The sequence below is a fragment of the Zingiber officinale genome, chromosome 9A (assembly GCF_018446385.1).
Source record: "Zingiber officinale cultivar Zhangliang chromosome 9A, Zo_v1.1, whole genome shotgun sequence".
Lineage (NCBI taxonomy): Eukaryota > Viridiplantae > Streptophyta > Magnoliopsida > Zingiberales > Zingiberaceae > Zingiber > Zingiber officinale.
The window spans coordinates 12,252,500-12,313,816 of NC_056002.1; the positions used below are offsets into that span (position 1 = coordinate 12,252,500).

Sequence of the window (61,317 nt, forward strand, 5' to 3'; positions counted from 1 at the left end):
CAACGACCTCCCAGTCGGTGTTCTAGACTCTTGCCCAAATGCGAGTTATAAGCGAGCATGACTCTCGCAACCAACGACCTCCTGGTCGGTATTCCAGACTCTCACCCTAAACACGAGTTATAATCAAGCATGACTCTCACGACCAACGACCTTCCAGTCAGCATTCCAAACTCTCACCCTGTTGCGAGTTATAAGCGAGCATGGCTCTCGCGATGAACGACCTCCAAGTCGGCATTCCAGACTCTCGCCCCGGTACAAGTTATAAGCGAGCATGACTCTCACAGCCAACAACCTCCTGGTAGGCGTTCTAGACTCTTGGACCAAGCGCGAGTTATAAGCAAGCATGACTCTCGTGGCCAACGACCTCTCAGTCGGCATTCTAGACTCTCACCCCAAGCGCGAGTTATAAGCAAGCATGGCTCTCGCAGCCAACGACCTCCTGGTCGGCATTCCAGACTCTCGCCCCAATGTGAGTTAAAAGCGAACATAACTCTCACGACCAACAACCTCTTGGTCGACATTCCAGACTCTTGCCCCAAGCGCGAGTTATAAGCGAGCATGACTCTCGCGACCAATGATCTCTCGGTCGACTTTCCAGACTCTCGCCCCAAGCGTAAGTTATAAGTGAGCATGACTCTCACGACCAATGACCTCTCAGTCGGCTTTCCAAACTCTCGCCCCAGTGCGAGTTATAAGCGAGCATGGTTTTCGCTTCCAACGACCTCCCGGTCGACTTTCCAGACTCTCGTCCCAGTGCGAGTTATAAGTAGCATGGCTAATGTGACCAACGACCTTCTGGTCGGCGTTCCAGACTCTCATCCCAAGCGCGAGTTATAAGCGAGCATGACTCTCGCGACCAACGACTTATTGGTCGGTGTTCCAGAGTCTCGCCCCAAGTGCAAGTCATAAGCGAGCATGGCTCTCGCGACCAATGACCTCCTGCTCGGCGTTCCAGATTCTTTCCCCAAGCGTGAGCTATAAGTGAGCATAGCTCTCATGGCCAAAGACCTCCGGTCAATGTTCTAGATTCTCGCCCCAAGCGTGAGTTATAAGTGAGTATGTCTCTCGATCACGACCAATGACCTCCCGGTCGGCATTCAAGACTCTTGTCGTAATGCGAGTTATTTGTGAGCATGACTCTCGTGACCAACTGTTGGTGCAATTGACCTCTAGGATTTTGATGTTTGACAATGCACCCAAGTTTGGTTAGTTTGACAATGTACCCAAGTCTCGGTCGGCTTTCCATACTCTCGCCCTAGTGTGAGTTATAAGCGAGCATAGTTTTCGCGTCCAACGACCTCCCGGTCGGCTTTTTAGACTCTCGTCCCAGTGCAAATTATAAGTAGCATGGCTCTTGTGACTAACAACCTTCTAGTAAGCGTTCCAGACTCTCATCCCAAGTGTGAGTTATAAGTGAGCATGACTCTCATGACCAACGACTTGTTGGTCGGCATTCCAAACTCTCGCCCTAAGTGCGATTCATAAGCGAGCATGACTCTCGCGACCAACGACCTCCTACTCAACGTTCCGGACTCTTGCCCCAAGCGTGAGTTATAAGTGAGCATAGCTCTCACGGCCAAAGACCTCTGGTCAACGTTCCAGACTCTCGCCCTAAGCGTGAGTTATAAGCAAGTATGACTCTTGCGACCAATGACCTCCCGGACGACATTCAAGACTCTTGCCGTAATGCGAGTTATAAGTGAGCATGACTCTCATGACCAACTGTTGGTGCAATTGACCTCTAGGATTTTGATGTTTGACAATGCACCCAAGTCTAGTCAGTTTGACCAAGAGTTAATCCAAATAGGACTTGATATTTAGAAGAGAGTAGTCTAGTTAGGACTAGATGACTAGCAAGGAGAAGTCCTAACTGGATGTTAGGCAAAGTGGAAGTCCTGGTGAGTGAAGTCAGGCCTTAGTGAGTGAAACTAGGTAGTGGAAGTCCTGGTGAGTGAAGTCAGACCCTAGTGAGTGAAGTTAGGTATTGGAAGTCCTAGTGAGTGAAGCTAGGTGGTGGAAGTCCTGGTGAGTGAAGCCGGACCCTAGTGAGTGAAGCTAGGTGGCGGAAGTCCTGGTGAGTGAAGTCGGGCCCTAGCGAGTGAAGCTAAGTGGAGGAAGTCCTGGTGAGTGAAGCAGAGCCCTAGCGAGTGAAGCTAGGTGGAGGAAGTCCTGGTGAGTGAAGCCAGGCAATGGAAGTCCTAGTGAGTGAAGCTAGGCAACCCTAAGGAGAGATAACCCTAGGTTATACTTGAATTCTGTTAACACTGTTTTACCTTACCATTTTATCTATTGTGCCAACTCAATGTTGCATGGAGGTTCAGCTAGGTCGACGGGCTGACTGGATAGCTGGCATGAAGTCCAGACTGGTAAATGGACTGACCGGATGTCTTGTAAAAGGTAAGTCACTAGAGGAAAGTGACTGTGAGGATACGTTCCAGTTGAGGGACAGTAGGCGTCGGTCCAGTTTAGGTCCATTTGGGATCCCTAAATTGAGACCTTGACTAGTTCCTGGTTCTGGGAAGACAAGAACTAATTACTCTATTTTTTATATTGTGCTAACACTTGTCTTGCAGGGTATTTTGGACTAACACATTTGTTGCAGGGCAAGAAAGCAAGTAAAGAAGCAAAGCTGTCTTTGGGTGAATAGTACCCGAAGCCACCTTCCATGGCTATGGAAGACGCCTCGGTACTGTTCATAGAAGGCGCCTTCCATGATTATGGAAGGCGCCTTCCACTAGATGAAATTTAGATGAAGTCTTGGATAAACACCGATCACTTCAGGATTGATTTTGCCTCATTGGAGGCGCCTTCCATGCTTATGGAAGGCGCCTTCCAAGCCTTATATAAGGCAGTTTCGAGGAAGCATTAATACAACAACCACATATAACTACTACGCGCACATTTGAGCCTCTGACTGCTCCCGGTTCCTGCTGTGACTCTACTACGAAGCTGCTGAGCCCGACGACTACTCTGAGGAGCTTCGATCGTGCCCAGCAAACAAACATCAACATGAATTGCCTCATTTTGATACTGAAATAGTGTTGGTAACATTTGTTTTCTGTACTTAATTTCTATAAAAGGGCAAGTGTAGTTTGTTGTACTTGACTTAATTCTTTTGTACTCGATTCTCTCTTCTGAGGGTACCGGAAGAGGTTTTTAGTGAATTTCCCATCGATAGGTCCGTGGGACCTGGGCCTTGGAGTAGGAGTCGTCGAAGGCTCCGAACCAAGTAAAAATCGCCGTGTCTTCTTGTGTCTTGGTTCTTGCTTTCTTATTTTCATTTTCCGCTGCATACTCGAGTTTTTAAAATCAAAAAAGAAGTGTTTTGAGAACCACGTGATTCACCCCCCCCTTCTCACGTGCGTCACAATCCAACAAGTGGTATCAGAGTAGGTACTGCTCTGAATTGGTGCAACTATCAATTAGGCAAAGGGGGTCCTTTTTAAAAGAAAAATTATATATCAAAGCACCGTCTTTTGTTTTTTTCCCTTTAAATTTTTTTGAAAAATTCACTTCAATTTTTTTACTACGTGTTAGAATTGACAAAATAACCTTTTTGGTAAAATTTGTCACGATATTTTTTTATTATTTTATCATTATTTTATTTTTTTTGAAATTGGTAAGACACCCTTATTTTATTTCTCCTCTCACATTACTTATCCCAAGACAAAAAAAAAGTCTTGGAAATTGCTTCTTGCCTATATCTGTCTTGCAAGATCTTCTCACATCGATGGCTCAAGGTGAAGGACAAAGCGTTCACGAACCATCTCCATATGAGATATACATAAGACACGAATTCAATCTATCGAGGATTCAGATGGAAAGTTTCATATTTATGAACGACTTTGATGGCGACATGGCACTGAGATGATCAACCCAGAACTCGAAAGCAAATCAAAAGGTAATAAAGTTAGTTTCAGATTTATTACCTAACAAAGTTACATGCATGATAGGAAAGGTCAAGGATGCTCATGAGCTTTGGACCCAGTTGATCAAGCTTCACGAGGAGCTCATAGAGCTAGAGGATCAAATCGAACTAGAGCTTGAATCTGAGTCCAAATCCCTAGAGTCATCCTTAGAATCAGATCAAACCATCTTTATGGCTTTAATGGCAGGAGGTAGAAGGATCTGAATCAGAGTTAGAACAAAAGTCAGAATTCGAATATGAGATGACGATGGAAAAGGAGGAAAATCCTAACAAGGATTTCAAAGGTAATTTGTAAATTTAAAATTCAAATATCATTTAATATGTTTTAAATGCAGTGGAAGAGGGCATTACAAAAACAACTGCCCCACCTATAAGACTTGAACCATGCAACCGGAGGTAAAGAAGAAGTCGACACCTAAAGTTCAAAAAGGGAAGGATTATATCCAATGCTTCAATTGCAAAAAGATGGGTCACTACAAACCTCAATGTCCAGAAAGAAGACCCAAGGATCCAGGGAGAGCAAATGTTAGTAAGTTTACAATACATGACAATCCAATTTTTTCTATACATGTTAGTAAATTAGATAATCATCATTGCTCTAGTTTGGATTTACCTCAATAATTAGATATGCATGTTCAACCAAATAAATTAACTAATAAAAACCTAAACAATAATTTATAAAATAATTCTTTAATCTGTAAAATTTCATATTCAAGGTTTAGGAAATTAGAAAAACAAATCAATCTTTTAAAAAATAAAATTCATAAACAAGAAAAGATAATTAAATCATTAAATCTAGACTTGAATTACAAGTCTAAACCAAATCTAAATAATAAAAAAAACTAAGATATAATAAGTATCTTTTGATTATGAAATTAATCAACAAATGTAATAACAAACCGAATCTAAATCAGAAATACAATTTAACTCAGTTAAAATATTTAACCTAAATATTTTAAAGAAAATTTTAAAAGAAAAATCAATAATTCAGGGGGAGACTCCAAATTAGTTGGAACCTCCAAAAGTAGCATACCCGGAAGGGTAATTAGGATTAGAGTAAAAAGGGACAAAGTTTAACTTAACCTATGGTACTGGTGAAGTTTTGGATGATAGTAGGTTAGGGAAGCTCAGTCTACGCATGTCTAGGAAGATATGGTTTCTGCCTGGTGCATTTGGTTGAGTGGAACTAACTGAAACTACTCCTTACGAATTATGACAAGTTAGACCAAAGTTTTGTACTAAGTTCAGTGGATGAGACTATTTGGAAAACCTCAAATGCATGATTACTCTAATGATGTCCAGGTTACTCATCATAGCTCAGAAGTTTATTCAAAGAATGTCTGTTTGTTGAGCCCAAAACCAAACCTGAATTTAACAAAAAGTTAAACTAAACCCTGAAATTGAACCTAACTCATCTCATAAAAATTATAGGATTTCCTAATTGAAAACATAGATCGGGGGAGAAGACTAAAAAATTAAAACTAAATTAAAATTAAAATAAAATTATTAAATTAAGATTAAATTATTAAAATTTTAAATTAAGATTAAATTAAATTAAAATTAAACTAAATTAAAATTTAAATTAAGATTAAGTAAAATTAAAATTAAAATTAAAATTAAATTAAAATTAAAATTAAATTAAGATTAAATCAAAATTAAAATTAAATCAAAATCAAAATTAAATTAAATTAATTAAATTAATTAAATTAAAATTAAATTCTATTATATTAAAATTAAACTATTTTAAATATTATTTTAAATATTATTTTAAAAACTAATTTATATATTATTTTTAAAAAACTATTTTAAAAAATTACCTTTAAAAACTATATTTAAAATTATTTTAAAGATTATTTTAAAAGCCATTTTTAATATATATATATATATATACACGATTTTGTTAAAATGCGGACTTCTGCATGCGGACTCATCCGCGACCTACAGATTTTGCATTTTTTTATATATATTTTTGATTTTTTTTTTACCTTCCTCGTTCTCCTCTCTCTCGTCGTCGTGCGCATGTGCCAGCCTCGCCGGCCTCCTTGCCGCTGGCTGGCCGGGCACCACCCACCGGTCACCCCGCCTCCTCGCCTCCGGCCGCCTACCACCCGCTGACCACCTACCGGCAGCCAGAATCCCAGACGAAATCCGGCCGCGATTGCGGTCGCTAGCATGGTGGCCAGATCGCGGCCGGATTTCTGCCAGATTCCGCTTGAAATCCGGCCGGGAATCGGATGGAGTCTGGCAGCGACCGGATTCTGGCCGTGATGGCGCCGGATTCCGGCCGCGATGGCGCCATCGTCATCGCGACCGCACCTCCTCCGTCGTGATCGCGTCCGGACGCGCCCGCGTCAGGATTCCGACGAAGGCACGTCCGGATTTCGGCGCGATCACGGTCGGAATCCGGATGCGACCGCGCCAGAATCCAGTCGCCTGCCCAACACTGTCGGAATCGCCTATATCGCGGCTGGAATAGAGATGTGGTCGGAATCCATGTCGCGATCCCCGACGGGTTCACCCCATGGGCTATAGTGTGGGTGGGTCCAAGCGGCCGGAGGCCGCCGGCGGTGGGCAGATGGCCGACGGCAGGGCGGGTGGCGGGCGCGCGACGTGAGCTGCTTCTCGGCGAAACACGCCGAGAACGAACGAAGCAGGAGAAAAAAAATAAAGAAGAAAGAGAAAACTTTTTATAAAAAATTAATAAAAAAAATGACATGCCATTAAGTCCGTAGCAATCCATAAATAATAGTCCGTAGCATATCATTTCTATATGTATATATAGATATATAGATATATAGATTTGTTATCCTGCGCGACGCTACAGTGCGCGACTGTGCGCGCCGCGCAAGATAACAACTGTTTTTAATTTTTTTTAATTTTTTTTTAAATTTATGAATTAAAAAATAATTGAAAAAAAAATAAAAAATAAAATATTTTTTTTAAGAGTTTATTTTTAGGGTTCAGGCTTTGGTTATAGTGTTAAAGTTATTTTTTTTTTTAGATTTTACCTCTGGGGTTTAGGCTTCCCAATTAAGTTATAGTGTTTGGTTTTAAAAAAAAATTAAAATAAAATTAATTTAAGTATTTATTGAGTATTGTAATATATTAAGGGGATATATTAAGGTATTAAAAATTTATATAAGAAAATGTTAACTTTTTTAATTGATTTTTTAAATTTAAAATATTAAAAAAATCAAAAAAATAAAAACCGAGCGTTCTCCTGCGCGCACACACAGTCGCGTACAGTACGAGCGCGCAGGAGATCACTCCTCTATATATACATATATATATATATATATATATATATATAACTTTAAATTAAATACTTAAAATTTAAATCAAACTAAAAATTAAAAATTAAAAATTAAAATTAACTTAACTAGAAATTAAATTAAATTAAAATTAAAACTTACTTAACTAAAAATTAAATTAAATTAACTAAAATTAACTTGAAATTCAACTTAAATTAAATCCAACTTTAAAATTAAAGTAAAATAAAACTTTAAAGTTAAATTAAAATTAGAATTAAATTAAGCTAAACTTAAGTTAAACCGAAACTTAAAATTAAAATTAAAATTAAAATTAATTCTAATCTACGTTACTTAACTTAAATTTCAACTTAATTTAGCAACTTGAAATTAACAACTTATTTAGTTTAAAACTACTTAATTCTTAACCTTAATTAAAAAAATTTAACCTAACCTACTTATCTCCTAACTTATTTAACAGATTAATAAATCTATTAATACTCTTGATCAAAATCCTTTTAAAATTTTTTTAAAAAATCTTATAAAATTTTTTTTTAAAATAATTTAAAAAATTATTTTAAAATCCTTTTAAATATTTTAAATCTTTAAAAAATATTTTTAAAATCCTTTTAAATTGTCTAGAAAATATTTTAAAATCATTTTAAAAATCATTATTATTTAAAATTATTTTTTAAAAAATATTTAAAATTCCTTTTAAAAAAAATCTATTTAAAATCCTTTGAAAAATCTTGTCACTTAACATAAAACTTGAAACTTATTTTTATATTTAAAAATAAAAAAATAAATTCAAACATAAATTGCATTTGAAATTCAATAATTATTCATCTTAGTTAATTCAAAATCTATTAACGTATCTAAATTAAGTTAACTAGTTTTAATTAGTTAGCCCTAATTTAATAATTCATTCAATAATATAAACTTTAATCATTCTAATCAATTAATAAAACTTAATTAATATTATAAATTATTCAACTTAATTACTTTCTATAATTAATTCAATATTTACTATTAATCCAAAAATAATTATAACTTATTTATTGATTAAATTATATTAACTTATAGTTAATCTTAATTAATTGGAAATTCAGCTATTAACTCCATCTTAGCATAATAACTAATCAATTAATTTGCTCTAAAGATAATTTAACTAAATCATTTTAAAAAAAAAACTATCGTAAATTTAACTTAAATGTAACACAAGATTAATCTGATATTCTATTTCAACATTCAAACACTTAAATAATTTTGAAAATACGTGTTAAAGCATCTCTCTAAACACTTAAGATTACCATGTTTAAAAATCTAAAATGATTGAGATGCTAGGAAAAGAAAATTAAGTCAACTACTATTTGTTATATAGTTCTCAAAGGTATGCAGTTAGTGTCTAAATCCTTCAAAGTCAATCATAAACTTATAGACCCCTAGACACCTAGGTAGAATTTCTTATGGTCAACAAGGATAACCAGGGTATGTCAGATTAAGGGAAGGTGTTTTGAGAAATATGTTTGCAAAATCTTTTGAAAAATTACTTTTGTAAAAATATTTGAAAAAATCTATAAATACACTTGGAAATGTTTTGAAAAACTTTCTAAAAATATTCTTAAAATATTTCCAAAGCTTTTTTTAATCATTTTGAAAAATATTTTACAAATTACTTTCCAAACTTATTTTATACAAAAAAAAAAAAAGCTCTCTATGCTTTTCAAAAATTATTTTGAATTGTGATTTTTTTTTTCCTAACATATTTTGAAAAATTATTGTCTTACTTAGTGAATATTTTAAAACTTAAGTTGACAAGCTCTTCTCAAAAGGTTGTTTCACAATCACTTTCAAATTTATTTTTTTGGTGTATTGGAAAATATTTTGAAAACTCACCTTCAAACTTTGTGTTCTTTTAATTTGGATCAACGATCAACCCCCTAGACATTTAGGAAGTTTTACTTGTGATTAACAAGAACTCCTAAGAATGTGTTAAGTTATAGGGGAGCCTTGATTGAAAGATAAAGTAATTTTTTAAAATTTCATTTAAAATTAGTTTTGTAAATCTTTAAAACTGAGTTTGAAAAAATATTAATTTTCTTAATCTTTTACGAAATACTCTTTGCTTTACAAATTTTTGTGAAAACACCTTAAAAAATATTTTAAAAATTCACTATCAAAAAATTACTTAAACATTCAAAAGTTACCTTGACAACCAACTTTTCAAAATCAGTCTGCAACACCACTTTATATATATATATATATATACTTTCAAATATTATTGTTGGTGCAAAACCTAATCAAGAGTGATCTTAAGCTCATATCTTTTTGATGTGTGCCAACGGGGGAGAGTAATCTTAAGTTAGAAGGGGGAAAGTGACTAATCTCTTTAATTTTGAGAATTAACTCTTTAAGATCCAAGTCTAACTTAAAAAAATTGTCAAATATCAAAAAGGGGGAGATTGTTGGTGTAATTAATCTCTAGGGTTTCAATGTTTGATAATTCACCCAAGTCTAGTCAGTTTGACCAAGGGTTAATCCAAACAGGACTTGATGTTTGGAAGAGAGTAGTCTAGTCAAGACTAGATGACTAGCAAGGAGAAGTTCTAACTGGAGGTTAGGCAAAGTGGAAATCCTGGTGAGTGAAGCAAACCCTAGTGAGTGAACCTAGGTGGTGGAAGTCTTGGTGAGTGAAGCCGGGCCCTAGTGAGTGAAGCTAGGTGGTGGAATTCCTGGTGAGTAAAGCATTGATGGCTTTCATCATAATGTCCCGGTTGGAGAGTTTCTCACCTACACTTGTTAGTCCACTTAAAATTTCTTTAATTTTAGCATGAAGTGAAGATACCTTTTCTCCATTTTCAAGTATAATGTTGTTGAGTTGAGTTCGGAGAAGGTCTCTTCTTGCTAACTTTGCCTCCGATGTGCCTTCATGAAGCTCTATGAGCACTACAACAAAAACTGCAAACGACAACGGATATTATCCGTTGTCGTAGGGTAAAAAAACCGTTGTAACTGAGGGTGTTGTAGAATGTATTGCCCTACGACAACGGTTTTGAATCTGTTGTCTTTGTAGACATTTGACAACGGTTTTTATCCATTGTTGTTTATATGCCCAAAATTTGGCTACGAAGGATATGACAACATTTTAAAACCGTTGTGGTAGATAATTTCAACAACAGAAATAAACCGTTGTGGTAGATATGTTTTACAACAGATATAAACTGTTGTGGTAGATAATATTTACTCGTTTTGCTTTTTTTAATATAAGCAAACCACCAATACAAAACTAAATATTTACTACATTAAATCCAAAATAAACATCCATATATAATTCATCTTGTAGCCACACATATACAAAAATCTACAAAAATGAGTTGTTACTCATCAAAATACACATGTTTTCCATTACTGTTCTCCATATACATTAAATCACATGTTTTCCATTTGCTGTTCTCCATATGGCTTTTAATTTACAAATTAGCAAGGCAAGCTACATCCTAACAAAGCTCACTTCTTGCATAAAAAAAAACTCAAGCCTCACGAATTGCCTGACCTGCAAGAGAAAAATTTAACAAAACTTATCAAATTTTAGAATTCCGTATTATAGTCTACATGACAACACGAATTTTTGGAAAACAAGCAATACAAGATAGAACAGATATTAGGTGTTGTTTCATGCTACACAAGTCAAACAAAACGATACAAATCAGTGTGTATCAAGAAACAATCGACAACATCCATTCACGCGGGACAAAATTCCATTATACTCAACACAATAGAAGGAATGATCTTTTCTTCCTTGAGAATTATACCTCCTTGTCACTCGTTTGACGAAACTAACATGCAGTATATAGAGCGAACTATTAAGAAATCAAACTGCAGTATATAGATGTTTTCTATATCAATATACTATGGATCATACACGAAATGCCTTTACAAGTTCTTCATTTCATTCTCAAGCAATCACTAACGTGCATAGGGCAAGCTCATAGGGTAAATCAAGGTTTCACATCTTCCTCAGAACATGCTTGTTTAGTGAAAGGTAGTTCATTTGGTAAAACATGCTTGCTATAAATCTCTATGAACAATAATATTTTAATATTATCATACAGAACACTGTGAAATGCAGATCTCAGTATTAGTGGAGAGAGAAAAATGGCAATCCAAGTCATATTCATGCCACATGAACAAAATGACATTTAGTATTATAACACTATGATTCTCTATATAAGTTCCATCGGATTTGAAATTCTTTGTTCAAATCAAAATATTTTTTAAAAAAATACTATTTATCCTACATGGAGTATATACAATCAAATCCAGCATAAATATGCACAAGTATAGGTAAGATCACCTTAAGAAGAAATGAATCAAGTTTAAATGGCATCCAGATAAAAATGAAATAAACTTACCTGTGGTATTAGACTCTTAAGATGCACTTCCCAAATTTCTTCTCCTTGTGCAGTTCAATTTTGCCATCATCATTAATATTAGCTGCCACAGCTGGTGCTTGAATCTCAGCCATCTCAAGAGAAAATTTGTTTCTCACTTGGCCTGCACGAAATTGCTTTCAAAAATAAAATCAAGAAATCGAAGCTTTGTGCTCGGTTCTGATAATTTAAGATTACATAATTGCATATTTGAGATAGAGAAAGAGCAAGAGACATGTTAATAATATCCTTTAAATTTACATTGTCTTCTCTTTTTGAAAATGAAATACAAGAGATATTAATGTCACATAAGTGTCACATATAGGAAAGTCTTAAGTAAATAAAGGCACGAGTTTGCCATTAGACCTAGTCCATTTCAGTTCAAGATTAGTGAAACTTGGTGAGGACCCTAATTCCCAAACATATACCACAAACTCTAATGTCAGCAACTAAACTAAATCCACCCTTAGGATACACAACCACAAAATTTGATCTCATGTCAAATTCCTATTTCTGCTAAATAATTCACTGACTTCTATTCAGAGAGGTTTCAGTTTGTATTCTAAATTTCTACAAGTTCTAACAGAAAATCCTACTCAAACTGCAAAATTTACCACGATAGTAAAGATGCAATTCCTCCAATATATATTGGGTAAATTGCAGTATATAAACATGATGATGTTGCAGTTAATAACATTACAAAGAACACATTGACTTACCAAAGATAATAATTACAACTATAAAATGAAACCAAAAAAAATTACCATGATGATCCAAAATATAAAACAAGCCATAGGACGTGCCAACAAGAATGTCCAATTTTCCATCACCATCCAAGTCAACCACAGTAGGAGAAGAATAAACATATGCACGGAAATTCCCCGAATCGACACTTAAATCAAGATCTTGAATCCATTTGACTTGCTTTGTATCAAGGTTGAAAACTACAATCCCACTTGCTACATATTTTTCAATGTTGATACCCCCTAACTTAGCTGAATGCTCTGGATTATCATAATACCTGCCAACTTATCAACTGTAATAAGAAAGAATTGAATGCACAAACAACCTTAGATATATATGACATTCACCAAAAAAAATAGTACAAATGCATTAAATATACAAGAACAAAATGCTAGTAGTATCTCAGTTGAATACAACCATAGTTTGGGCTGATGAAGAATCAATTAGACAAGCCAACATTGTGAGAATCATGACCTAAGACTAAGACCAGTAAGAATAATTACACACGGTTCGCATACAACCATTAAATTTCTGAAAATTGCATGAAAAGCAGTGTAAAAAAGTATGCTGATTCTTCCTGTAATAAACTTCCATCAATATTGAGTTGTTATTGTAACATTGTAACCTACATAAGATTAATATATCATATGTCAGATGTAGAAAGTATCAAATTAGTCTATGACTTTGGCACCAATTTTCATTTCAAGAAACAGAATGTCTAGGAAGATGATATCATCGTACAAGAAAACTTTTTAAACAAAAAGCAGAGAAGTTGCTTACCACAAACTTTTCCACAGAATAATTACATCCAAAAGAAAGTACCAGAAATAGTTTTCGTATCATTATGGGCAATTTTTCATGTAAAAATACCACAAATGTATAAAGTAAAAATTCTTACTCGTGGTCAAAGAAGTATGAAACAGCCACAACCATTTCTTTAGTACCATCATTATCTATGTCAGCAATTACCTTCATAGAATATTAAAAATGTGGGTCAAGCTTTTAGGAATTAAATTCCCTAATTTTTTTCTTTTTCTGTATGATCAACTCTAATGGAACTTACTGGAGTGCAAAGTATGTGTGAATCTATGCTAACATAATCTTCTGCTGTCTCATGGCTCTCTTCTGTCCAATTTTCATCCCCCCACATTGATTCATCAATATAATCATCATAGTCATGATTATACTCATCAGCTAACTCATCTGTATCTCTAAACAAATCAAACGATGAATCAGCTTCTTCTTCCAGTTCTTGGTCATTTTCCACAGTTGCTCCTTGCACTCCATCACCAGTGTTATGGTCTTTCGAATGTCCATCGTGGGTCCCTTGATTATCAATTTCTTCAAGAAGCCTTCTTTGCATTTGTGTTTGATTTTCCTCTATACCATTTTCCAATGAAGCGCCCCTTTTGATTGTGTCATTAAGATTGCTTGACACTCCATTGTATTGACTAGTTTGGGCAAAATCAAGTTTTCCTCTGTCCTCAAGCTTAGATGTATTCATTGAGAGGTTGTTCACAATGTTCGTAGAATCATAATTATTTGACCCATTCATGCTCCCATTTATATCTGGATAAAAAGCAACAGAATTTTCCTAATTTGATTCATAATTTGAATTTCAAAAAGGAATATGTGATACTTGGAATATTAGTTTATAAACCCATATGCTAATTTCTCAATCATCGTATAACATACTTACAAAATTTGACATGTTAATCCTAATATATTTACCATAGCAAAGTTATTTAAGACATCTTAAATATGTTACAGGAGTTGTAAAACACAGTGTTTCACATTTAAATATGTATAAAAATGCAAACGCAAAAAGTTCATGAACAACAACAATCAACACAATTATAATATGGCTAATTGGCCAACATCCTCAGGAAATAGAAATAAAAGCAAAGGTGATTGCAGTTGGGTTGTGATCACATACGAGATATTGAGTTCTTAGCAGAAGCCTCCTTGGAAATTAAATCATATGGACATCTGGATGTGAACGATCCACTGGATCTGGATCCAAGCCAGCATACCAGTTTTTACGAACCTTTCTACGAGGTACTTCTAGTTTATCCATCATCAGATAGCCAAAGACCCTATTATAGCCACCAGATTTATGTCAACGTGCAGCAATCCACCAAACAATTGTTGAAGCTACTTACCTGAAAAAATTTACAACTCCATCATAGGTAGCTAACGCTATTTCTCTTGTACCATCCTTGTCTATATCATATAAGAGAGGGTTGGAATAGACTGTCGATTGGTGAAAAGCAGGTCATCCTGATGAATTTGGAATTTTCACATCAATGGAAACTATATGCTATTATGTGTTGAGTAACTACAAAAAGCATGCAAAGGAGCTACCAACAAGATATTGAAATTTATAGATAAATGACTAGATAACAGAAATAACATTAAAGAGAAACCTGGCATTTTATCACCATCAGAACCCTCCAATACTTCGAGGTAATGGACAGATGATGATACCACTATCTCTAGCTTGCCATCACTGGAGTTGCAAGAATTCAACAATAAGTCAACCTCTCAGTTAGCACAGATATGACTGTGTCCACTATTCCAATAAAAGTGGCGAGCCATGCAAGACCTAGAAAACATATCCGAACACACTATTTCGACCAATAAAAGTGAATAATAAACAGAAATCGATGCTTAAAATCGACACCTTCAGAGATCAAACACCACAAACTTTGACATATGAGCATGTAAAAGGCATGATGAAACAAATCAAAAGCTAAAAAGAAGAAGAAAAGAGAATGTTGCGCTTGCAAATATAAGCATAGTGGAATCAAAAGTAGGTTTCGTTTTTTGAGACAAAATTTATGAACGAAGACAAGACCTAGGTTATAAATCTACCTTGACTATGGCTCTAGCACAAATCCAAAGAAGACAAGACCTAAGTTATGAATCGACGGAGTAGGAGTGCCACCTTTGGCGAAGAAATACACCTCGTATGATCAAAAGGTTCCACGAGTGAAAGAAGCAGCAGTGGAAGGTCAGAGGGCCTCGTCGAACTCAGAAACCCGCTCACCAAGAAACGAGAGGAGCACACCGTCGTGGAGGAAGATCCAGCAGAGGCTTGAAGAGATTGTATGAGGAGAGGGAAAGAAAATTGCCTTAGGTTCGGGAGCGCGAAGGAAAAACACGGCGCCGAAAAGAAAACAGCGAGGGAAAGGAAAACAGCGAGGGGGGGAAATGACCAAATTCAATTACAACAGTTTTTTCAAAACTATTGTCGTAGCCACTAAAAACGCGGATAAAGACAACGGTTTATAAAACCGTTGTAAAAAGTGTTGTCGTTTTAAAAAAAAATCGCTCAATGACAACAGTTTTACTAAAACCGTTGTCTTTTATATTTAATGGGGAGCTCAAAGACAACGGTTTTGGCAAAAACCGTTGTCTTTGAGCAAATACGCAACGTTTTCTCTTAAAACCGTTGTCGTAGGGGTGTTGTCGTTTACAGTTTTTGTTGTAGTGGAGTCTTTCCCACAAATCATTGGCACTTGTGTAGTTCCCAATCCAAGTTACTTCTTGTTGAGGAAGAACACTCAAGAGATGGTGCATTGCTCTTGAGTTTGCTATATGCTCTTCTCTTTGATTCTTGCTACATCTTACTTTCTCAATTAACTCATTATTTTGATCCCTAGGCATCTCAAAACCATTTTCTATGATTAGCATAATGTCAAAGTCGGTTTCAAAAAATACCACCATTCTCTTCTTCCACCAAGAGAAGTCTCCTTCGAATTTGGGTGGATGAATGCTTGAACCGGCCATTTTTATAGTGCTCTTCTCGGCGATTAGTCCGTTGAAGGGCGTTCTCGCTTTGATACCACTTGTTGGGGATCGGTGGCCGGCTTGAAGGGGTTGGATAGCTAGGTCACCACCAAATCGATTGCTTCTCCTACAAAGTTAGTGTGCAAGCAGAAATACAACTAACTAATGAAAACAATAAAGAAAGAATACCAAATCGCTAATAAGATCGATGTAACGTGGTTCGAAGATTGTTTGCTCCTACTCCACGACGTGTCCTTGAGGTAGACCAACCCTTAATCCTTCGGTGGATCAATCCCTGGCAATCTCCAGCTATAGCTTTCTCCTTCTCGGTGGAGCAAACCTTTCACAAAAGATCTCTTCCTCTTTACAATGATGAAGTTTAGGTTTGGGAGGAAGAGAGTAAACTTGGAAGCTTTGGGCAAAGACTAGGAGTTATTCAATAAGCATGAGTATACTCCTTCAAGCCCCAAGGCTTCCTATAAATAAGAGGAGAGAGTTGATCATCATATCAACTCATCTCGGCATCAGTCGACTGGCAAAACTATCAGTTGACTGGTGCTACTGTTGGAGGTAGCCAACGGCTACTTCGCAGCACCAACGGTTTGCCAATGGTCATTTACCAGTCGACTGGTAGCTGCTGGCTGAACGAACAGAATATTTTTGTTCGCTCTCAGTCGACTGCACCAGTCGACTGATCCTTACACACTCACACTCTTCCTCTCCGGAGTAGCCCTTGAAGCCCTCTTCCTTTGTCCTTCGTCCCTCAGATGCACCCGAGCCTGCGGCTCCTCTTCGTGCCATCCTTCACGTTGCCTTGAAGTCTGCTTCCCTCGGCTCCACTCCGTTGCTCCTCGTCCGGCGGTTCCTCGGATGTCTTCCACATCATCCTTCACCGACTCAAGGATCCGAGCCCTAGGATGAGCTTCCCAAGCTTGGCCGCACCAAGTTCCTCATGTGTTTCATCAAGTCCTGCAAGACTCAAACACATATCAAACACATATGAAAGTCTAACTTAAACTCTTTGACACACACATCAAAACCATGATTGTATTAATCAATCTAGGTCGATTGCACCAACACTGATAAGTAAAGCTGGGCCGTAGTGAGTGAAGCTAGGTGGAGGAAGTCCTGGTGAGTGAAGTCAGACAATGGAAGTCCTAGTAAGTGAAGCTAGGCAACCCTAGGGGGAGATAACCCTAGGTTATACTTGAATTCTATTAACACTATTTTACCTTACCATTTTATCTATTGTGGTAACTCAGTGTCGCATGGAAGTTCAGCTAGGTCGACGGACTGACCGAATAGCTGGCATGAAGTCCAAATTGGTCGACGGACTAACCGGATGCCTGGCAAAAGGTAAGTAAAGGTAAATCACTGGAGGGAAGTGAATGTGATGACGTGTCCCAGTTGAGGGACAGTAGGCATCTATTTAGGTCCATTTGGAATCACTAAACTGAGACCTTAACTAGTTTCTGGTCTTGAGAGGACAGGAACTAATTACTCTATTTTTTATATTATGCTAACACTTGTCTTGTAGGGTATTTTGTGTTAGGACCAAAAGTAGCTAGAGGGGGGGGTGAATAGCTCGTCGCGTGCTCGTTGCTCGGTGTTGCTTGTTTCTTCAAGAATGCGCAGCGGAAAATACAGAAACAAACACAAACACGCTAACACTAGGATTTTACTTGGTATCCACCTCACAAGAGGTGACTAATCCAAGGATCCACACCAACGCACACACCCTCCACTATGAATAACACTCCTTTATGGTAACTACCAAAGGCGGAGAAGCCCTACAATACTCTCAATACAAGAAGAAGAAAGGGAAATACAAGTTAAGCAAAAGCTTACAAGATATGCCGTAAAAACCCTAACCCTAACTTCTTCCTCTTGCAATAGATCCGCCTCTTGACTTGGAATGCCTCCAAGAACCTTCAAGAACTGGCGATCACGTGCTTGTAGAGAGCTGTGGAGGAGCTGGAATGAATCTGAGAAGAGCTCGTGAAGAGATGCCGAAGACCACGCTCGCCTGCGGCTTTAAACCCGACGCAACGGTCGGATCCCGATCGATTCGAATGTTCTGAATCGATCGGGGAGGCTTTGGATCGATCCACGGATCGATCCAGAGCGCCTCTGTGCTCAGGAAACGCGCCTGGATCGATCCACGGATCGATCCAGCGCTTATCGCGCGAAGCAGCATCGTCCCGATCGATCGGCTGATCGATCGGGACCTCTGGATCGATCCACGGATCGATCCAGAAGCTTTCTGTTCGCTGGGAAGAATCTAGATCGATCCACTGATCGATCCACAGCCTGGATCGATCCACGGATCGATCCAGCACTTGGTTTTTGCCCAAAACCAAGTTCCAAACCTCCCTAACCAACATCCGGTCAACCTTGACCTGTTGGTACATCATGCCTCGCATCTGGTCACTCCCTTGACCTGCCAGGACTCCCCACCAAGTGTCCGGTCAATCCCTTTGACCCACTTGGACTTTCACCAGATGTCTGGTCAACCTTGACCCATCTGGTCTTCCTTCCTTGCCAAGTATCCAGTCAATCCTTTGACCTACTTGGACTTCCCAGCACCAGATGTCCGATCATCCTTGATCCATCTGGATTTTCCCTTGCCTGGCTTCACTCACCAGGGCTTTCACCTAGCTTTACTCACTAGGGTTTTCCATCTGCCTAGCTTCACTCACTAGGACTTTCACCTGGCTTCACTCACCAGGGTTTCCATCTGCCTAGCTTCACTCACTAGGACTTTCATCTTCCTGGCTTCACTCACCAGGACTTTTCTTCTGCCTGGCTTCACTCACCAGGACTTTCATTTTGCCTAACATCCCAGTTAGGACTTCCCAGTCAAGTATCCAGTCAACCTTGACCTACTTGACTCTTATTGTCAAACATCTAAACTCAAACCAAGACTCAGCTTGGTTACCCAGGTCAACCTTGACCTGAGGGATATTGCACCAACAATCTCCCCCTTTTTGATGTTTGACAATACCACAATAACACTTACAATCCCATAAGTAAGTTAGGCTAATCCCATAGCCTCCTTCTTCATACCACTAGGTAATGAAAGCATAAATTAAGCTCTTCATTCTCCCCCTAAGAGGGCAAACTCCCTCTAGGTAATGAAAGCCTAACTTACTCCCTTTCATGAGTCCTTTCATTCTCCCCCTATGACCTTCCCATAGGTAATGAAGGACTAAGCTTAACCATACATTCTCCCCCTATTGGCACACATCAACCCATCGTTGGACACACATCAACCCATGCTCCAATTCTGGGCACACTTCAACAAATCCATTTGTTGAAGACTCTCCCCCTGAAGAGTTGCTCATCGTTGTTCACAACATCACTCGTTGTGATCAACACGATAATGAAGGTCCCATACCCTTCATTTATCCTTAACTTCTCCTCAATGTTGACAAATACCCAACCTTGAGCATTTTCAACCACTTGAGTGTCCACTTGAAATAATGAGGATATCCACTCCCCATTTTTCCCATTTCAAGTTTAAATGCTCAACCTTGAGCAAGTTCACAACAGAAGGTTAACCACCTTCCAAGGTTCATGAAAAATAATTTTCATGTCTTTAAAGAGTCCCTCCCCCTAAAGACATGGTGGTAACTTCTGTCATTGCACCAACAATGACTTGGAATCCCTAAACCATTAGGAAACCCAAATGTGGAAGTTTTGAGGTTCAAATATTCAAAATTTGAAACAATCTCAACCTAAACTTCTACTTAGTCTTCGTTAACCAATCCATCCTTGTTTTCAACATGAAAACACCCTTTGTATGTATACAAATGTATTTAAGGGGTTTGGAATGGTTACCTAGACTCAAAGAGGTTCAAAGATGCTGAAATCAGGCCTTCCCAGCCAAAATCAGCAACTTGGATCGATTGGAGTTGGGTTCCAATCGATTGAACCTTCGAATCGATCCACGGATCGATTCGGACACTCCAATCAATCGGTGGATCGATCCAATCGCTTGCAAGCCGTTGAATCGATCCATGGATCGATTCATGGAACTCAATCGATCCATGGATCGATCGAGACTCGATAGTTGCTGAAATTCCATTTCGGTCAACTTGAACCCCTAGAAAATTCTACAAAAATCCAAAAATTATGAAGTTTCGTGTAGACATTATTTAGGGCATACTTAATCATGGAAAAGTAGTTTTCTATGAAAATACATCATATTTTCAAAGATTGACACAAACTTGAAAGCTTGCAAAAACTTTAGTGTTTTTCTTCAAGTTTGTGTCTAACTATTCAATGGTAATTACTATCAAAAGATAGCCTTCACCAAGGTTTTCCAAAAACATTTTAAAAACATTTTCAAAACCAATATCCCATCATGTTCCTTGGGCATAATGCACATGACTTGTACATTAGCTTTCCCAATGATGGGAAAACACATAACTATGTGTTTTGATGAACTTAAAACTCAAAAGAATGCACTAAATCAACATCTTGAGTTTTGTTCATCATCCTAACATCTCACTTGTATATAATATGCACTAAAACACATATAAGTCACCTTATAGGTCTTTGTGAGATGTAAGATTTTGGTTTTGCCCTATTCTACGGATCAAGCATATCTATCTAGGCATTTTGAGAGGTAGACATCCACAAAGGATGTTACTTGTTGATTTACTTGTTAAACAAATGTCACTTGTTTATTCCACTTGTTGTAAACAAATGCCACTTGTTTAACTAATGCCATATGTCCTTAATTTTTTTTTTTTTTTTTTTTTAAGGAAATAAACATAATGCATGATAATGTTATGGCATACATCAAAATAAAATAGCTTTCAAAAGAAAGATTCCTATAACTACATGATGTATGTATGGCATGACATGGTATTTTTGTATTTTTCATGATAAGTCATGAATGCAAAATACAAATAAGATAAAATATGATGTCATGGCATATTATGAGCAAACAATCATGGCAAGGTTTAGCATAAATAAAATATACCTAGATTACCTATCTAAGTATCGTTAATCTTAGCTAATCCTAAGACTTAAACCCTAGCTTGCCCAAAGTGCTTCAAGAAAATGTCAAAGCCTAAGTTTGCATTTCTTATTCCCTTGATTAATTTATGCCAATTAAAATGAACATGTCCTCAAATGTTGGCATATTCCATTTTTCCTCAAGAGCAGCACTTTTAAATTTAAGGCCCGGATTGCCTTAAATTGCCTAAGAACATACCAAAAACCCAACTTGATAGTTCTTATTAATTTTCAATATGTGCCATTTAAGATTAAAATCAAATCTTCCACCATTAGGCACATTTTACTCTTTCAAGGAGTAAATAATAGGTCCATTTCATTTTCAAAGGTTAACTAAACCTTGAAAATGCTCCTTGAGTGTCAATTTCCTCAAAGTTGGGTTAACTACCCTTCTAATCGGAGTTGACACTCTCTAACCCATCTATGGGGTAGAGAAGATGCTCCTAGGAACCCAACACCTATTGGTGCTCCTTGGATGCTCTAGGTACTCACTAGGGATAACTTCCCTAGATACCTTCCTAGTGACCTTGTTGGGCTTCTTAGAAGCCTTGGTCACATTTTCTAGGTCAACTCTAGGGATAACCTCCCTTGTGACCTTGTTTGTGACTTTCTTAGACTTCTTAGAAGTCTTAGTCACATTTATTGTAAAAATACTCTTAGGGATGACTTCCCTAGTATTTTTGGCTTGACCACTAGACCTAGGGTTTGTTCCATAGCTATATGGAACTCTATGGTAAGAGGGCACATCCTTCTTAGCCTTTGGTTTGTATCCCAAACCTCTATGGCCATTAGATGACCTTTGTGCTCCTAGACCTAGGTTATGCTCATTTTGCCCTAATAGGATATTTTCCATCCTTTTTAGGGTCTTTTCCATTTTATCAAGTCTTGACCTCAAGACTTGATTTTCTCTCACTAAGTCCTTAGTATTTGACCCATGAGCATTTTTGTTTCTAGGCTTGTATCTAAAATCCTTAGAGTTTACGCCTAGATTTTTACCTACAATCCTAGCCTTAGGTGTAGTAGTTTTAGCATGAAAGGCTATATGTTTTTCTTTAACACTATCATGCTTTCTATTTTCATGGTAAATAGCATTAAAATGATAAAAGTTAGAACCATCATGCTTTTACCATAATGTAAAGGGTAGGCTCAATAAACGTTACCTTCTTCTTTACCTTGGAGGCTCCCCCTTGCCTAGTGCCTCCTTGAGCCTTGACCACCTTCTTCCCCTTGGGGCATTGATTCCGGTAATGCCCCTTTTGATTGCAAGAGAAGCATATGATATGCTCCTTGCTCTTCTTTGTCCCGGGGGTGGTCTCCTTGGGCTTCTCCTTGCCCTTTTTCGTCACTTGACCCTTCTTCTTGGCCAAGTTGGGACACTTGCTCTTGTAGTGCCCACTTTCCCTACACTCAAAACATATTATATGATTTTTATTTTTAATTGAAACATTTATACCTTCTTGTGTAGGGATGGCACTTGCTCCTCCATTTGCTATTTCTTGAATTTCGGAGGTGGCACCATCTTCTTCTTCTTCACTTGACCCGGATGTAGAAGCTTCTCCTTCTTCTTGATCCGGCGTCACCAAGGATTGCTCCCCCTCAATCCTAGAGGTGGAGGCTTCATCATCTTGAATGTGAAACAAGGAGTATGCTCCCTCCTTGTTCCCTTCGGTGCATTCCCTTGAGGATGAAGCTTCTTGGATTTCCTCTTCTTCGGAGATTGAGTATCTCTCAACCTCGGGGTCCTCCTCTTGGTCTTGCTCCAAAGAGTCACCCTCTTTGGATTCTTCATGATCTTGTACAGTGGAGGGGATCTCTTCATGAAGCTTGGCCAATTTGCTCCAAAGCTCCTTGGCATCTTCGAATTCTCCAACTCGAGCCAAGATGTGGCTAGGCAATAAATTGACCAAGCTTGGTCACTTTGTCATTTGCCTCGCCCTTTGAATTTGCTCGAGCTCCATCCGCTTTTCTTTAGAAGCTTGCCCTTGGAGTTTGTTGGAGCTTTGAAGCCTTCCATTAGAGCAAACCATTGCTCTATCTCCATCATAAGAAAATTTTCGATTCTTGATTTCCAAGAATCGAAACTCGTAGAAGTGTATGGTGGAGCCACCCTTGTATCAAATCCAAGTCCATCTTGGAATTGCATCTTGAAGTTGAGCTTCTTGAATTCTTTGACTTTGATGAATTTGCTCCAACTTCTTCACCCTCTAGCTTTTGTTGTTATGCTTGACCCTTCCGGCGATGATTCCGGTGAAGAGCAACCTCGCTCTGATACCACTTGTTAGGACCAAAAGTAGCTAGAGGGGGGGTGAATAGCTCGTCGCGTGCTCGTTGCTCGGTGTTGCTTGTTTCTTCAAGAATGCGCAGCGGAAAATACAGAAACAAACACAAACACGCTAACACTAGGATTTTACTTGGTATCCACCTCACAAGAGGTGACTAATCCAAGGATCTACACCAACGCACACACCCTCCACTATGAATAACACTCCTTTATGGTAACTACCAAAGGCGGAGAAGCCCTACAATACTCTCAATACAAGAAGAAGAAAGGGAAATACAAGTTAAGCAAAAGCTTACAAGATATGCCGTAAAAACCCTAACCCTAACTTCTTCCTCTTGCAATAGATCCGCCTCTTGACTTGGAATGCCTCCAAGAACCTTCAAGAACTGGCGATCACGTGCTTGTAGAGAGCTGTGGAGGAGCTGGAATGAATCTGAGAAGAGCTCGTGAAGAGATGCCGAAGACCACGCTCGCCTGCGGCTTTAAACCCGACGCAACGGTCGGATCCCGATCGATTCGAATGTTCCCAATCGATCGGGGAGGCTTTGGATCGATCCACGGATCGATCCGGAGCGCCTCTGTGCTCAGGCTACCTTTTACTAAAAATCGGTCATCGATCTCCTTAGACTTCTCTTGGATCGCATCGGTCTTCCGATCTGCAAAGACTTCTTCTGACCAAGAATCCAGTCCATGCTTGGACTTCTCTGATCGATATAAACTTGTAACCAAGTTCGATCTAATATATCAACATAACCTTAAATAATTGTCAATCATTGAAACTGGTCATCCGAGGGGGTTGATTGCACAGACCAATTCTCCAAAGTGGTCGTCAATCTGATCCCACTTGGACTTTCACCAGATGTCTGGTCAACCTTGACCCATCTGGTCTTCCTTCCTTGCCAAGTATCCAGTCAATCCTTTGACCTACTTGGACTTCCCAGCATCAGATGTCCGATCATCCTTGATCCATCTGGATTTTCCCTTGCCTGGCTTCACTCACCAGGGCTTTCACCTAGCTTTACTCACTAGGGTTTTCCATCTGCCTAGCTTCACTCACTAGGACTTTCACCTGGCTTCACTCACCAGGGTTTCCATCTGCCTAGCTTCACTCACTAGGACTTTCATCTTCCTGGCTTCACTCACCAGGACTTTTCTTCTGCCTGGCTTCACTCACCAGGACTTTCATTTTGCCTAACATCCCAGTTAGGACTTCCCAGTCAAGTATCCAGTCAACCTTGACCTACTTGACTCTTATTGTCAAACATCTAAACCCAAACCAAGACTCAGCTTGGTTACCCAGGTCAACCTTGACCTGAGGGATATTGCACCAACATTTTGGACTAACACATTGTTGCAAGGCAAGAAAGCAAGCAAAGAAGCAAAGCTACCTTCGAGTGAACAGTACCCGAAGGCGCCTTCCATGGCTATGGAAAGCGCCTCAGTACTACTCATAGAAAACGTCTTCCATGGATATAGAAGGCGCCTTCCACTGGATGAAATTTGGTCGAAGTCTTGGATAAGCACCGATCACTTTGGGATTGATTTTGTCTCATTGGAGGCACCTTCCATGCTTATGAAAGGTACCTTCCAAGCCTTATATAAGGCAGTTTCGAGGAGGCATTGATACAATAACCACATACGAGCTACTGCGCACATTTGAGCCTCCGACTGCTCCCGGGTCTTGCTACGACTCTACTGTAAAGCTGTTGAGCCCAACGACTACTCTGAAGGGTTCCGATCGTGCCCAGAAGACAGACATCAACACAAAGTGCCTCATTTCAATACCTAAATAGTGTTTGTAACATTTGTTTTCTGTACTTAATTTCTATAAAAGGGCAAGTGCAGTTTGTTGCACTTGACCTAATTCTTTTGTACTCGATTCTCTCTTCCAGGGGTACTGGAAGAAGTTTTTAGTGGATTACCCATCAATAGGTCCGTGGGAGCTGGGACTTGGAGTAGGAGTCATCGAAGGCTCCGAACCAAGTAAAAACCGCCTGTGTTTTCTTGTGTCTTGGTTCTTACTTTCTTATTTTCATTTTCCGCTTCGTACTTGAGTTTTTAAAATCGAAAAAGAAGAGTTTTGAAAACCATGTGATTCACCCCCCCCCCTCCCTCTCACATGCATCATGATCCAACACAAATGACCTCTCGGTCGGCGTTCCAGACTCTCGCCCCAAGCACGAGTTATAAGCGAGCATGGCTCTCGTGACCAACGACCTCCCGGTCGGCATTCTAGACTCTCGCCCCAAGCGCGAATTATAAGAGAGCATAGCTCTCACGACCAACAACCTCCTGGTCGGCGTTCTAGACTCTCACCCCAAGCACAAGTTATAAGCAAGCATGGCTCTCGTGACCAATGACCTCCCGATCGACGTTCAGACTCTCGCCCTAGTACGAGTTATAAGTGAGCTTGACTCTCGCGACCAACAATCTCCTGGTCAGTGTTTCAGACTCTCGCCCAAGCGCGATGATCCGGTGGCAAGACCGGGGGGCCCTCATAAGGGAAAGTCCGACAACACGTGGAGATCGATAGTCAATGGAGGGATCAACCCCCTGGACTCGAGGAGCGGGCAGGACAGGCCGAGCACCGGGCAATGGCCCTTATCCGAAAGGACAACCATCCGGACGGGCGCCAAGGAAGGAAGGAGCATAGAGCTGAGCGGATAGTCCATTCGGTCGCGAGACGACGCATGAATGAAGGCCAAGCCGTTTGCCCGCTCGGCCGAGGTCTCAGGCGATACGAGCCGAGCGGAAGGACGACCCTCAGTCTTCCTGGACGGGCGACCACCTACGTCAGACCAAAGATGAGCGCTCTGGCCGAGCGACTGGGTGGTCGATCCGAGAAGAGGAAGTCAAAGAGTAGAGGACAGTGTGGACGTCATCTCAGTAACCCCTGTTGCTGACAACAGGCATGTTCGAAGATTGAACCATACGCAGTATGGTGCGATCGAATGTGCTGCTGTCCCATCAAGGAGACGCTCAGACTGTAGCGGCATGGAGTCAAACATGCTCTTCTGACAAGCCCATGCTGCGGTATGGGATATGACACGTGTACACCTCGGGTTGTGTGCACCAAGCTCTCGTGGCTCTATATAAACGCCATCAGACTTCATCGGAGGTATGCAATCTGAAATCCTTGGAGCCACCTTCTTGCCATTCGTTTTCTGACTTGAGCGTCGGAGAGTCGTCGTCGGGAACCCCTTCCCGGCCCGACTTCTTTGCAGGATCACCTGAAGTTCGCACCAGCGGCCGAAGACCCACGTCAGCAACCGAAGAGCGCCACGTGCCCAGCGTCCGCTGATTCGACTTTCGGACAGGATCACGCGAGTTATAAGCGAGCATGGCTCTCGTGACCAACGACCTCCTGGTCGGCATTCCAAACTCTCGTTCCAAGCATGAGTTATAAGCAAACATGGCTCTAGCGACAAACGACCTCTTGGTCGGTGTTCTAAACTCTCACCCCAAGCGTGAGTTATAAGCGAACATGACTCTTACGACTAACGACCTCCCGGTCAGCGTTCCAAACTCTCACCCTAAACGTGAGTTATAAGCGAGCATGACTCTCGCGACCAATGACTTCCCAATCGGCATTCTAGACTCTCGTCTCAATGTGAGTTAAAAGCGATCATGACTCTCGCAGCCAGCAACCTTTCGGTCGGTGTTCCAGATTCTCGCCCGAAGCACTAGTTATAAGCGAGCATGGCTCTCGCGACCAATAACCTCCCGGTCAGCATTCCAGACTCTCGCCCCAAGCGTGAGTTATAAGCGAGCATGGCTCTCGCAGTCTACCTCTCGGTTGGCATTCCAGACTATCGCCCCAAGCGCGAGTTATAAGTGAGCATGGCTCCATTGCCAACGATCTCCTGGTCGGCGTTCTAGACTCTCGCCCCAAGCGTGAGTTATAAGCGAGTATGGCTCTTGTGATCAACTACCTCTCATTCGGCATTCCAAACTCTCGCCCCAAGCGCGAGTTATAAGTGAGCATGGCTTCGCGACCAACTACCTCCCGGTCGACGTTCCAGACTCTTGCCCTAAGCGCGAGTTATAAGAGAGCATGGCTCTCACGACATGCTCTCACGACTAACAACCTCCTGGTCGACATTCTAGACTCTCGTCTAAAGCACGAGTTATAAGCGAGTATAGCTCTTGCGACCAACAACCTCCCAGTCGGCTTTCCAGACTCTCGCCCTAGTGCGAGTTATAAGCTAGCATAGCTCTTGCGACCAATGACCTCTCAGTCAGATTTCATACTCTCACCTCAACGCGAGTTTTAAGTAAGCAAGGTTCTCGCGACCAATGACCTCTCGGTCGAGTTCCAGACTCTAGCCTCAGCAGGGTTTTAAGTGTGCTTGACTCTCGTGACCATTGACCGCTCGATCGGCTTTCCAGACTCTCGTCCCAATACACGTTATAAGCGAGCAGGGCTCTCGCGACCAACAACCTCTTGGTCGGGTTGTAGACTCTCACCCTAATGCGAGTTATAAGCGAGCAGAGCTCTCGCGACCAACAACCTCTCGGTCCGGTTCCAGACTCTCGCCTCAGCGTGAGTTATAAGCGAGCAGGGCTCTCGCGACCAACGACCTCTCGGTTGGATTCCAGACTCTCGCCTCAATGTGAGTTATAAGCGAGCATGACTCTCACGACCAAGGACCTCCCGATCTGCTTTCAGGACTCTCACCCCATTGCGAGTTATAAGCGAACATGGCTCTCGCGACCAATGACCTCCTGGTCTACTTTCCAGACTCTCGTTCCAGTGAGAGTTATAAGTGAGCATGGCTCTCGTGACCAACAACCTCCCGGTCCACTTTCCATACTCTCGCCCTAGTACGAGTTATAAGCGAGCATGACTCTCGCGACTGACTACCTCTCGGTCAGTATTCTAGACTCTCGCCACAGCGTGAGTTATAAGCGAGTATGGCTCTCGCGACCAACTACCTTTCGGTTAGTATTCCAGACTCTTGCCATAGCCCGAGTTATAAGTGAGTAGGGCTCTTGTGACTACTTATCAATGAGCTGGGTGTTTTCCCTGATATGATAGCCTCCTCAATCATCGCCTTGCCCTACACATGCCTCATTCGTTAGCATATCAGGCGTTCGTTTCACTCTTTAACTTGTATCGGTTTAAATATCGTTGTCATCATGCGACCTACGGAATATTTTTTATTCAAAAATGCCTTTTTGCGTCGCCTTGGTAATAGACTCAATAGAATGAAGACCATTTTTGAAAATTTTCTCTAAGTGTCGAAGGCACATACAGGTAGCAATAAAGTTCTAGGGAAAAAAGGTAAATAGGCGGGAATAAAACTAAAATGCGATCAAATTTGAATTTAATTGATGAAGTACATTGGAGAATCCCTCGAAATCTCCTCTTATTCTTAACTGGTGAGAATATACGGGTTGTCTAAATACTTAAGATTCTCTTCTAGTTCCAGTCATGAGTTGGCATCCTGGGTAAAAGCATTCTGCTTGCCTTGCTTTCTCTCGTTCCTTTTTAAGACTGATTCAATTTTGTCCTAATTCAGCTTGAGTCAACTGAAGATTTCAGCGTTGTTGTACGATTGTTTCATCCTTAATCTTTGCTTCTTCTAGCATGAGGGACACGGAACATCTTTCTCTTTCAAAAAGATTATAACTTGGGCTTGGCTCTCTATATCCGAATAGACTTTATTCTTCAGGGCTATCTCAACATGGACCCACAATGTAAAATACCGAAAAATGGCGAATAATGATAAGGGAATTTTCTGGAATTTTTAGAAATTTTTCTAAAATTTTTCGGAGCTCGTATGGCTCAGGTTACGGGGATAAAAACGGGACCCGGGAAAGCCTATTTAGGCTATCCCGTTTTAGCGAGGAAATGTTTATTTTCCTAATTCCTTTTTCTTTTTCTATTCTTTTTCTTATTTCCTCGTCTCATGTTGTTTCCTTCTTCCTCCCCGCTCACCCGACGCCACTTCTCTCGCGCCGAACCCATGCCCTAATCGCTCGACGGTTCTTTCTCCTCTTCCCTTCTTCTTCTTCTTCCCTCGATCGCGCCACTTCTCCTCCGCACGGCTGTGCCCTAGTTCACCTTTGCCTTCGCCTCTTTTCCTTTCTCTCGGCAAAGTCGCAGACTGTCAATCTCCTTTCTCTTCCGACGATACCACACGAGCTCCGGTGATGATCTGCCACCGCCGACCACAGGAGCCCTAGCGCCGGCCCTTCTTCTCCTCTTTCGAGCGTCGGCAGCCAACCAAGCTCCTTTGCCCCTAGATCTGCCGAAGCCCTCCAAGCCGTGCCCTAGTTCTTTACTACCGAGGAGAGGTTCTCCCTTTTCCTCTCTTTGTCAGCGCTGACATAGGGTTTCTGTTGTGGTTTGAGACTTCAGTGCTGCTGTTCATTGATCCTGGCTGCTGAAATTTTATGTTTGCCAAGAGCCATCAGTAGACACTTAGGGGTAAGCTTGGATTCAATCTCTTGTTGTCTGATCATTGTAGCTCCACTAGAATCCTTGTGCTGGCTGGAATACTTGCAGGTGTTGGCGATACAGACAGAACCTAGAGATCAGTGAAAGGTAAGGTTCTTGTTTAACTTTTGTGGATTTAGGCCTTGATGTGGATAAGTTAATCGATGATCAGTTAAGGTTGATCATTAATTAGGGTTTTCCTAATTGAATTAGGAGTTTGATTTAGTTATTTGATACGTGTTGAGTAACTAAATTATATGTGTTGAATTAGGTAGGTTGATGTTTATGATTTAGAGTTTTGCCCTAAATAGTTTTAAGGATTTTTATTTAGCAATTCATTTGAATTTTAGCTAAATAAAAATGTATATATTGGTGGTACAGGACTTTGACGTGAGACGAGTATCTCGACGTCAAATTTGGACCGGTTTGGACTTTTCGATTGGAGGCGGGTACCTTGACTTATCTTTGATAATGTCATGTTGATGTGTTTAGTAGGTTATAATCTTTAGTAATGATTATGTTCGTCTTTGCTTCAGTTGGTCACTATCCGATACCTATTACATGCTTTTGTTTACTTATTATGCACTTCATGTTAGTACCTACCTGATTATACATGCTTATAGGGGTAGTGACACAACCATGTGTTTATTATGTTTAGGATCTAGGTTTTTATACCTTATCTAATCTGTGTACCTTTGATTTGGTTCATTGTCCTATGGTACACATTTTATATATATATGGATATTACTATGCTGTTCAGGATTTTGTCATGCTTAGTGTCATGCACCATTCACATGATTGCATGCTGCGCGATAGTCTGCTCCATTATTGTTGAACACATCGCTAGTTTCATCTCTGTCGGTGCTCCGTTGGTCCGCTCATGGGCAGCGTGATGCAGCGTGATAGTATGTCAGTTTTGCTCGGTGGTGCTCTGCTGGGACGCTCATGGGTAGTGTGACTGCAGCGTGGTAGCACGCCGGGATCCTTCCCCACCATCATGTATCGGGAGATGAGAGTATTGCGCTCTCCCACTTATGATTTGGGATAGGAGGATAGGTGTACTCCGACAGCATCTCGTCCACTCGGTCACTCATCAGGAGCAATGACGGCAGAGTGCACGGTTGTCACAGCCCTACCCACTCGGTCTCACCAATGTGTGTGAGATGGCTGACTGGCGTCAGGGGTGACTGATAAACCCTAATTTTGTCGTGAAATGGGTATCAAAAGAATTAAGTGACCAAATTCATTCTACACTAATGTAGCATAAAGATGACTCGGGTTGTCTCCCAACGAATGTAAACAGTAGGATGATAGTCTTAGGATCGATTATTGTTGGCTTGGGGTTTTCTGGATAATTTGGAAATTTCAGAATTGACTCTTGAACAAAGAGAAGAAGTAAGGACCTAAAACTATGCTACATTTGTAAATTCAACTCATGGAAATTAACAAACAAAGAAGCTAACTAATCTAAACTACTGCATTGGGAGAAATGGTAAACAAGAATAACCTAATACAACAATTAAGCAAATCTAAATTGTGTAGACATCAAGAATCAAGAGCATTGGTATTAATCAAAGGTTCCAAACTAATAGCAAGGGAATTTGAATCAACTATGCCATGATAAACTACAACAGAACAACAATTCAAATAGAGATAAGAAAACTAGCATCCAAAAGATTCTCACTAATCAAACTAAGAAATCCTAGCTTAGATTCGGTGTGCATCGGATGAAGAACTCGGCGATAAAGGTAACAGAGAATGTAAACTCAGCTAGAATGGAACAGGATCAGAGGGAAGGACAGAAATGGTTGCGGGCTTCAAGAAAGGAAGATCATCGGCCGAAAAACGAAGAGATCGGTTCAAACCACCGAATTGCTTCACCTTCTTTGATTCTTCCTCCTTACACGAAGTTGTGGCTACAGTTACAGTCAGATCTGGAACAGGAGGATGAAGTGGCATCGCCGATTGATTTCGGACGGATCTCAGTTGGAGGAAGGGTCGCCCTTGACCTCGTAGATCACCGGCGGTGGAAGATCAGAATCCCGATCGCTGGCGCGCGCCTCTGTTTTTGACGCGAGGAGAAGAGGAGTTGACGCGATCACTGTAGCTTCTCATCCCTTTAAATCTGATCAAGATTAGAACGGGCGGCTGTGGTTTCTCCTGATCAATCCAACGGTGGAAGTTGCTCCAAATCTGATCCAAATCTTCAGATCTTAATCAATGGTTGTGATATACTTCCCCTTGGCTTGGATGGTCTATATAATGATAGATGGCTCAGATCTCCTCAAGTCTTGAATGAACGGTCTATATTGCTTCAGAGTTTGATCCCTTCAATTAGCCCTAGATTTGAGCCCAAATTTGGTTGGATCTGATCTAATCCTTTGCCCCTTCAATATCCTACAAGACCACATTCAAATGATTAACCATAATTCCACAAATAGATGATATATTGCATCAAAGATCAAAATCAATTCATACTCTTAACATGTGATATAAATGTGGATTTAAACACACAATCAACTCAAAAGCATGAGTTTAGAATCCTAAACAATGTGATAAAATGATGGTTATCAAATTCCCCCATACTTATTCTTGCACATCCCGAGCAAGCAAACAAAACAAAGAAACAACTACAATTCATCTCCATAATAATTCTCTAGCAATACCTAGAAGATAGTAAAAAGTAATTAATTAAGACCATCTAAAAGATCACAAACAATCATGAATACAATCCAAACAATAATCAGTAGGTATGGTAGTTTCAATCCAATTGAAAAATTAAGCAAGATGCAATCTCACAAGATATTTACCTATTCTAGCTCTCACACTAAAAATTACATATAAATGGAGCTCATTCAATGTCACTCACAACATTTCACTACCATAAGCTTGTTTATTTTCTAATTCTCCATCACTATAAAACATAGAATACATGAATCAAAAGGAATTATCATGAGGAATTAAAATGGAATCAAGAAGAACAATGAAAGTGAATGAAATAGGCAAAAGAAAATAATTCAATGAAAAATTGAGAAGATGAGAATATTGGAGGAATATACTTGATGAGTTGACCATTTGATGTGAAAAGAGATGAATACCATTTGTCATTATCAATTCAAAGTATCAAGCTAACCTCTCCTTCAATTTGATGATTATCCACAAATTTTGATACTCTATCTCCATATTTGATACTCTTATCTTGCCACTATTTTTTTCACTGTTTTCCACTTTAATTCCATCACTTGGAGACAAAAACAAACTCAAATCATGAAGAAGATGTCCCTCCCCCACACTTAAAGTATTGGTCGTCTCGGACAATAGAACAACACATGCCATCCAAATGCTTAATACACTTTTAAACCACCATGCTTTTTCCATTCTACATTCTGTTCTTCATTCTTTTCTTTTCCTTTTCCTATTCTTTCCAAACTTAAGTAACCAAGAGATATAATTCCAAACCTTAACTCCAGCAAAAGCTCAAATCATTTTAACAAGAAGTAGAAATTTAGAAACCTACATATGCAGTATAATCAGAAATCAACACTGTCACTAACTGTAGATTGAATTCTAGTTGTATTTGGTCAACAGAAGCTCAAAGAAACAGCATTAAACAGGATTCCAACTTCAGATATCCAGAAATCGAGTATATAAACAGCATAATGAAGTCAACTTAATTACAATATTAAGTTTCAGCTTTGTATTCAGAAATCAGCTACACACGTGCACATCTCCTATATTTTTTCACTGCTGCACACTACAAATTCTAGCCACTCTGCAACTCTTCAATTATTAGATAACTGAACAAAGATATGGCACTCCACAGATTTGAAATTGGCACACAAATCAGTTCCCAAAACTGATCTGCAGCTTTTTGACTTTTACTTCTGTTCTGTTTCTTCCTATAGTGCAGTTCTCTTCAAACATCAGCTGGTTCCAATATTTCTCAAGTAAATCTTCATTAAGTGCTATCATCACATATACTAAGCACTCAACTAAATTACCAAAGCTTAATCAGAAATGACATACAAAGATCAATAGTCCTGCTGCGTCATTTCAGAATTAAAACTGAAGTGCAGCTGGAAAATCCCAGATTCTGCATCTCTGTATTCTGATCTTTGGACTTGTGTTTCAAGATTCAAGAGTTGAATCAATTCCAGCTTGAAGAAAGAAAATTCCAGCTCAAACAGTGGTCTCATTTAACATTAGAGGAATTGGAGCTTCAATCACTGATACATCATACTAAACTCTGCCAAATCAGATTTTGCAGAAACATCCAGTTTGGATTCTGAATTCTGAAAATCATTATTCAGATTTCAGAATCAGCAAAACTTGAAGTTGTAGTTGGTAAGGAACTTCTCCATTACTTCAAAATTCACTGCTAATGAACTAATGTTACTACTCTAGTCATAACTTCAGGTTCAGAATTCAGACAGGATTGATGCCATCAACAGCAACAATCAGAAATCCAGCCTCTCAATTTTGTGGTACTCCACAGATTTGAATTTTCAGAAACAATTTCCCAATTCATTTCACAATAAATTCAACTATGATATCTATCCTCTTAAAATCTTCTTGAATTTGATTTGTATTTTAAATTGGTTCAACTTTGTCTGTTATTGGTACAGAATAGCAAAAACTTGGCCAAACCCCAAACACTTAAACATCTGATTCCTGAATTGTGAGTTCAAGAAATCCAGTTTTAGAGATAACTCAGACTTCAGAAATAACCAAGCTCTCAACAAAAGCTAGCTGCCAAATTGCATATCTATTGAATTTCTACTCTTACTGCCTAGTTTCAGAATCTGAAATTGAAGAAGGTCTTGGCAGAATTCAAGAAGAGTTCAACTTGGAAAGAAACATCATTCAGCACTGCCTTAATGGGGAATTAAATTCACCTTGTTCTCTTGTTCTCTTTTCATGAACCACACAATTTATAAAATGATTTATGCAACAATTCAAAACTTGGAAATCTGATACCCGAAGCCTACTAAAGAACTTCCAGACATGAAACTCATCTGTTCACCTTTATTGTCCCATGTCAGCTTCAGAATTCAATTCAGAGGAAGTCCAAGTCTGAGACATGAAGCTCCTTGTATGCAATGTCATGCTATTAGCACTGTAATGGTAGAAACCTAACTTGGACCGGTTATGATCAAAGATATCTATAAACTTTGGCACATAATAGTCTAAATTATGTCCACCACCCAGCTTTTCCACAACACAACAGTATCAACTTACTGGAATAAGTTTCATTATCAAAAGTCGAAGTAATCAGCAAATTCTGGTTCTCTTCTCTATCAACGTTTCTTGCCTCTTATTAACACACGACTACTGTTATTTCATACTCTTTTCATCTTTACAACTGATGCCTCAAATATGTAAGCAATTAAACTTGATATAAAGAATTTCAGAAATCAAAACCTATGAGACAATTTGAGTTTCAGAAATCAAAACCTATGAGAGCCTTGCCTGAGGAATTAAACTTGATAAAGAATTCCATTTAGTAATGCATTGGTTAGAACTTGAGTTCCAAATAATGTTGATAAAAAATAGCTTCAACAATTTGGCACAACAAGTTTGACACGCAAGATCTTGAACTGATACATCCACTGCAATTTCTTCCTGCAGAATTCCAAAAATTCCACAATTCGTCACTATTCCAAATCTCCTTACTTTGGACTGCTCTCTTTGCACAACTCAACCCCAGAATTAGTAATATCCAAAATCCTCTGATCTTCACAGCTCCAAAAATTCCAAGAATCAATTTAATTTCCAGCAATGCAGATCTTTTAACAGAATTAGTATAACTCCAATCAATTGCACTCCTCATTTCTTTACTACTTTTTTTTCACTTTCATATATCTTCCTTAATCTTGGTTCTGCAAACCTAAGAATCTACCAAAGCTTCAACAAATATGAATATGCAGAAGGTGCCAAATTCAGTTGTAAATATCCAGAATTCAGCTACATCAGTTTCTGCACAGTTAGTAGTTAAAAAGAATGGAGAAACACTTTTTTTTCTTCCCTCCTGAACAGAGAATATATCTAATCACTGCCATCATTCTTGAATTGAATTTTTCCTCAAATGAATTCAAACTTTGTCAAGTACATTGAATTTAAATCAACCTGTAGAACATGATGAATCTCTTTAAACCATAGAAGGCTTAGGAAGGAACCACTTGACAGTATAAAAATAACAGTTGCACTTGAACCTTTCATTGATTAAAGGTTTACAAGAAAACTTGGCACAAACAATCAATGATACATATTCTCAGATTCGTCACTGCTGCACAATCCAGCAGCCCTTCTTTTTTTTTTTCATATTCAGCATTTTCCAATCCCAAACAACAAGAACTAAGTAGCAACTCATAATTCTGAAATTGATGTCTAAGGATCTGATATAAGCAAAGATTGCAATTGATTTTAAACTAATGCCCTTTTCTTCAAGTATCTATCAAGCACTTATTACAAAATTCACCAATCTCAGAATTCTAATCGATTTCCACCTCCATAAACTTACAACACATAACATCCCCCACACTCAATCCTTTGTCCATCTTGTTTATCCAACTCATCAAGAATTCAACCAATACTCACAATGGAATGAATACAAGGCAAAATGATCAAATGTTAAAATGTTGAATGAGAATGTTAAAGAAAATTGTGAGGAAAGAATTTGAAAATCATAAGGGAACAAGAATGAAAAATATCCTTCATCTCCATGCACACAAATGCTATTGTGACTTCGAAAAGAAGCAAAGCAAGTTTTAGAGTTTAATTTGCTATGAGTGCATGTCACACAAAGAAAATAATAGAGTATAAGTTTAAAGTGGTCCTCTCTAGGTAATTTTTTTTTTGCAATCAAACTCAAGTAATCAAAATGGAATCCATCACCACACTAACCAATATCATGTAAGTAAAGTATTCAATCATGTCCATTGACCTAAAAATTGATGGTCAAACTTAAAGAACTTTTACCATCTTAAAAATATTACTAGAAAATTTCATGGAGAATTTATTCAAAATAGAAAGCTATGTATTACCAAACAAAATGCAAAGTATGAAAGCAAAATGTAAATGTAAAGTATGAAACTAAAGAAAAGTATAGAGCAAAAACAAAAGCAAGGAATGAACTCCCCTTTATTCCGGGCGGTTGCAAACGATTTAGAAGTAGCATCCACGTCGGTAATGAAATGGTCTTTCCCGGTGGTTGGAGTTGGTTAAGAAGTAAAATCCACCTGGGGAGTGGAATGATTGCATTGGAATTGAAGACCGCTCCCTTCTCCCTATTCTTTTTGAAAGTTCTTCCTGGAGGTTGAAGGCGGTTCAGTTTGAGCATCCACTCCGGAAGCTTATATTCTCCTACAAAATCAACAAAAGACAACAGCTCTTGCAAGTATGGGAAAATATTAATTTCTACATTACATGGTTCAAGAAATGCATCACATCCAACAAAATCAATAAATGGTACCTCTATGAATTCTTCTGATGAATTACAAGAAATACTAACCTTATCATGTTGAAAGGTACCTGGAGGTTCTAAAATGGTGACTGTGATCCCCTCCTCATCAAGTAATGGTTCAGGCTTTGGCTCAGGTGGTGTATCTAAGGGAAGTGATTCTTGGGGCTCTGCTTCGGCAGCATAAGTCCCTACACTCTCATCATCAACATCTAGTTCAAGTGATTCTTGGGGTATTGCTTCCAATGTGCAATCCCCTACACTTACACCATCCACATCAGTACCTGCATCATCAACAACATCTACAAAAATAGTATCAGCAAAGTCAGAAATTCTTACAACTACAGAATCATAACAAGAAATATTAGAGGAGTCCTGTGAAGTAATAAAATCAAGATCAGGTCCGTCAAAGACACTACAATCCCTCTGCTTAAGCACCTCAATATTTGTAGGAATGGTCTCATCAACTCTTAAGGTAATCGGTTGTCCATTTCTAAATTGCTGAGGATAGGCTGCCATGGTTTCCAAAAGTTTCATAACTTCATCAGGAGTCTTGTCAATCAAAGGCCCTCCACTAGCTTTATCTACCATGTACAAATCAAACGGCGACAACCCATCATAAAAATGTAGGACAAGCAACTGATCACTAATTTGATGTTGAGGACAACTAGAGCAAAGTTCCTTAAATCTCTTCCAATATTCATGCAATGTCTCCTCCTTGAATTGTTGAATACCACGAATCTTTTTCCGCATAGCTATATAATCATTCTGAACTCCCTATAAGCTATTCTGCTGCTCTATAGGTGAGTAGTACTGATATTCAGGCTGATAGAACCAAGTCTGAGGCTGATAGAACTGATAATATGGATCCATGGTCAAAGAAGTTTCCTGCTCTTACACTGAGACGCTAGCAGATAAAATCAGAGACACAGGAGCATATAATATCAAACACATGGATATATGAACATGAACACAATTGAAACAATTTTTCAAATTTTTATGTAAAAAGAAAAAGAAACAATCCTAAGGTATCAAACACCGCTACAATTCCCCGGCAACGGCGCCAATTTGATAAACCCTAATTTTGTCGTGAAATGGGCATCAAAAGAATTAAGTGACCGAATTCATTCTACACTAATGTAGCATAAAGATGACTCGGGTTGTCTCCCAACGAATGTAAACAGTAGGATGATAGTCTTAGGATCGATTATTGTTGGCTTGGGGTTTTCTGGATAATTTGGAAATTTCAGAATTGACTCTTGAACAAAGAGAAGAAGGACCTAAAACTATGCTACATTTGTAAATTCAACTCATGGAAATTAACAAACAAAGAAGCTAACTAATCTAAACTACTGCATTGGGAGAAATGGTAAACAAGAATAACCTAATGCAACAATTAAGCAAATCTAAATTGTGTAGACATCAAGAATCAAGAGCATTGGTATTAATCAAAGGTTCCAAACTAATAGCAAGGGGATTTGAATCAACTATGCCATGATAAACTACAACAGAACAACAATTCAAATAGAGATAAGAAAACTAGCATCCAAAAGATTCTCACTAATCAAACTAAGAAACCCTAGCTTAGATTCGGTGTGCATCGGATGAAGAACTCGGCGATAAAGATAACAGAGAATGTAAACTCAGCTAGAATGGAACAGGATCAGAGGGAAGGACAGAAATGGTTGCGGAGCTTCAAGAAAGGAAGATCACTGGCCGGAAAACGAAGAGATCGGTTCAAACCACCGAATTGCTTCACCTTCTTTGATTCTTCCTCCTTGCACGAAGTCGCGGCTACAGTTGCAGTCAGATCTGGAACAGGAGGATGAAGTGGCATCGCCGGTTGATTTCGGACGGATCTCAGTTGGAGGAAGGGTCGCCCTTGACCTCGTAGATCACCGGCGGTGGAAGATCAGAATCCCGATCGCTGGCGCGCGCCTCTGTTTTTGACGCGAGGAGAAGAGGAGTTGACGCGATCACTGTAGCTTCTCATCCCTTTAAATCTGATCAAGATTAGAACGGACGGCTGTGGTTTCTCCTGATCAATCCAACGGTGGAAGTTGCTCCAAATCTGATCCAAATCTTCAGATCTTAATCAATGGTTGTGATATACTTCCCCTTGGCTTGGATGGTCTATATAATGATAGATGGCTCAGATCTCCTCAAGTCTTGAATGAACGGTCTATATTGCTTCAGAGTTTGATCCCTTCAATTAGCCCTAGATTTAAGCCCAAATTTGGTTTGATCTGATCTAATCCTTTGCCCCTTCAATATCCTACGAGACCACATTCAAATGATTAACCATAATTCCACAAATAGATGATATATTGCATCAAAGATCAAAATCAATTCATACTCTTAACATGTGATATAAATGTGGATTTAAACACACAATCAACTCAAAAGCATGAGTTTAGAATCCTAAACAATGTGATAAAATGATGGTTATCAGTGACCAGGACATGTCATTGGTATCATACGCATTTATACATCTACTGATTGTGTTTGCTGCACTTATATGCTGCATTTGGATGAATGCATATGTTTGACATACATACAGGATTTATGATACTCTCGATCTGACGACCTGACTATTCTGATAGGAGGCCCTAGTGAGTACAGTTCTCCTCACCCTTTTCTATTGTGCATTTTCCAGCTTTTGTTCAGGAGACTGTACTCCATAGTTATTACTATTTGTTATAGTTTACTATATATGTCAACTAGGTATCTGCTGAGTTGTTGAACTCACCCCCGTGGACACTATCTTTTTCAGGTACCAGGTTGTTTATGGAGTCGCTTGGAGTATCCTGCCTGTCGGTCCCCACATCACATCAGAAGACCTGTCTCCGCTTTCGTTTATTTTTATTTTGGTAAATGAAATTTATGTATTTAGCTTTGTGTTCCAATTTTGTTTCTGGAGTATTGTTTTGTTGTGTGGTGTAAGCCTAGCCGGCTAGCAATCTTCATTTTTAGTTTGTATGTGTTGTCCATTGTATTTTCCATTGTGTTTGATTTTGGTACAGCCGAGTGGGCTGTTAGATTTACATATAACTGTGTGATTGTGTTTTTTTATTGTATCATCCAAGTAGGCTGCATATAAAATGTGTGGTTGTGTGTATATTCCAACCGTCTGTGGCTGAGGTATATTGTGTCTGTAGAAATGGTTCAGATTGTCAGCCGTATAGGGGAGATGCTGTCGAAATTTCTTCGGGCAGGGACTCCCCTGGGGCGTGGCACGCAATTTAGCAGCTAACCAGCGTTCTTCAATTTCCCTGCAAAGGGAACACTGAACATCCTTCTCTTGCAGAATCTCGGAGAGGGCCTTGTCCTTTCGGGCGAGTAATTGGGCCATATGATCCAATTGCCGGTGAATTTGTTGTAGTTCATCAAACTCAGAGTTTGACGTCATGAATAGTGGATTTTAGTTAAAGGAAGGGATACAATTGTTGGTGTTGGATCATTCTCTTTTAAAGGGGAAAATTGACTCTTGTAAAAATTAAGTTGCCCCTTTCCCGAGGTTGATAGAACAATAAATCGATTACACTTCTGATGGTCTAACAAAGAATCAGCATTTATAATCACAAAGGAGAAGTAAATAAGATTAGAGTTTGAGTCCAGTCAGTCAGCTATACCTCCTTCGACTAGATTTGGAGGGAAGACTTGTGATACGATGAGTAGATGAGGGGCCCAATAATGCTTGAAAGTCAATAGTCAAGAAGACGTGGCAGTCAACAGTCAAGGGCAGGTAGTGGTTTGGCTTCCCCGCTCCACCCTCTGTATAATTCCTGGTCAGTCATAGACAGGTCGGGTCCTCAGGGCTAAGCCCCGGGCTGGGGTTTTAACTAGTTCCCGATTGACTACCTATTGATCAGATTATCCAAGCTCAGTCTCATACATATAGCCTGAGCACATTTACCAGACAAACCCCGACCAGCTCTACATTGATCGGGTCATGCAGGCTTAGTCCCTAGTCATAGTCTCAGATGAGTCCTGGTCGATTCTGCGCAACTCATCCTCTGCATCTCACCCCGGCATAATCCCTTGATAGCCCCTGGCCAGCTGTACATGGGCTAGGGCATCAAGGCTCAGTCCTTGCACCACATTCGAGCAAGCATATCAAGCTATTCTTGGTTGAACCTGAGAGGACAAATAACACTAAGCGATAATAGTGTCAGAAAATTATAACCTCCTGTCAGAGAATAACTGCCGTGAGTCAGGAAATATTCCAGTAATTTGTCGCATACTAAGAGTGGAACCTCCCTCCAACCAAGGGGGCCACCGTACATCCTCCCTCACCCGACAAGCTCTGATACCGGATATTCTTTGGTAGCGCGTAGGCTCAAATGGTAAGCAGAGTCATATATAAAAGGAGGTCCTCTTCATTGACTAGGTACACGTGCATCTGCACGCATCTTCAGCAATTCCTTTTTCTTCCTTCGTACACTGCTTCGCCAGAAAAAGGACTTGACTTGAGCATCGGAGGGCCTATGCCGAGGACTTCTTTCCTGATTTTTTTTATCTCTAACGCTCTGCGTGCTTGTTTGGGTGTGTACAGGACCCAAATACCACCGGTTCTGTTATCACTAGCTTTAGTTCCACGTGGGGGTCAAAGTTTCCGACGTACACATATAGGGTGTGTCAAAGTCGTCACTCCATCAACACCGACGCTACCTTCACCGGCCTTTGTCTAACTCGACTTTCGGACAGGATCAACTCCTAATCTCATCTATGAACCTTTCTTTATCATTCATTCTCATAAATATTTAAATTTATTTATTGTTGGTTTCTCTATAAATGAATTTAACAATTTAAAACTAATCACCTAATTTGATATATTTCATGTTAAATTTATTCTAATTTATATAATTAATTTTATATTATATATACATGAACATAAAAAACTTCAACCATTTTACTTTAATTATTATTTCAGAAAAAGATAATATCTTTTTACAAAAATAATAGGCATTTATTATTTATGTATTTCAAAAAGGATTATGACGGATAGTCAAAGGATAATCCATTTTAAATAATATTTTTATATTATTTAATTTGATTCAGTTAATATGCACCCATATTTTCATTTGATAAAAATTATAAAAAATAAAAATATATATTTAGACCTCAGACTCTAATAATTAAATTTAATTTAAAAATTGAAATGCAAACATGAAGTATCATAAATGTTTGACTTGTCTATAAATAAATTTAACGATTTAAATTTATTCATCTAATTTGTTATATTTAATTTTAAATTTATTCTAATTTATATAATTAATTTTATATTATGTTCACATTAACATAGAAAACTTAAAAATTACTTTAATCACTACTTCAAAAAGGATAATATTTTAAGGAAAAAAAACAATAAACATTCATTATCTACATATATATATATATATATCCAATAGGAATTGAAACCCTAATCCATTCTTTGTTTAGCTTCATGGAAGACACACAAAGTTGGCCGCAACAACTCTCACCAGAGGATCAAACTCCAGCATCGGAGATGAATTGGAACCCTCCTTCTCAGGTAAGTAATTTCTTCTTCTTTTTTTTAAAAAAATTCTAAATTAATATTAATTTGTGTATTAGCGTTAATGAATGACAAACCAGTTTACTTATTTTTTTTTTCTCGTCTGATTTCCATAACCATTTAAATCTCCTTTATTCTTAAATTCTTTGTAGTCGAAGCAACAAAGTGGATCCGCAGAAAGCCATGGAATTAAGTCTGCTTTGGAGAACTCTCTCATCTCTGGTATATAATATATTATCTAAATAAGAGGATTATTATTTTGTCAATCTATTCATGACCGAATAGATTTACTTTTACTTGTGCAAGATCCGAATGACATACAAAGAGAGCTGAAAGTGAAACTAAGCAAGGAAATGGATGAGTTTCTCCTGAAAATAAAAGAAGGATGGAAGAGTGAGATAGCAAAGTTGAATAGGCCAACATCAAATATGACTACTGTTTTGAATGATCAAACATGGGCATTCGTAAAAGAGAATCTCATAGTACAATTGAGAGCCGCAGCGGGGGAATTGAAAGAGAAAGGACAAGAACAAATAAAAGAGACACTAGTAAAGTCGAGTAAGATTCTTTCAAATTACCTATTTATTTATTTTTTACATTTTCTAAATGAATTTTTAGCAGCCATGTAAGCCATATTTTCACAAATTTAGATCACTTTACTTGAGATGATTTAAAGATTATTAAGACTGTCAATTATTTAATTATCTTATAATTAAACAAAATCTTTGCCGAATTAATTATTTTACTGTTTTAATATTTTAGAAGAAAGTAATATTTTAAAATTTTCAAGGGTTCAATTTGATAACTTTATAGTAATAAATATGAATGTCGTTTGATAACTTTATACTAATATAAATATCAACTAGTGAGTTATTATATATATATCAAGTGATACTAAAAATATGTATGGCATTTGATATTTTATACTAATAAATACTGCTTAAATTTAAATAATTAGCATGATTAATATAATTCAAATCTTTAAAACTTAAAACAAAAAGTGTTTATCATTACAAATATCCTTTTATAATTTTGAAAATAAATTTCTTTACTTGCAATCTAATGGTTATTATGAATGTGATTTGAATTTATGGTATTATTAGTATTCTTATTTACATTTTGTCTTCTAAATATTTTCTCTTTATATGTATTTAATTACAGGTATAAGCATTGACACCATAAAGCAAAAATTGGAACTGGAGAAATGTTTAGCAATTGTGGTTTGGTTTGTTGGAATTGCACTCATATTAATTACCGGCATTATTAAAATTTTTCTCAAATTTTAGAATTTTTATTTTTCATAATTTGGTGGTTATTTATTGTTGATTTTTTCAATTTAATTTTAGCTTTAAATTTTTTATAATAATGTTTCATAAATTATTGAACCATCAATAGATTGAATGCTTGATTGAATTGGTTACTAGTTGACTTAGAATTAACATAACATTCAAGTTCTTTAATAAAATATATATCAAAGTATAGATAAATTCCATACTATTTGTAATTTAAAAATTCATAAACTATATATACCTTTCTTATTGGTTCTAACATGCCTTACTTATCATTCTTTTTTTTTTATTTTATTCAGAATTATTTCAGTTTATTCGTTGTAATTAATTCATAAAAAATTATTTGGAAAATATGTAACGGCCGAAAAAACCCTCCGATTCGAAAAAGCCCTCCGATTCGACGCCGTCACATTCGAGGAAAGCGCTACGAACCAGCGGACGAAACCTCATCTCGATTTACAAATTACACGGCATTTCCAGTACACCACAAAAACCGTCGAATCGTCGATCTAGACCGTTGTTCTGGCCTAGAGCGGGAGCCCCGTGGGCCCCACGCGAAGGGGACATGTCACTAATGTGGAGAAAATGTTTAAGAAGTTGCGTGAGAGAAGGCACCGCATCGTTACCTTTGTAGACTCGTTTGCTGCGTCATTCGTGTCGACGCGTCAGGCAATGATTGCCGGGAGCGTAGAATTGGATGCAGGTAACATTACTAGCGGTGTACATATTCAATCAAATCGCTATAAATAGGGACCCTAGCCCCTTGGCAGTCCTTAAGTCGCTTATCGTATTCGATTCTCATCCGGCCAATTGGTCCTCGGGATTTTTCTTCTCTCTCAAGGTAGTTTCGAAGGAGGGCATCCCTCCGGATCTTTGTGAAACTTTTCCTCCGGAGGGCATCCCTTCGAAACTTTTCCCCATGACAAGGAGGGCATCCCTCCGGATCAGCAAAGGTTGATCTTCGCAGGCAAACAGCTCGAGGACGGCCGCACCTTGGCCGATTACAACATTCAGAAGGAATCTACCCTCCACCTTGTTCTCCGCCTCCGCGGTGGCATGCAAATTTTCGTCAAGACTCTCACCGGCAAGACGATCACCCTCGAGGTGGAGAGCTCGGACACCATCGACAATGTTAAGGCCAAAATCCAGGACAAGGAGGGCATCCCCCCGGACCAACAAAGGCTCATCTTCGCCAGCAAGCAACTTGAGGACGGCCGCACCTTAGCAGACTACAACATTCAAAAGGAGTCGACCCTCCACCTGGTTCTCCGCCTTCGTGGTGGCCAGTGATCTCTGTTTTGGGTGATATGGCTGATCGATGTCTCTGTTTTTGTGATATTGTCGTATGGTTTCAAGTCTGATGTAGTGATCGTATGGTTTGTGTTTGTCAAGTCTATTAGAACAGAACAGAACAACAGTATGTTATAATTCTGATTTCAAGCTTTATATTCAATTTTATAATTATCACTATTTACCTGTTTATTTTTTACTAAGAGGTAATCATGTGAGTCCTCACTCTCTGTGAAAGAATCGTTTGGCCTGTCCTAAAATACTGATTTTGGAATCATATATATGTATTTTGATATTCTATTAGAAAGCCAAGAATGATTTAACAAGCACGCTGATTATTAAATATAAAAGAAAAAGATTTACCTAAAATCATCTAATACATAAATATTTATATGCGATAAGGACATTTGAACAGCACCATTTAGCAAGTCGACATCCAGATTAGACTTCTCATTTTGTCTTGCAAGCATTTTTTGATCGTTGAGAGGCTTACTTTCTATAATCATTGAATTCTTTAATATTTATAAAACAATGATAAACCTCTGAAACATATAATTATATTATATTGTTTTACACAATTTTTAATTGACTGAAAGGGCAAGCGCTTTGTTTTTTTCTAGGTCAAATTGTATCTTTTTTATCTGTCGGAGAAGACGAAGAGCATGCACAGAGATATAAATATAGATGTTGAAGAAGACGAAGAGCTGCACAGAGATGAAAACTATAATGCAGAGATTACTACAACATAATTATTGTTCGGAGAAGCATAACACTGGAAATAACTACGTTATCTGCACGATAGCTATAAATTGTGTTCATCGTTGGCACTTGACGTGCAGGTACACTGATTTTCCACAAGCTGCTTATTTTTCTTCTCTGTTACCTCCACCATTCAGATGTCTGCCAAGAATCTCAATGACGATGGCAAGTCCTTCACCCTCAAGTTACAGAGCTCAGACTTCATCTTTGACAGCTTGAAGGTGAAGATCGAGGACGAGGAGGGTATTAGTATCACCTTCGACATGGTACAGAGACCGAGTAAAAGAATGCGAATCTTCGTCGAGCTTCCCTCTTCCAGGTCCAGCATAATTGCACTGCAGGTTAAGAGCTCGAACACCATCGACAATGTCAAGGCCAAGATCCAGGATAAGGAGGGCATCCCTCCGGACCAGCAAAGGTTGATCTTCACAGGCAAAGAGCTCGTGGACGGCCGCACCTTGGCCGATTACAACATTCAAAAGGAATCGACCCTCCGCCTTGTCCTCCGCAGTACCATGAAAATTTTCGTCAAGATTATCACCGGCAAGACGACCACTCTCGAGGTGGAGAGCTCGGACACCATCGAAGATGTCAAGTTCAAAATCCAGGACAAGGAGGGAATTCCCCCGGACTACCAAAAGCTGATCTTCGAAGGCAAGCAACTTGAGGAAGGCCGCATCTTGGAGGACTACAACATTCAAAACGAATCGACCCTCCACCTGGTTTTCCGCCTTCGTGGTTGACCGTGATCTCTGTTTTGGGTGATACGGCTGATCGATGTCTCTGTTTTTATGATGTTGTCTTATGGTTTCAAGTGTGATGTAGAGATCGTATGGTTTGTCTTTGTCGAGTCTATTTGAACAAAATAGAACAGAATGTTATAATTCTGATTTCAAGATTTATATTTAATGTAATAATTATCATTATTTACCTGTTTATTTTTTACTAAGAGCTGAGTCCTCACTCCCTCTAAAAAAATCATTTGGCCGTTCCCAAAATACTGATTTTGAAATCACATATACGTATTTTTTAATTCTATTAGAAAGACAATACTGATTTAACAGGCACGCTGATTATTAAATATAAAAGAAAAAGATTGACCTAAAATCATCTAATACATAAATATTTATATATGATAAGGACATTTGAACAGCTAGCAGCATAAGCAGGTCAACATCCAGATTAGACTTTTCATTTTGTCTTGCAAGCACTTTGTATCCTTGAGAGGCCTTTCTATAATCATCGAACTCTTTAATATTTTCAAAACAATGATAAACCTCTAAAACATATAATTATATTATAGAGTTAATAACTTTAAACCCCCTTATATTTTATTGTAGGTTACATTTTATCCCCCTCTATTTGAAAAATTACACTTAATCTCCCTTTGACATAAGTAAAAAAGAAAAAATAAATAAATGACCAAAATAACCCTAACCTAAATCAGACTTTAGAAGAAAATGAAAAATAAAAATAAAAATAATTCCGTAAGATCGTTGAAAGTTTAACCTTAACTCAACCTGATTTATATATATGCCCAAAATATCACTTATTCCTAGAAAAAAATATCTTAAATTCACACATGCACTAGCATAAATAATAGAAAAATAATAACTCTGAAATGAATAATCAGCCAAAAACTCATCCACCAACCAAAAAAGAGCCAAAATTATAAATTGATGAATCAAAATTAAATAAAGATAGAATAAAATTTATCATTAAAAATCAAAATAAAGACCCTTTGATAATTTATAAAAAAATCATTCTTTTAATTTTTGTCCAAAAGTAAATTTTCATTTCAAAACAGCTAAAAAAAATTTTCATTTCAAAAAGGTGCTGCTTTGAAATGAAAATTTACTTTTGGAAAAAAATTAAAAGGATGATTTTTTTTATAAATCATCAAAGGGTCTTTATTTTGATTTTTAATGATAAACTTTATTCTATCTTTATTTAATTTTGATTCATTAATTTAGAATTCTGGTTCTTTTTTATTTGATGGAATGAATTTTTGACAAATTATCCCTTTCAGAGTTGCTATTTTTCTGTTATTTATGCCGGTGCATGTGTGAATTTTGTGAGGATATTTTTTCTAGGAACAAATGAGATTTTGTGTCTATATATAAATCAGGTTGAGTTAAGGTTAAGCTTTCAACGATTTTACGGGATTATTTTTATTTTTATTTTTATTTTTCATTTTCTTCTACAAGTCTGATTTAGATTAGGGTTATTTTAGTCATTTACTTTTTTTTCATTTTTACTTATGTCAAAAAGGGGTTAAGTGTAGTTTTTTAAATAGAGGGGGGCAAAATGCAACCTACTGTAAAATACAAGGCGGTTTAAAGTTATTAACCCTATATTATATTGTTTTACACCATTTTTAATTGACTGAAAGGGCAAGATATTTGTTTTTTTCTAGGTCAAATTGTATTTTTATCTGTTGGAGAAGACGAAGAGCATGCACGGAGACATAACTATAGTCCATAGATGTTGAATAAGACGTAATTGGATTGCCCATGATAATTGAGGGAGCAAGTATGCTTGACATTTCTTAACACGTTGATGACACATGAGGTTGATAGGTGGCAAATGATAATTGGATTGCTATGTTTTTATTTTTGAATTTTAATTATGTATGTGAGGTATGTGGGAGAATGGTGCATAGATCCATCGTAATTGATCTATCTAGTCCGCAGCAAACGGCTCGCGGTAAAGACAGTACCAAATCCGTTGATGGCTGGGGCTTTGCCAAAAAGTCCGAGAGGATGAATAGATCCACCATAACGATCTATCTAGTCCGCAGCAAACGGCTCGCGGTAAGGACAACTCTAAATCCGTTGATGGCTGGGGCTTTGCCAAAAAGCCCAGAAGGGTGTATAGGTCCACCATAAAGACCTATCTAGTCCGCAGCAAACGGCTCGCGGTAAGGACAACAATAAATCCGTTGATGGCTGGGGCTTTGCCAAAAAGCCCAGGAGGGTGCATAGGTCCACCATAAAGACCTATCTAGTCCGCAGCAAACGGCTCGCGGTAAAGACATCATAAATCCGTTGATAGCTGACCACTTGCTAAAAGTGGGACGACGATCTATGGTGAAGTGATAATCTTGATGAATCCAAGCTATGCTTTTGATAAACTGCGGTTTGTTGCTGTCCGAATTTTTTAGATGCAGTCTGAATTCTGCATCTGCTGTACAAATTTTGAAGCACAATACAGTTGCTGTCCGAAGATTGATTTGATGATTGCACTTGGTGTTGACTTGCATATGTGACTTTGGATTGCTGTCCACGGTTTGGGAATTTGGCTCACACCATGAAAGGCTTGGTAAGCTTGGTAACTAGCATGCAAGTGTGAGAAAGTGGTGTGTGAGTATATGATTGGAGGTAGTGTTGACTTTGTTTTATGCATGCATGATGTAGAGAGAAGGAATATGTAAGTGACTTGAGTGATGAGAAGGGAGTTCCCTCACTTATGAGGATAAGCTCTTTGATATGCTGTATGGTTTGATATTCGGTTTGAGAGTTTCCCTCTCAAATCGATTTTTATATATACATGTACCTATTTCCGTGAATAAGACGAAGAGCATGCACAGAGATGGAAACTACAATGCATAGATTACTATACAATTGTTATAACTAGACCATCCATATCAGTATCCTCATCTAAAATCTAAAATCTAAAATCTAAAATCTAAAATTTAGGGTAAAATGACTATTTTATTAAATTTAGATATATATTTTCCACTACATGATATATGAGCTTCCTTATAATTTGCCATATGTTTATTTTTTTATTATTTTTTCTTTTTCCTTCATATTTTTTATTATTAGATGGAGGAAAGATATAGAGGAGAGAGAAATTTTTTATTAACAGAGGAAGAAGAGAGAAATTTTTTATTAATAGAGGAAGGAGAGAGAAATTTTTTATTATTAGAGGGAGGAGAGAGAAATAGTATTTTAATGTTTAGAGAATAGAATCCATTTCCTAAATTTAAAGAATTACTATTCATAAAATGTATATTTAGGGAATGAGTAGGATATCTAATGTGGATGTTTTTTTAATGTAAAATGTAAAATTTAAGATAAAAACTTAATTTAGAGTAATTGATGTGAGAAGCATAACACCAGTTATCTGCACGATCGCTATAAATTGTGTTGGACAATACAAAATAATTAGAATCTGATCAGTCAAAATAAAATTCTATATATTTATTTTTAAATTAAAATACATTAATTAAAATGACATGTAATAATGAAATATTTTATATTCAGATTCTCATCTTTGGCACGATCGCTATAAATTGTTTCGAGGTGGACAATCTGATTTCCCATTCCAGCCATTAAATAAATCCGACAGATGACCCTTGATGCGGTTCTCAACATCACCAGTAATTCAAGTACCGCACGTGCTCTGGGGAGCTAATCTCGTGGATGATCGTTATCTTTGTTTTTTATGTGATTTTGTCCGTGTGGTTTCAAGTAAGATGAACTGGTCTGCTTTATGTTTCTGAACTCTGATCAGACATCAGAACGTTTGACATTTTCTAATGTAGTTGAAGCTTGAAGGTGATGAAGCGAAAAAAAAAACACCTAAATCTATATTATGATTATTATCATCAAATTCACCACTAGGCGTTTGACTGTGATTTTGACGGCCGAGTCTTTTTAATAGGGTACTGAAAAACGTTTGCAGAATCAGCACATTTAACAGTGAAGATTTTTCAAGTTACAAAATTAACAGTCCAAGATTTTTGAAATTACAAAATTAACAATGCAAGATTTTTCAAGTTACGATGCAACACGATTGATTTTTTCTTAAATTTATAATTATCTATTTATATTCCTATCTTCTAAAAGAGCATCCGATTATATCGTCATTATCACACCTATCACCTTTTATATATATATATATATATATATATATATATATATATTTAGTGAATTGATATCCTGCGCGTCCGCACAGTACACGACTGTGCACGTGCAGGATAACAATCGTTTTTTTTTTTAATTTTTTAAATATTTTAAATTAAGAAAATCAATTAAAAAAATAAACATTTCCTTATATAAATTTCTAATACATTAATATATCTCCTTAACATATTACAATACTCAATAAATACTTAAATTGATTTTATTTTAATTTTTTTTAAAACCAAACATTATAACCTAATTGAGAAGTCTGAACCCCATAGGTAAAATCTAAAAAAAAATAGCTTTGATACTATAACCCAAAGCCTGAACCCTAGAGGTAAAATCTAAAAAAAATAACTTTAATACTATAACCCAAAGTCTGAACCCTAGAGGTAAAATCTAAAAAAAATAACTTTAATACTATAACCCAAAACTTGAACCCTAAATAGTTTTGATATTATAACCCAAAGTCTGAACCCTAGAGGTAAAATATTAAAAAAAATAACTTTGATACTATAACCCAAAATCTGAACCCTAAAAATAAAATTTAAAAAAATATTTTAATTATTTTTTTAATTCAAAAATTAATTATAAAAAAAATAACAAAACCCAGATATTTTGAATTAAAAAATAATATTTCTTTAATTTATATAACAGCTAATACGTTAAGATATCCCCTTAACATATTACAATACTCCATAAATATTTAAATTTAATTCATTTTTAATTTTTTTTTAACTAAATATTATAATCCAATTGGAAAATCTAAACCCCAAAGGTAAAATCTTAAAAAAAAATAACTGAAAAATTATATCCCAATTAAGATGCCTGAATCCTATTAATAAAATCTTTAAAAATATATTTTATTATTTTTTTAATCAAAATTAATATATTTTATTTATTTTTTTAATCAAAATTTAAAAAAACAAAAAAAATCATGATATACTCAACATATTACAATACTCAATAAATACTTAAATTAATTTTATTTTAATTTTTTTTTAAAACCAAACACTATAATCTAATTGGAAAATATGAACCCCATAGGTAAAATCTAAAAAATAAAATAGCTTTGATACTATAACCCAAAACCTGAACCCTAGAGGTAAAATCTAAAAAAAAAAGCAGCTTTGATACTATTATCCAAAGCCTGAACCCTAAATAACTTTGATACTATAACCCAAAGTATGAACACTAGAGGTAAAATAAAAAAAATAGCTTCGATACTATAACTCAAAGCCTGAACCCTAACAATTAAATTTTAAAAAAATATTTTAATTATTTTTTTAATTCAAAATTTTTAAAAAAAATTAAAAAGAAAAAAAAACGCTGAAATCCTACGCGACGTGCACAGTCGTGCACTGTAAACATCGCACAGGATATCAGCGCTGATATATATATATATATATATATTTTACTGTTGCATACTCATTATAATAATATATCTTTTTCATCTATATTCTTTTTAATATTAACATTCATTATCTATGAGTTTTATATTACACTCAATCATAAAATTATATCATATTAAATAAATATATTTTAATATATTTAAATTATTATTATTTAAAAAATATACTCATATTTTATTATTTATCCATTTTATTTAATTTTTAATTTCAAAATTTATAATTTATTTTAATAAATAAAATCATAAACCCTAAACCCTAAACTTCTTGCCATATTGAACATGTTCAATGTCTTGAATATTGTTCGTGTGAAGGGGTGTTATAACACCCTTTCATATTAGTTTTAACACTAATAGGGATGTCCCAGGGTGTAGCACAGACGGTGGGTGCATGATATATCTGGCGTAATGGTCAGATTTTGATTATTTGGAACTGACGATTTAGGGTTTACCCTATCATACGTCGAACGTTTGTGTACCTATATGTACCTTCCTTCATATCCGTGGGATCGACACTAGGGAAATCGTTAATGTTGTGGATCTACATTTAACACCAATAAGGGTGTTATAACGCCCCATTAATAGAGCAATATGGATGATCTAATAATTTACCGTCCTATCCGATCTACACAGATAAATATATATTTGGTGTAATTATCTATGCCCCAAGGGTCTAGCACAGACAGTCAACAGAATTATGATCTATAGTTTATTCTTTTAGGCGCCTAATATATATCTATATTTATCTCTCTTCATATTTATGGACCAATATTAGGGGACACCAAATAGCCGATCTTCTTTTGAAAAATGTAATTATCTGAGTGCCAAGTAATCGTTACATATTTTATAATGGTAGCAGCAACATATTAGCTTAGAAATTGCTAGGTTCGCTTGCCGGTGTGCTCAGCCGTCGATATGTCACGAGTTGTATTATCATGTCTGGGTCAGGCGCCACTGAATTCCGATCTCGGCAGCAAATTTAAGAGAACAAAGGGATTTGCGGACTGTCTTTGAATTTCCGCCAAGGCTACCATTAGGAAAAAAAAATGTTAATATATTGATTGGATTTCATTTTTAATTGACTGAAGGACAAGAGATTTATTTTTTTCTTAGGTCAAATTGTATTTTCCGGCCCTGGGCCAAAAATACTCAAGGGCCCAATTTTAATATATATATATACATATAATAATAATAATAATAACTTTTCCTCGAAGCCTTCGCCGAGACCCTGCTTTCGCCTGGACTCTCTTCGCCGAAACCCCTCCCCTCGCCCCTTGCCGAAGCGGCGAAGCCCCAGTTCTCTCACCCTCTCCATTCTCCTCGCCGAAGCCCTCCCTCGCCGCACCTTCTCAGTTCCCTCCCTCGCCGAGACGCCCTACATCGGTGAGACGAGGCTCTCTCTTCCATTGTTGATTTTACCCGCTGTGCCCGACCCTCCCTCGCCTCGACGAAGCTCCCTTGCCATATTAATCATGTTAATCATGTTTTGTTTCTGCACAAATTGGCAGTATCTGCTCCGTTCGTTTTTAGGTCTTAATCGTCCTTTTCTTTCGATCGCTCCCTTTGAGCGATGGATTTTTCCATATTAATATAGTTATTGCATCAATTTTTACTATTTTTTTTCCACCGTTTCTCGTATTGTCTCCCAAAAAAGTAAATCCGCTAGCTTAGCGGGCCCCCGGCCCCACCGATATGGACTTGTATGGTCCCTCAAGATTAGGGATTTGATTGCAGTGTTCGTAGGAACTCTAACGCCTTTCCAATATCTTATTTTGATCTGGGATCTGACATTTGAGTATTTTTCAAATTTTAAAAATTTGCATTCTAGTAGATTGTTTGAGTCCTTTGCTTGCGTGCTATGAACTTCAGATCCTGTGATTCCTAGTATTATTGCTACTTAGTTAATGTCTGTAATTTGAGGGAAATTGGTAATTTCACTCTAGGTTCAGTATTTTTTAGAACCATATTGTTCAGAGAGAATGTGCAGTAGTTCATTTAGATGAATATATGAAAGGAGAGAATGAGATTGGATGTGGAACATAATTCAAAAGCTGTGGTATGTAGATTCATCTCATAATTTTCAACCAACTCCAACTACTCTCACCTGTAATTTACTAAATATTTGATGAAGGTCACAATGTGGGGTTGTCGCATATGTATCATGCAAGCCTTTTGACCTTGTTTGCGTTTGATCTTTATTGTTTGAAGTGTGAATTGTCCCATTTTGCTAATTTTCAGAATAGAACTCCATGTCAACAGAATACTGTCCTGCTCACTTCTGACGGGAAATTAATTTGCTATGGTAACAATTTTATTTACCTATTACGGGTTGTTGTCGTCATTAATTTTGGATCAATACTGCAATTCTTTACTCTTTTGTTAGTTAGACCTTTGTGATGTCGTTAACATCATGTTGTGTAGTGGTTTTGCTAATTCTGAAACCAAATATTCTGCTTGATCGTGCTAGATAACAAATCTTTAATATATATAAGCAGAAGATTTATGATTAATTCTGATCCATAAGCTGCTGGTTTTCTTCTCTGTTTCCTCCACCATTCAGATGCAGATGTCTGCCAGGAATCTCAATGACGATGGCAAGTCCATCACCCTTAAGTTGCAGAGTTCAGACTTCATCTTTGACAACTTTAAGGCGAAGATCCAGGATGAGGAGGGCATCAGTATCACCTTCGACATGTTGCAGAGACCGAGTCAAAGAATGCGAATCTTCATCGAGCTTGCCTCCACTTCCAGGTTCAGCATAATTGCGCTGAAGGTTAAGAGCTCAGACACCATCGACAACGTCAAGGCCAAAATCCAGGACAAGGAGGGCATCCCCCCGGACCAGCAAAGGCTCGTCTTCGCCGGCAAGCAACTTGAGGACCACCGCACCTTGGCAGACTACTACATTCAAAAGGGATCGACCCTCCACCTTGTCCTCCGCGTTGGCATGCAAATTTTCGTCAAGACTGTCCGCGGCAAGACGATCACCCTCGTGATGGAGAGCTCGGACACCATCGACAATGTCAAGGCCAAAATCCAGGATAAGGAGGGCATCCCCCCGGACCAGCAAAGGCTCATCTTCTTCGACAAGCAACTTGAGGACGACCGCACCTTGGCGGACTACTGCATTCAAAAGGGATCGACCCTCCACCTTGCCCTCCGTGGTGGCATGCAAATTTTCGTCAAGACCCCCGGCAAGACGATCACCCTCGAGGTGGAGAGCTCAGATACCATCGACAATGTCAAGGCCAAAATCCAGGACAAGGAGGGCTTCCCCCCGGACAAGCAAAGGCTCAACTACGCTGGCAAGCAACTTCAGGATGGCTGCACCTTGGCCGATTACAACATTCAGAAGGAATCTACCCTCCACCTTGCCCTCAGCCTCAGCTTCCTCTGTAGCATGCAAATTTTCGTCAAGACTGTCCGCGGCAAGACGATCACCCTCGAGGTGAAGTGGTCGGACACCATTGACAATGTCAAGGCCAAAATCCAGGATAAGGAGGGTATACCCCCGGACCAGCAAAGGCTCATCTTCTTCGACAAGCAACTTGAGGACGACCGCACCTTGGCGGACTACTGCATTCAAAAGGGATCAACCCTCCACCTTGCCCTCCGTGTTGGCATGCAAATTTTCGTCAAGACCCCCGGCAAGACGATCACCCTCGAGGTGGAGAGCTCGGATACCATCGACAATGTCAAGGCCAAAATCCAGGACAAGGAGGGCTTCCCCCCGGACAAGCAAAGGCTCAACTACGCTGGCAAGCAACTTCAGGATGGCTGCACCTTGGCCGATTACAACATTCAGAAGGAATCTACCCTCCACCTTGTCCTCCACGGTGGCATGCATATTTTCATCAAGACAATCCACTACAAGACGATTACCCTCGAGGTGGAGAGGTCGGACACCATTGACGATGTCAAGGCCAAAATCCAGGACAAGGAGGGCTTCCCCCTAAACCGGCGAATTCTCGTCTTATCCGGCAAACAACTGCAGGGCGGCCGCACCTTGGCGGACTACCGCATTCATAATGGTTCGATCCTCCACCTGGTTATCCGCCCGTAATCTCTGTTTTGGGCGATATGGTTGGTCGATGTCTCTGTTCTTGTGCTATTGCCTTGTGGTTTCAACCCTGCTGTAGTCATCGGATGGTTTGTGTTTGTGAAGTCTATTTGAACAAAACAGAACAGTATGTTATAATTCTGATAAATTTCCTTATTTACCTCTTAATTTTTTACCAAGAGCTAAATCATGTCTGAGTCCTCACTCCTTGTAAAAGAATCATTTGGCCAGTCCTAAAATACTGATTTTGGAGTCACATTTATGTATTTTGATATTCTATTAGATAGCCAAGTATGATTTATTAAAAGATTGACCTAAAATCATCTAATACATACATATTTATATATGATAAGGACACATTTGAACAGCACCATTAGCAAGGCAACATCCAGATTAGACTTTTCATTATGCCTTGCAAGCATTTTGTAACATTCAGAGGCTTACTTTCTATACTCATCAAATTCCTTAATTTGTTCAAAAACAATGATAAATCTAAAACATATAATTATATCATATTGTTTTACACAATTTTTAATTGACTGAAAGGGCAAGATTTACTTTGTTCTTACGGTGACATCGCAAGAACTAAGAAGGGAACTCTTGCAAAAAAGACTACAAAAGTTTAAAATTTATAGTCAGGACCTTGCCGTGGGTGCGTCCCAACATTACCAGTAATTCGAGTACCGCACGTGCCGTGGGAGTGGATGATCGTTGTCTCTGTTTTTTGTGGGATTGTGTGTGGTTTCAAGTACGATGAACTGGTCCTCCGCTTTATGCTTCTGAGCTATCTTCAAACATCGAAACGTTTGACATTTTTCTAGTGAAGTCAAAGTCTTGTAGGTGATGATGCGAAAAAAAAATATCTGCTAAATCTATATTTTATCATCAAATTCACAACCATTCGTTGTCTGACTTTGACTGACAAGTCTTTTTCATAGGGTACCAAAAAACATTGGAAGAATAAAAAAATTTAACCGTGCAAGAATTTACAAGTTCCCATCCAACACATGATCGATTGGATATACCTAGTCTCCTAACAGCCAAGTACGTGAGTTGCCACATACTTTGTGGAAATGTCACCCAGGATATAACCCAGTGAGTTATCATATAGTAAATTTATAGAATTGAGTAAGAATTGAATTTTGACAAAGACTAAAGAATTATTTTTCTACGTAATAATGATATGAAGCAGTCGTTGGGGGTGAAAGACGGATTTCACCTTTTATGAAGAACTACGTGAAAATGTCAGTGTTAAGTAACCGTTACAATTTCATAATGATAGCAGCAATAGATCAGTTAGGAGAAATTGCAACGCTTGCCGGTGTGCTTAGCTGATCTGTCACAAGCCATATTATCATGTCTGGGCTTGTCACCCCTGAATTCCGATCTTGGATGAGTTATTTTGTAACGCAAATCTAAGTGAATAAAGGGATTCACTTTGAATCCCTGCAAAAAAAGACTACTAGATAATGGATCAGATTTAAGTCAATTTTATATCCTCTAAATGGTTAGAATACTAACTTGAATAACTTTTTTAATTTTTAAAATCATTATTAAATGTGTTTAAATAATATCATATTTTATGGATCAATTATATCATTTCTCATCTATTGTTATATTTAATTTAAAAAATAAACCTAATTAATTTTTATTAATAATACTTAATTAAATTTTTTTATTAGTTTATAATTTTTTAGTTAATAAATTTATTTTCTAGTTGGACTAGAAAGATTTACTATTTAACTTTAATCCCTATATCTGTTAGAAATATAGTATTATATTTTATTTCCTATTAATTACTATCTTTACGTTTTCAAATTTAAAAAAAAATCAATGACCTTGTAAATATTTATTAAATTCTTTTAAAAAATAATATTGAGTGAGAATAATAAGAAAAAAAGCTAGACATTATTAGATGATTTATTGAACAATGAACCCAACGTATTTGAAGTTGAAATAATAATAATAATAATAATAATAATCCTAGTTAGTTTCATTGACTATTCTAAGGATGATCAATTTAGTATGATAAAAGATTTTTATCGACTATTAGGAGAAATCGGGAAGTACACATGGTAGTCAGCTCAGAAGTCCAGCATCTTTTGGTTGCACCTCTTATTTAGAGAAAAAAATTCTACAAATATACTGATGCAGTGATGATAAGGGGCCTTATCCCGCGGCCACGGTGGAAGTCAAAGTCAAGGTGGTCAACACATAGCTAGCATCGGCCAGTCGGGCAAAGCATACCCCGACCGGGAGGAGAAGGTCCCAATCCGATCCCGCCTTCAACTCGGGGATTTGTCAAACGACCGACGCTCAATGGAGAAGGCGCTCAAGGTGCAGAAGCTGGGTCGAGTGGTCATTTGTGTCCCGCTCGGCCAAATAGCAAGACTCAACACAAGCAGAGTGGAACTTCAGCCGAGCGGCTACCTCGCTCGGCCTGGCAACAGGGCATGGCACAAACAAAGTGGAACTTCAGCTCAGCAGCTACCCTGTTCGGCCAGACGACTATCCCGTTCGGCCAAGCGGTAAGACTCGACATTGGCACATGGGATCTCCGGCCGAGCAAACGAGACACAAGAGACAGCGAAGTGACTGGCCAAGCGGCCAACCCGCTCGGAAGATTGTACGGCGAAGTGACATCCTTTTGAGAGTTAGTGTCGCCGACACCGAACATGGATAACCAGAAGATCGTACGACGAAAGCTTCCACTGCCACTTCAGAAATATACTCGACCTGTTAAGGTATTGTATCAGGGACACTTTACCCACAAGTCTTTTCAGAAAAAACTTGGGAGAGTGTGCCCGCCTTGGGAAGCATGCACGCGCATTACAGGAGCTCTATATAAAGGGGGTCCAAGCATCGGCAGAGGTATGTGCAATACACTGTTGTTGCTACTTGTCACTTTTGTTTGCTCCGCTTTCTACTTCATCGTCGGTGACTGACTTGAGGGTCGGAGGGCCAACGCCGAAAACCCCTTCCCTGGCTCGGCACTGACGTAGTCTGTGTTGCAGGTCGAAGCGGAGTCCACAGGAGGTCTGCGGGAGCTCCACATCCCCAGCTTGCTATCTCATCGACTTTCGAACAGGATCATACGTCATAATTGGGGATCGAACCGTGGTTGTCTGGGTGACAACCTGGATGTGCTACCACGGCACCATAGTCCCGGAGACGCGGTGGGACATCCAAGTTGTCACACAGACACTCGTGATTCAAATCCCAACCAGGAACGGAGCCAAAGGGGAGGCGATGGTACCCCTAAGATATGTATGAGATATTGAATAGAGGGTGAAAGAGAGGCGTATTTAGGGGGGAACCAAAGGATGTTGGGCTGACGGCGTGGTTGTCTGGGTGACAACCTGGATGTGCTACCACGACACCATAGCCCCGGAGACGCGGTAGGACATCCAAGTTGTCACCCAGACACTCGTGATTCAAATCCCAATTAGGAACGAAGCCAAAGGGGAGGCGATGGCGACAGCAGGCCCCCCCCCCCCCCCAAGATATGTATGAGATATTGAATAGAGGGTGAAAGAGAGGCGTATTTAGGGGGGAACCAAAGGATGTTGGGCTGACGGCCATGTGCGCTTTCAAATTTATCCTGGTGATCAGTAGAAAATTTACATGGGACAGGATCGGTCATCTCATGAATAATCAATGAGGCTAACTGAAATTATTATTATTTTTTATTTTTATTATTTTATTTTATTTTAAAGTTGAAAATGAAATTGATCTTGGGACTTGGGCTGTCCGATTTGTCATTTCCTTGTGATTGACTGATTGTGATTCTCTTAGGAATACGTCTAAAGCTGCACCCTTGGCATACACTTTTAATAATATGACTTGTAATTTTCTGCATGAGACATAAATTTAATTGCAATATGAAGAACTGTAAATAATTAAAGCACAATATTCAAATTAATATGTACCTTATCTTGCTCATATATTTTGACATCTTTCACAATGAAGATAACTTCTTTTATACTGAGTAATTAACTAAAATAACTAAGCCCTATTGGCAAATTTAAAATGTTCAACCCACTTACTTTAAGATCATCATACCGTCCAGATGGAGCATTTGCAACAGCAAGCATTGATGTTCTGGAATTGAGCACTATGATCATTCCTGCTTTAGCGATAGAAATAATTTGATGTTCCATGGCATCATGAATTGCAACTCTGAAATTTGAAGGAAAAGAATGTAGTGTATAGAACAAGGTTCCAAACAAAAATTCAGGAATATATACCCACACAAAAGAGAACAATGATATACATAAGAAAAAATCTTAAGAAAATATTCAGGGATAGACACAAATTCATGGTCCATCATTTTATTTTTTTGTAAGTCCCATCATGTTATGTGTATTTCTTTGAGATTATTTTTTGTGCATATAATTTTTTCACAAAAGAATCCTTGAAAAAAAATAAGTCTAAAACTTAATACCATAGAAGCCTTTTTGTCAAATTCATGCATCCATACTACTCCACCATCTGTTAAAACGATGACACTCCCTTCCTGATAAAATTCAGGTTGAGATCAAAGAGTTTCAAGTTGTGGTTAGTAGAGTAGATTTTACTAGGATGTTTTGATCCCACGTAATTCTAGATATGTAAAGTCTATCTAGAATTTCAATGATATAAAGTTTTTTTTTTTTTTTTGTTAATAATACTCAACTTCACTTAAATACATCTGAATAAGTAGAGAAGAGAACAAGA

The 61,317-nt window shown here is 38.2% G+C and overlaps 2 protein-coding genes and 1 pseudogene across 3 annotated transcripts; 2 read left to right on the forward strand and 1 right to left on the reverse strand.

Annotated features, from left to right (window-relative positions):
- Positions 1-11,461: 11,461 nt before the first annotated feature.
- Positions 11,462-28,131, reverse strand: LOC122019031 (annotated as a pseudogene).
- A 14,657-nt stretch (positions 28,132-42,788) lies between these two features.
- Positions 42,789-44,171, forward strand: LOC122019032. The gene is made up of 4 exons (XM_042576541.1): positions 42,789-42,882; positions 43,038-43,107; positions 43,192-43,443; positions 44,047-44,171. The coding sequence occupies exons 1-4, from the start codon at positions 42,796-42,798 to the stop codon at positions 44,169-44,171; spliced, it is 534 nt and encodes a 177-aa protein (XP_042432475.1). The 5' UTR covers positions 42,789-42,795.
- Positions 44,172-45,055: 884 nt separating this feature from the next.
- Positions 45,056-56,757, forward strand: LOC122019732 (polyubiquitin-like). Of its 2 annotated transcripts, XM_042577228.1 has the most exons (4): positions 45,056-45,460; positions 46,510-46,961; positions 49,196-49,199; positions 55,257-56,757. In XM_042577228.1, the coding sequence occupies exons 1-4, from the start codon at positions 45,231-45,233 to the stop codon at positions 56,602-56,604; spliced, it is 2,034 nt and encodes a 677-aa protein (XP_042433162.1). In that variant the 5' UTR covers positions 45,056-45,230; the 3' UTR covers positions 56,605-56,757. The 2 variants fall into 2 exon arrangements, with proteins under 2 accessions (XP_042433162.1, XP_042433161.1); XM_042577227.1 differs by lacking the exons at positions 45,056-45,460; positions 46,510-46,961; positions 49,196-49,199 and adding an exon at positions 53,750-53,924 and having other exon boundaries at positions 55,102-56,757.
- Positions 56,758-61,317: the final 4,560 nt, after the last annotated feature.

Excerpts from the sequence above, each read along its gene's own strand:
- LOC122019032 (XM_042576541.1), top strand. The coding sequence starts at position 42,796 with ATGGAAGACACACAAAGTTGGCCGCAACAACTCTCACCAGAGGATCAA. Across the intron at positions 43,108-43,191 it reads GGAGAACTCTCTCATCTCTG|ATCCGAATGACATACAAAGA; the intron begins GTATATAATATA and ends TACTTGTGCAAG. Across the intron at positions 43,444-44,046 it reads AGAGACACTAGTAAAGTCGA|GTATAAGCATTGACACCATA; the intron begins GTAAGATTCTTT and ends ATTTAATTACAG.
- LOC122019732 (XM_042577228.1), top strand. The coding sequence starts at position 45,231 with ATGCAAATTTTCGTCAAGACTCTCACCGGCAAGACGATCACCCTCGAG. Across the intron at positions 45,461-46,509 it reads CTCCGCCTTCGTGGTGGCCA|AATGCGAATCTTCGTCGAGC; the intron begins GTGATCTCTGTT and ends ACCGAGTAAAAG.